Below are 64042 nucleotides of genomic sequence, written 5' to 3' on the forward strand. Positions count from 1 at the left end.
AACCTCTGCAGCATCTACAGAACCAGTCCCATCAACCTCTGCAGCATCTACAGAACCAGTCCCATCAACTTCTGCAGCATCTACAGAACCAGTCCATCTAAGAACCAGTCCCATCAACCTCTGCAGCATCTACAGAACCAGTCCCATCAACTTCTGCAGCACTACAGAACCAGTCCCATCAACCTCTGCAGCATCTACAGAACCAGTCCCATCAACCTCTGCAGCATCTACAGAACCAGTCCCATCAACCTCTGCAGCATCTACAGAACCAGTCCCATCAACTTGCAACATCTACAGAACCAATCCCATCAACCTCTGCAGCATCTACAGAACCAGTCCCATTAACCTCTGCAGCATCTACAGAACCAGTCCCATCAACTTCTGCAGCATCTACAGAACCAATCCCATCAACCTCTGCAGCATCTACAGAACCAGTCCCATTAACCTCTGCAGCATCTACAGAACCAGTCCCATCAACCTCTGCAACATCTACAGAACCAATCCCATCAACCTCTGCAACATCTACAGAACCAGTCCCATCAACCTCTGCAACATCTCCCAGCAACTCTAGAACCAGTTCCTTCTACATCATCATCACCATCTTCAGCTTTGTCCCAATAAAGCCTCTGTCACTCCTACAAATGCCCATCTCTACATGCACACCAGCCCCATGCTTTAATGTAAGTGTTTAACTTTAAATTTTTACATTTTGTTACTGTATTTTGTCATTCAATTTCTTCTTTTCTCTTAAATTAAGTGATTTGAGATGTATAAAAGGACTTGGGCTGTGATATAGTGCACATAGGGTATGTGTTCCGACTTACATACATTTTTGAATTACGGACATCCTCAGGAACGGAACCGTTCTTAACCCGGGGACCACTGTTTACTCAACCTTTGGAGAAGGAATCTCTAATTTGAAATACAGTCACCCACAAGTCATGTCACCTCTCCTGCTGTTTCACGAACCCCGAGATTCAGACTCGTGAACCAGAATCAGTAAACACTGATGCATTATTCTGTCCATAAATGCCTAGGATTCATGAGTTTGAATCTAGGATTTCATGGTTCTGGAGAAGAGGCAACAGGACTTTCGTGGGTGACTGTACAGTACACTTTATGATTTATATCAACCTCACATATTGAAACATCTTAATGTCAAATCTTGAAAAACATTAAACTCACTTACTGATACCAGTAATTGTTAGAATAATAGCAATTAATCAACTCATGTTATTAATAAAAAATTATTACAAAAATTCTTTCCACCACGGATTACTCTCATACATCCTGACAATGCTGTCTTTCAAAATCTTTTTTAATTTTAGAAATGGAAAACTACAAATGAGGGAGAATCTCTGTTGCTCTTGATTCTGGCTATATGAGGGGAGGGCTTATAGCATGAGGAGAAAAAAAAATTATATATATATACATATATATATATATATATATATATATATATATATATATATATATATATATATATATATATATATATATATATATATATATATATATATATATATATATATATATATATATATATATATATTAGTCATAACTTAAACTCTTAGCCATCCTAACATTCACTCAACCATGCATACATACAGTACATATAAAGACATTCAATATATGTATGTTAAGGCATAAAAATGTGTATTCTAGTATAGGTAAATGAGTAAGAATGATACAAGAGCTATTTGAAAGCCATTCCTTACTGCATAAAAAATAAAAAAATAGTAGTTGGAAGGAACGCGAAGGGAGGAGAGGAGATGAGAGGTAAGTAAAATCATACTGATAACAGATTTGATGGAGAAAAATTATATAATTTATAGGTTTCTTAACCAAATATTTTAATAACACTTTAAATGCAGCCTCACATAAGTACTACTGTACCTTTCATTTCAAACTTAGTAAAACTGAAGTGATGTCACCATGATTCCTGGAGAAGCCAACCACCATTATTAACCAACAAATTAGAAAAAGGGTCTTGCGTGCAGAAACCGAGTTACAATACCTTTTTTTTTTTTATTAAAGGGACTTCTTTTGCTAAATGAACTTTGATTTGAATAATTGATAAACTTAATTTTTTTCATACAGTAGTACAATACATTTCCAAAATTTATCCTCTTAACATTCAATAACACCTACAGCAGAGACTCAGCTAAGCCAGTCCAACACTGTACTACATACAGTACTCCCACATAAATTTGTAGCAAAAAAAGAACTCTATCTTATAATTTGTTTGTATTTTATGAGGAAAACCCAAGATATATTTCAGTCAGCAACCATCCAAGACATTACTGTACAGTACTACTTCCTGGTGCACATCCAGTATATATACCTATGAACAAAATCACTTTATGGTACTCATAGCTAAACAGTCCTTGCCAATTTAAGGCTCCTTAAATGGAAAACAGAACATCATATCCTATCTACCTTTACTCTAACACTGAGTTCACTGCACACTTTGTAACTTTTTGATAATGCTAATCTTGGTGGCATGTCTTTTGACTTTTGTTAGCTGCCTAATAGATAGGAGTAAAAACTTCTGCAGCAAGTAAACATGCAGTGTTTTCTGACAACAGATTTTTGCCAATACAGTACTCAATGTTATGTGTCATCTAAAACTATTAAACATTTCCAGGTTTCTAAGAAGGAGGCTAAGTCAAATAAGACAACAGACTTAAATATGAAATATTGAAAACTGGTTTATTTACAATGACATTATTTGCAATGTTATGCATTAATTACAACAACACTATAATATCTGTATATAAATGCATAAAAACAACTCATGATACGGTATTTTATAGCATATAAGACGCACTTTTTTGTCCGAAAAATGGCTAAAAAATCAGCCTGCAGCCTATATGTGAAGCTGCGGTCTCCCGTAAGCTAATGAATCCCCCAGTTGCTGTCATGAGTAGGCTAAATTCTACCGAACCCAACTCCAGAATTAAAAATATGTTATTGCTTACTTAAACACATGATTATTTTTAATTAAAAATTAATTAATGTAAATATAAAAGGTCAATCTATAACAACTCTGTACTGTACTGATGATGATAACCCGAGACGATTAACGTCAGTGCGGCAGACACCCAACTCTTCAGAGGTAACTAAGCAGTAACCATTTCTGAACTCTTACAAGCATTACAATCTATTACTGCCATACCTGCAACATTTATTTTTTAAATCTACAAATACTTGATGCAAATGAAGATTTACAGATAACTTTCTTTTCACATTTACATTTGCTAACAACGCTTAAGCTGTCGTTTTTTAACTGGTATTTTCGGGTAGATATACGTAACTTTCTTCATTTATTTTTACTGATATACAGTGGTCCCTCGATTAACAAACACAAATGGTTCCACAGAGTCGTTTGTTAACTGAAAATTTTGTTAAATGAATCTATTATTTCAATGGGATATTGGGTAATTGGTTCCAACTCACAGAAAAAGTACATCATACAAAATAAAGCCAAAAAACGCATAAAGTCAGAAACATTCCTAAGAATCCCCGAAATCGCCCTTAAATCACTACTGTAATGTGATACAGGTGATTAATTTTTATCTCGTGTAAAATATTTGACGATTATATTCAAATTATTCGCTGTCTTGCAAGGATTCCAGCATTGCAAATTATATTCTCCTAATTTTAGTCTGTGATATTATATAAGATAAGAACTGTAAGCCTAAAACCCTGGCTGGGCAGACGGGGGAGCGGGAGGGAGGGAGAGAGCGGGAGGGAGGGAGGGAGCGGGAGGTGAGGTGATATGTTTGACAGTTGGCGCAGAAGGTCTAATGTGTGTTTATTTATCAGTCCTTAAGATTGACTAAGTTTTTCTCTTATAAAATGCCACTGAAATGACCTGGGAGAATATAATTTACATTGCTGGGAAGACTGTAAGATAGTGATTAATTTGAATATAAACAAGCTATGATTTGCACTAGACATAAAAATTTTAGTACTGTAATTATTTAGTACATGTACAGTACAGGTTTGCACTTAGGTAATTTATTTTTTACTTTTCTTTTAGTATGGTGTGTGCTTGTAAATGAATAAAAATAAATGAAGAAATTTATGCAAATCTACCCAAAAATAGTAAAAAAAAACTTGTACATTATTAAAATGTACTAAACTAATGTACTAAAATTTTTATCTCTTGTGCAAAATATATGACGTTTATATTTAAATAATTCACCTTCTTGCAAGGATTCCAGCAATGCAAATTATTCTCCTAACTTTAGTCTGTGATATTACAGTATATAAAATAAAGACTGTAAGCCTAAAACCACCAAACCCTGGCTGGGAAGGGCAGGGGGGGGGGGGAAGAGGTGACAGTGACATGATTGACAGTTGGCACCGAAGGTCTAGTGAAGCATTTATTTGTTTTATGTCCTTTAGATTGAGTTTGTGTTTTTTGCTTATAAAATGTCACAGAAGTGACCGGGGAGAATATAATTTACATTGCTGGAATTCTTATAAGATCGTGATTAATTTAAATATTAACATGCTATAGTTTGCACTAGACAAAATCTTATTAATCATTTTGTGCATTATTTTGAGGACATGTACAGTACAGCTTTGCCCTTAGGACAGTGTGTGCATGTAAATGAGTAAAAATAAATGAATAAAGTTACATATATAGAGCCAAAAATATTAGTTGAAAAACTTTATGTAGACAGAGCATGGATGGCTAAATTTTAGAATGACCTATAATTTTAATATAAAAAATGCAAAAATATTCAAGAACACAACTTTCTTGATATTTACTCCACTGGAAACAAATGTAAACATAGAACAGATTACTGTGTTGGCAGACTAGTCCATCACCTGATAGGCTGATGCGCACAACAAAGTGTGTTTCTTCTAAGGCTTTTGTTAATCGAAGTATTGTTCGTTAATGGAAATAAAAATCTTTATGGGAGCTAATTCGTTAACCAAAATTTCGTTAGTTGAACTGTTCATTAATCGAAGGACCACTGTACATGCACACACCATCTTACATATATAGTAAATGAAATACTGTAATTGTTCTAAGGGCAAACACATAAAGGGAATATACATTTATTTGCACACGAGTTAGATGGCTGAGTAGGGGAGGGGGAGAACGACTGTGCGGTTGGTGGTGGGGTGGAGCATTGCAAGGTGAATAGGCGGAGGTGGCGTACCCATTACTATGGTAAACATGGAGTACAGATGTACAGTAGGTCTTATTTATTGGTACTACAGTGGTCCCTCGGTTAACGAATTACCTTCCATAAGAATCCTCAATTCAGTTAACGAACAAAACTTCGATTAACGAAATCCTTATGAAAATCACGTTTTGTTTTGAACATCAGCTGAGGGGGGTACTCAGCCAATTCAGTAATCTGTTCTGTGTTTATAGTCATGTTCAATGGAGTAAATATCAATAAAGTTGTGCTTTATAATATTTATGCATGCTTTCTATTAAAATTATTAGTCATTTTAACATTTATTTTACATAATGATAATATATGCAGTACAATTGTACCCCACTTAACGCGGTCAATAGAACCCAGAGGGTCCCGTGTTAAGTGAAATCCGCGTTAAGTGAACAACAGAACATATGGGATTAATTCCAATAGAAACCGGCCCAACCCCCAAACTCCACTTTTTGAAGACACATAACTATGTTGTAGTAAAAATAACATCTTAATTTTATGATGGTACATGCACACAATTAATACTTAAGAGAAATAGAGAAATACAGTCGCCAAGTTAATGTCCATTCAAATAATGGACTCAACTCCCTCCCCCTCTCACACTACACTGCCGGCTCTTTCCTCTCTGAGAAATTTTTGGGGGAAAACCACTAAATTTTAATAAATAATACCTCAAACTAAAGTTAGGATAATACAATTGACATTGCTGGATTCCTTGTAAGACCAGGAATATTTTGAATATAAATGTCATATATTTTGCACAAAAGATAACATAGTTACCCAGAGAAAAAATTTTATCTAAAATTTGTATGTCTAATGCAAAATATATGATGTTTATATTCAAAATGATCACCAAATTATAAGAATTCCAGCAATGTAAATTATATTCTGACCGGGTAATTTGTATGAATTTTATGAGCTAAAACAAATATCTTCAGTTAATAAAAAAAAAAATAATCTTCACGACACTATCTGTCAATCAAAGTACCCCACCTTGCCTCCCCCCTCTTCCAACCGCGCGGTCAGTCCCAACCCTCCCCCCCACCCCCCAATCCTCCCTTCAAGAGATGTGGGGTGAAAAAAATAAATTTTAACATTTTGTATTAAATAATACCTCAGATTAAAGTTAGGATAATATAATTGACATTGCTGGATTCCTTGTAAGACCAGGAATATTTTGAATATAAATGTCATATATTTTGCACAAAAGATAACATATTTACTCAGAAAAATTTTTATCTAAAATTTGTATGTCTAATGCAAAATATATGATGTTTATATTCAAAATGATCATCAAATTATAAGAATTCCAGCAATGTAAATTATATTCTGACCGGGTAATTTGTATGAATTTTATGAGCTAAAACAAATATCTTCAGTTAATAAAAAAAAAAAATATTCTTCACAGGGTAACAGATGGTCGGTCGGTCCCTCCCTCCCTCCCTCCCCCCCACCCCCCACCAACCGTCCCAAGGAGATGTGTGGGAAAACCAGAATACTTAACTTTTTTGTAATAAATAAAACCTCAAACTAAAGTTAGGATAATATAATTGACATTGCTGGATTCCTTGTAAGACCAGGAATATTTTGAATATAAATGTCATATATTTTGCACAAAAGATAACATAGTTACTCAGAGAAGAAATTTTATCTAAAATTTGTATGTCTAATGCAAAATATATGAAGTTTATATTCAAAATGATCACCAAATTATAAGAATTCCAGCAATGTAAATTATATTCTGGCCGGGTAATTTGTATGAATTTTATGAGCTAAAACAGGCAGTCAGGCAGGGTGGCGGGTGGGGGCAAATCTAAAAATAGCGTCTCGAGCCGGACACTCACCGTGTATATGTGGAAAAAATCCGTGTTAAGTGAAAGTTCAGCTCTGGCGAGGCACCGCGTATATGATAAAACGCGTTAAGTGAAACCGCGTTAGGCGGGGTAATACTGTACAGGGAACTAGTTAGTTGTGCACCCATCAGATGCGTGGGTTGGCCACCAGGCGTCAGTTTGGCTTTGTTTACAATCGAGAGAGCAACTATTTTGTTGGTGTCTTGAATAGTTTTGCATTTTTCATTGAAATTATTGGTCATTCTGAAGTTTATTTAACATATTGATAATATACAGCACAGTGCAGTGTTGATGTAAAGAAAATAATCTTGAATTACACCTAGTGAACTTAAAATTTTATTGATGAAATGACGGCATCAAGCATGGGTCCCCTGAAAGGTGATTTCCTCTCCATCCCCACTTCCTTCTCTTCTCCTCCACCCCACTTCTAATTCCCATCATCATCATCAACCAGGAGCCTTCTACATACACACCTCAAAGTATGTGTACTTACTGCATTTTTTTTTATACTTTGTATGTAGTTTTTGGTGAGCTGGAACCAATTACCCAATATCCCATTGAAACAATAGATTCAGTAAACGAACGACCTTCTGGAACGAATTGTGTTCGTTAACCGAGGGACCACTGTACGTATTATTATTTATTCCTCACATTTACTGGTACTGAATATATTGTTTTAAGAAAACTATGGATAGAGGAGGAAAACACTGTACACTTAAAAGTTTTTCCTAAATACTGCCTGCTATAATAGGGGTTGCGTCTTATATGGCTGAGTCTAATATGCCGTAAAATACGGTACTTAGTACGTACATGACAATACAGTATAAGGATTTAACATGAACAAAGAAAATAACTTAAAATTACCAATCATACAATAAAAATATGCTCTTATAGCTCAAGACCAAGCTACACATACGAAAATATGAAAAATCCTTTTGATGAAACAATTTACATGATTGGGTTTCATTCTTCACAAAGCCTTTAATACCTACATAAATCAATGAGAGTAAGTACCTCTGAGTTACTGTACAGCATTTAAAATTAATTTTAACCAAAGCAAAATCATGGCAGTTAGCCTTGGCATACTTCATCCTTCCTTTCAATAAATGTGCCTTTATTTTATTTTAAATACTCGACTCCTACAAGAACTGGAAAATTTTGTTGTTTTAATGATTTTAATCATTTTTTGTTTTGCTTTTTAGATTTTAATAACAAAATTACACCATTATCACATTTGCAAATAACAGCTCGTCACAGGAAGCCATGTTGTAAAACAATTATGATAAAGACACTGTATAAGACACCATGCTATACTGTGGAAGATGGTATAATAAGAGCTGGCAGATGAAGACAGTTCCACCATCACAGTGTGCAATGCTCACACTTCTGATATAACCAAATCCAGGACTTGGCTAACACCATAATATTTCTCTTTAAATATGATTTCAAAAGAGCTGTATTCTTGCCTCGGTTTCTATGACTTGGAAACCTTGTGGGATCAGAAGTGAAATAATACCTTAGTGCATCCTACTAATAATCTTTTGAAGATAACGCCATGGTAATCACACATCAACAATCACTCCCGAAAGCCCTGTAACAATGAGTAAATAATAAGGAAATAACTGAAGCCACACACCACATGTACAAAATTTGAAATAGCAAAATGACAATATATTTCATTGCCTCAATAATTGCCAGAGCTAACTTACAAAAAATAGCAATTAATAAATAAAACAAATTAAGTAATATGTAAACACCTTTCAACATGCATAGCTAAAAATTAATCATTTATCAGGAAAGTGAACTGACTTTTTAGCATTCTGACTAACTTCATTTACTTTCAACATTCAAAACTTCATGTATAACAACACATATCAGCCCACAATTCTTACTTGATCCATTCTCATACTGATTATTATAAAAAGTACCATGAATTATCTTTTGGAACATCCCTTGATGTTAGTGTATTGATCTCATCATTACATTAAACTTACTATTCACACATTATATAATAGACACAATCACTAAGGGAATGGTCACATTATCAAAAATGCAAATAACATTGTTACATACTATGCAATGCTGAATTCAGAACAGCAAAGCAATCACAGGCAATTTTTCATTTTCACACGGTAGAATTACTGCTGCATTTATTTTGTGTTTGAAATAAATAAAGAAATGAGAACAAAGCCACTACGCCATATAAATGCCTATATCTTATACCAGGCTTTATAACTGTCTATCTAATATTTGGCAAATATGTACTGTATAGCCAACATGACTAGATTACCTGATATAATTTCTCATCACTAAGACAGGAAACGGAAATATTCCTCATTCCTTAATCAGTCCCAGTAATATAGAACTTCCCCTTTGAGCTCAGTGCTCTTTTTAAGATAACACCCCATTGCTCTTCCTGGTTGCTTTTGTATTACACAAATGCATGTTTCTTACTGGATTTGGTAAACAAACCTGGTTTACTTTTTACAATAATTGCCATCACAGCTGAGATACAATCATTCAAGAATTAAAAACTTAATTTCTAGTCAAAAGCAATGGCATTACTTTTTTCTATCTGATCATTGCCATTTTACAAGTTGTTTATTTATTCGTTAAATTCTTAATGAAAAACTGTTTTCTCTTCACATAAGTATATCAAAAAATTTTTGGACTAACAATTCAATGAAAAGACAAAGTGGCAGTCATTTAATACTAGTATTAAATACTAACACTAAAACATTAGCAAAGTTTTGTCCGATCTTTAGGATAGATAAATATCAGTTATAATCTGAAATCAACTGTATCTATTTTGTTTAAGAATACACCATCACCACAAACTAACACCCTTAAAAAAAATTAAAATAAATCCTTCAAGTGCAATGAATATAAAATTCATAAAACAAACTTGTGAAGATTATACTATATGGCACGAACTAGTCTTAAAGTATGCCTTGAGGGGTCACTCTCCTGTTATCGGGCTGATGTCAACACGACCCTCAGCCTTTGCCTTCATATATGCAGCAAAAGCAGCTTTCTCCTTCTTCTCCTTTTTTTTGTTACGTACTTCATAGTCCAACCTGTAAAAAATTATAACCTTAATCCATTATATATTTTCTATTAGAATATTGGTTATCAGCAACCCTTTAAACATAGTTATTGTATTTTCCAACACATCAGGCACACCACAATGCAAGATGCATCCAACTTTGGAGGGTAGAAAGGGAGAGAGAGAACACAGTGGTGGCTTCCACGTCAATACTATCTATGCATACTGTGACTTTCATCTCAACCTCTTTTTCATTGCACACGCCTCCCACTGTAAACAAACTTATTTCCCCCTAATCCTTGTAAAGGTGCTAGATGTTTGGAATCAGATTCTGGGACAAGGTGGCAATATCATCAACATATATCTGGACTTTGTCAAGGCTTTCAGCAGTGTATCCCATGAAAGGAAGTGTCTAGAGTGGATCAGAGTCTTTTCTTCGTGACCGCAAGCAGTGTGTGGTGATTAATGGCACAAAATCAGCATACATACCTGTGAGAAGTGGGTTATCACAGAGCAGTGTACTGGGCTCGTTGTTTGTTTCATAAATGACATGCCAGAAGGTATAAACTCTCCAACCAAATATTTGCAGACGATGCCAAGTTATTCAGAGAAATTAAAACCAAATGGACTGTGAAGAGCTACAGAAAGATCTCTGGCAGCTTCAAAAGTGGTCAAAGGAATGGCTTATTATGATTAAATGTCATGAAGTGTAAGAGGGTGCACCTAGGCATACCAACAGAAAGGAAGCGTTTCACATGTCCCAACGGGACAAAGAAACAGCATTAACAGAGCCCGAATGTGAAAAGGACCTGGGTGTGTATGCTGACAATGAATTGAAGTTCTCGGACCATTGTGAGAAGGTGAATCAAGCAACTAAACTAGTAGGTCTTATAAGAAGGTTATTCAGATATTTAGATGGTATGTCCCTTAAAATACTCTTCAAGAGTGAGGTGCTGCCATTTAGGGGTTCTATCACGCTGTCTGGTCCACGAGATATGCTAGAGACTGTAAGTTGATTGAAAATGTCTAAATGTGACCAGGTAGGCCACCAGACTGGTGCCTGTGCTATGGCACCTCAATTACCCAGAGAGATTAGAATGCCTGCAATTGCTTAGCTTAGCAGGTAAGGTGTGACTTACCCATAAATTTATAAACATCTTAAGAGGGCATTACTCAGTTGAGTGTTCATGCCTGCCCGCCCCATTAGGGGTCACATCTCAAGGTTGAAGAAGAGACAAGTTAAGAAAATTGTCAGGGCAAACCTTTTCAGAGTGAAAGTTGTGAACTCTTGGAACATTTTGCCAGAAAGTGTTGTGATGGCACCAAGTGTTGGTAATTCAAGACCAGACTTGATCAACACTGGCACAGGTTCAGATACATCCTGGAGCCAGTACATGCCTAGTACTTTCCAACAATGTGTAACAGAGGCGTGACCAACCACCCAAGCGGCTAACAAGCCGGCTTGATCAGTCGCAAAAAGAATAAAGTGAAGTAAAAACCTAGAATACAGTATTTATCAAAATTCATAAAATACTGTAAATACAGTATTCATTGTACATAGAAAAGGTAAGTAACATACTGTATGCATATTGAGTACAAAAGAAACTAGCTAGTGCTTTGCCACGCACACTCTATATTAAGAACAAGTCAAAGAGGATATTATTAGAGGTAAAATACGATGCATCCATTTCTGAATAATCAATCTTTACCATATCTTACCGTAGATGATTAATTTAACCATTCTTAAAATTATTGATTGATTCTTGTTTTCATATCACAAGACCAGTAAAAATAGGCATACAGTAAATGATAGCTAGCTGTTGCAGGGTGGTGGTGGTGGTCAGCTGACGATCGGCTGTGAGGTGAATAAAACACTCCTTAATAAATCATTCATTAGCACATCTTATAAAATATATAAGGTATATTTTTTTGTTGCATTTTTCAGTTCTGTAAAAAAGTACTTCTATCTTATTTAAGATATATTTCATCAATAAAAGTATTGTATAAACACTTTTAAGTGATAGCAACTGAGTGAGTGGAGAGGCTACCACCTCAGCCACTCTGCTGGTTAGTGGGAGACCATTTTCTAGGGGCTGGATTGGAATACTGTACACATCTGTGCAGACAATGTGACTTTCAAATTCTTATATATTCAGGATGGAAGCACTCCTTATTAATCCAATTCTGCATCTAACCGCACTAAAAAGTTTACACCACCTCTTCACTCATAAAACTACTGTACTTCAATAGACCCTTTCCACAGACCTCCTCCCCTATGCCTTATGGTCAACTATCTAAATATTGTGACCATGGAAGGGTGGAGGAAGATGTTGGAAGAAAACAGATTAAATTGTAGAAAATTTTAGAAGGAATTCAGAGGTTACAGGAAAGGACAGAATTTGGGGAGTGCCTGAAGTTTTTGGGGAGTGCCTGAAGTTAATTAGAGAAAAATACTTGAAAATCTTTATTGCACAATGTTTCAGACATTGTAAATAAGATGGGAAAGGGTAATATGTGATAAGTAATGAAAAGGCAAATTACTGGGATGTTAAAATAACAAGGTAGCTCATCTACTGAGTAGGTAAGTGTGACGTTCTTGAGAAACTCACATTTGTAATAAAACAAAGTGCATGACATTAGCAACACTTTCAGTATTAGTAAACAGCAAATGATAAAAATGTGTAGCTCTGTTTCTCACCTATGTTCAATGATTCGCTCAACAATCCTTTGGGTTGTCATGTCATTCCCTGAATCCAGCAACTTAAATTTTTTCCTATTCTTGGGCTCTGCATAGGGGTCCGACTCATCAGCATCTGGCATGATCTCGGACATGCCATGACATACCAAATCTACTTTAAGCTGGTCCATCAAGTCAGATGTCACTGAATATGGAGCTCCAATCACAACTTCACTCACATACTGAAATGAAGTTAACACACATAAAATATAATCATCTTATTCTAAGAACTATAAAAAAGCAACAGCTAAAATTATCAATGAAAAAACCAACAACTTAAAATCTGGTTGCAAAAGGAATCAAGGACAATTGGTTTTGGCTTTATTTATCATGCTAGTGGAGTATGTCAGGAGCAGGGCCAGTCTTTTGGAGGTGTAGCAGAAGCAAGGCACCCAGGCTCTTAATTAACCCTAGTTTGGTCTTTCAACACAGATTGTGCCACAAAGTGCACCCATGCTGGTGTGATCCCTACTGCTCAGCCATATCTCATACTGGGAGCACCCTTCCCATAAGCAGAAATGTGGGAACAATGGACTGGCCCCATAAACCACCTAAGTTCCTCCCACTGGGCTGGCTGATGCATCTTTAACGGAGCATTTTGCATCTGGATCGCTCTGCCCAATGTTTGCTTAAATGAAAAAAAAAAACTGTTCCTGTTACCGACACAACCTATGTCGAAAGACTGTTGGAAGGGGGATTGTAAACGCCGCCATTTGTGTTGAAAGACCACGAGTGATAGAAATTTCTGACCATGGCCAGGAATACCATTGAGTTAAAGGGGCCCCAAAAATTTTCATTTGTCATTACTCATAGTACATGATAATTTATAACATAATCCTGCACTTTAAATTTGTAAAATGATGAAGTAGTGAGCAATATAATTGTAAATTATTAAATTACCATTTTGCTTGATATATCAGTTATATAACAGTAATTTAAGTACAAGTAATATCTCCGTTAGCCGGAATCCCTCAAACCCAGAACTCTCCGCAAGCTGGAATTAAAATTTGCTTGGAAAATCATTCCCAAAGCTGGAATTTTCCTAGGTTGAAAATCAAAAGCATTTTCTGAAAATGTCTTGAAAAAAGACGAAAGCTAAAGTATTTTTTTGGGTAGGGTGACCTGACCCGATTCAATGTCAGGTGCAGGTAGGGTGGTCTCATAGTGTATTACTGATCTTCTGATGGAATTTCAGGTCACCCTTTCTTGGGTGGGGGATTAGTGGGTCCCATGACCTGAAGATGTTTTGAATAAACACGAAAGCTAAAGTATTTTTAGGGAGATGTGATATGTATAAATGAGCAAAGTTGTATCCCAGTCCCATCAATCTCTGCAGCATCTACAGAACCAGTCCCATCAACTTCTGCAGCATCTACAGAACCAGTCCCATCAACCTCTGCAGCATCTACAGAACCAGTCCCATCAACCTCTGCAGCATCTACAGAACCAGTCCCATCAACCTCTGCAGCATCTACAGAACCAGTCCCATCAACCTCTGCAACATCTACAGAACCAATCCCATCAACCTCTGCAACATCTACAGAACCAGTCCCATCAACCTCTGCAACATCTCCCAGCAACTCTAGAACCAGTTCCTTCTACATCATCACCACCATCTTCAGCTTTGTCCCAATAAAGCCTCTGTCACTCCTACAAATGCCCATCTCTACATGCACACCAGCCCCATGCTTTAAAGTAAGTGTTTAACTTTAATTTTTACATTTTGTTACTGTATTTTGTGATTCAATTTCTTCTTTTCTCTTAAATTAAGTGATTTGAGATGTATAAAAGGACTTGGGCTATGATATATTGCACATAGGGTATGTGTTCCGACTTACATACATTTCCGAATTACGGACATCTTCAGGAACGGAACCCATTTGTAACCTGGGCACCCCCTGTATGCAGCAATAACAAAACAATGGCAATGTTAAACCATTACTTTACGGAATCTATGAGATTTAAATACTTTTTCCAAGGATAAATTTCCTTGAGTGAACAAAACCAACTGCGGTTACCATCTGGAAATAATAGTAATGAATATTTATGGATGATTCCAATTATGCCAACCTTAAATTCTTTATTGCTCATCACGGTCATTAATGTTTTACAGCCAATTTCCATGCCTGTGTGGGCTAGCTGCAGTTACTTGATACCTGTTGGGTAAAACCAGTTTGGAATGCTCCCCTCCCACCCCACCGCATACCCAAGGCACCAACCCAGAAAATGCAGCAGACACCACAGGATGGCACAGTTCTGGTGACATGGTTGCTGTAGGCATGTTGAGACAAAGTTTTATGGCTGGGTATCTCTCCTAACACCAACCCACATGGTGGGAACAACTGGCAAAGTAGGGTCACAACTCCCTGAGGTAATCAAACACTACCTATCTTCTAAAATGTATTATTGCATTGGATATGAGAAAAGAACAATTTATTAAGTATATAAGTTTTTTGGTAAAACATGATTCCATCTGCTTTTAGTAGTTCTAGTGTCTACACACAGGAAAATTCTGGAACTATTTAAACATCTATTTACAATAACATTGAGGGCAATCAATCAAAATTATATCACTGAGAGGGACACATACAGTTATACAATGAAACCTGATTTTCAAAGCATAATTTATGGCTTTGATAATCATAAACTAGTTTTGGTCCAATTACAAAAATTTTCAGCAGAGAAAATAACTGTTACTGTACACTTACCTTGCAGGCTAGAACAGAAAGAACACGCTCATGCAGGTTCATAATGGGATAATTAGCTCCCTTGTACCGATTGACAACAGGGTCTGTGTGTAGTCCCACAATTAGGAAGTCGCCCTCCTGCCGTGCCTTTTCCAAGAAGTCCAAGTGACCAACATGAAACAAGTCAAACGCTCCTGCCACATACACAATCTTGTCACCAGGCTATAAAGAGAAAATGTATTAAAATAGCAAAGAATCAAAGCTTAGCAGCTATGCACATGATGTACTACAACTGCACAGTGCTAGGTGAAATGTAAATAAACTCTGTAAGCCAGTACACATTGGGTGTTTGTCTTAAATGGGGGGCAGCCTTTCATGGGTCACTCTCACCTTAAAATCAGCAATATGGCACCTTACGAATGAAATAAGTCCTCCATTAAATGAATCACATCGGCTACACGTTAGAAAATTTATTTATTTACCTCTTTTAACATTACTTTAAGTACAGTGAACCCTTGAAGATCTGGACTAAAAGGGGGGACTACTTGTCCTATCTTCCAGCAAATGCACTAAATGTATAAAAACGAAAATTAATTATAAAATCCGAATGAAAGTTTAACATAATCGCCATTTGCATATTCCCTGTTTCACCATAACGAGATCAGCAAGGACGCTACCTCCGCTGATTCCCCAGCAGCATTCCTCTCCCTCACCGAGTCAGCTAACTTGTGTGCAAAGAAATGTACATTCCTTTTATGTGTTTGCCATTAGGACAATTATTTTTTATTTATTTATTCACAATACAGTATGTATGTAGGAAGGTGTGTGCATGTAACAGATTAAAATTAATGAAGAAAGTTATGTATATCTACCCAAAAATACGAGTTGAAAAACAACCATAACACCTCACAGCTTGGCCCAGTAGCCTGGTGGTTACAGTGATGATTCTAACCTAGCTACAATGCCATGATTAATCACTATTAAGCACTATTATATCAGTAAACACTAATAATAACAGTAAATCCAGTGAAATATGGCAGGGAGTGCGGAGAGTTACAAGAGCAGACGACGCACTAACTAGCAAACAGTCACTCACTCCCATTACTGCTCCCATTGGCCACTCCTAAGTTTGTCCAGCAGCTGTATCTTCTCCACGAGGGTCATGACCTTCTTTTCTCTCTTCACTTGTTTGGGCACCTTCCCATGACTGGATAAAAGTGACTGAGGGCGTTTGGGAGCCATAACAAGCACGAGGAGCACAGTTGGCAAGAGAACAGAGTGGCACGAGACGGACAACTTCCCCGTCCCAGTTGCAAACATGCTGCCAACTTTAAAACTACCCGCAGACATTCTTCGGTACATCCAAGGTGTCATCCGCGAATAACTGAAGGCAGGTAATTAAAAATCCACGAATTGTAAGGACATGCTGTATTATTGCTGGATGCAAAATTAGAAATTTTAAAAAGCTTACACAGTGGTAAGACGCCACAGCTCTTGGTTGAGTTTACTAAGTGAATGAATCAAATAACAGATTGATGTGCAGAAATGCTCATAAAAAAAAAAAAAAATAAATAAAATAAAAATTACACAAGTGATTTTGTCAGGAGTTTACTGCGTATGTGAGGAACCCTTTTTGTATGTACAGGGTATGTGGGGAATAGAGGGTTGGAACATATCCCAGTGTTTTCCATTGAAACAACACAGTCTGACCTTGCAAATTCGTGCTAATTGGTATCCCACCATGCCCGAATTTCCAGAAGGCACGGATTTGTGGAATATGCATTAAAAACATAGGAAAACTTGCTAATCATTTGCGAAAAACCTAAATCTAATTGTACAACATAAATCTTTTTTGTTCCAAGCTTACACTACTCCAATGCCATATTTATTGGACAGTTCTTTTACACTTATTTCACTATACCGTATATACTCGTATATAGTTCGTTTTTTAAGAAAAAATTTTTAGGCAAAAAAATTGGAGGTCGACCTCTACATGGGTAATAGTTTTGTTAGGTTGAAAAATATTTACCAGTTACTGCCAGTAAACAATGGAAACGTAAAATATGTACCAATTATTAATGAAAAGTTGTGCAGTTCCTTCAGCAGATGAAGCTCACCAACTTACAATAGGCTAAATTACCTTACAACGTGTTTTCACTAGTCTATGTTGAAGTTCTTAGCACAGGCTAACTTATCATATCATATACGGAATCACAGTACTCATTGATCTACAAAAAATACCGGTAATAAAAACCTTTTCGATATTTCACACTTAATATAATACCCGGTAATCCACTGCAACCTCCTATTGTTTACAATGATACATGATGCACCACCAGCTGTTGCGTCAGCTAGACGGTACACGTGTTTAAAAAATCGTTTTCAGTTAAGAAACTGTTACATCACACGTATATTTTACCTTAACTGTGCCTGAATGAATATATTCTCAGAAATAAATATTAGTTTTGCTGAAACGTGATGTATTTTAATGTAAAATAGGATAAAATACATGACGAAAACAAAAGATTTTACCTAACCTTCCGATGTTCAAGAGAAGTTACTCGTTTATTTTTAATAGTTTTCGTTTAAAATTCAGTCGACCCTCGTTAATTCGGACCCCTTTAATCCAGATTTCGGATAAATCGGACGAAATCTGAACTGTCCGTATCAAATTTCTGGTTCTGGGATTGTCCCAGTTGCAATTGGGGTTGCAATTTCAAATTCTGTGTCATTACTAAGAAATAAAGAAATCACTGGTGTACTGCACTCTAATATTAAGAGAAAACGGACGACTCAGGCGTCCTGAAGTGAGAGAAAACGGACTCCTATGAAGGGGCACTCAAATAAACATACACATATCTGTGTAATGCAATATTATGCAATGTTAACCCCTAAATTGGTTAATTCGGACAATCGTCTAAAACGGACACCCTTCCCCCCTATTAGTCCGTTTTAACGAGGGTTGACTGTATTGTTATATTACAATGATATTCTATTCATACTGTGCTTGATATAATGCATTCACAGAAATGTAATATTTTTTCTGAAATGACGTACATATTACAGTGAAAAGTGGGATAAAATCATGACGAAAACAACCGACTTTCGCTTTGTTTCGTTGTTCAAAAGATGTTACCATAATCGCTTTTCGAATAGTTTTCAGTTAAAAAACTGTTGTATTACAATAATATTCTATCCTAATTGACTTGAATAAATACTACGATACCATATTTCTGAATATTTTCATTAAAATGCATCAAAATCATTTTCCTTGTCATCGTCTTCAGCACCAAACAGCTCCTCCCAGTCTTCTCCTTGAACAGGGCTAGAGGGTACGTGTTTTTCGAATCGTTTTCGGTTAAAAAACTGTTACATCACATGTATATTTTACCTAAACTGCGCCTGAATGAATATATTCTCAGAAATAAATAGTAGTTTTGCTGAAACGTGATGTATTTTAATGTAAAATAGGATAAAATACATGACGAAAACAAAAGATCTTACCTAACCTTCCGATGTTCAAGAGAAGTTACTCGTTTTTTTAATAGTTTTCGGTTAAAATACTGTTATATTACAATGATATTCTATTCATACTGTGCTTGATATAATACATTCACGGAAATGTAATATTTTTGCTGAAATGATGTAGGTATTACAGTGAAAAGTGGGATAAAATAGTGACGAAAACAATGACTTTCGCTTTCTTTCGTTCAAAAGATGTTACCGTAATCGCTTTTCGAATGGTTTTCAGTTAAAAAACTGTTGTATTACAATAATATTCCCTCCTAATTGACTTGAATAAATACTTGATTGGAAATATACAATATTTTTGTTGAAACTACCCGCGTTTCAGTGTAAAGTGTCGTAATAATAAATGGTAAACAATTTGCCTTCGGCACTCGGTGTTTCAGGCACGGCGAGCCTCTGTTTATAGGACGTAGAGTGTTTTTACTAAAGGTTTTGTTGTTCCATTACCCTCAAAAACTTGGGTCAACCTATAAACAAAGAATATCATAAATTAACGATTTCTTGGTCAAAAAATCAGGGTCAACCTATAAACGAGGGAGGGTTATAGATGAGTATATATGGTATATAGAAAACGGTGTAGTTCAGAGTTAAATGATTTAGTGAGCACAAGGTTAGCAAAATTTCAAAAAATTTCAAATGATATATATGTCAAAAATAAACAAAAATTACTATGATAAACAATAAAATTGATACATAGCATATTATAAAATATGATAGCACATATTTAATGTACAGAAAACCCTCGTTATTCACAAGGGTTAAGTTCCAAGGAATGGCGTGAATTAGCAAAATCGAGAATAGCAACTTACACTACCTTAGTGCACTACTTCAGTAGAACGTCGATATAACGTGAGATACGTTCCAAGAGAGGTTGCCTTTAACTGAATTCGCACTAAATCGAAGTGTTGTTTCAATGGAATAATTTAGTTTGGTACTTGAGAGAAACACAAAATACTAAAAAGACTGAGTCTACCCAGATGCACCTCAGCCCATCTTCTAGAATAAACAAAACATTGTTTTTGTAGTATTACTGTATGTTAAAACAAACACTCATAAATCAACACAGCTAAAATTAAGGGATGTGAAATGGTCTGTTTACTGGCTTGGAAGATGGGGAGGATGGAGGGAGGTGAGGTGATATGTTTGACAGTTGATACCAAGGTCTAGTGCTTATTTATTTATCTGTCCTTAAGAGTGACTAAGTTTTTATCTTATAAAATGTCACTAAACTGACCTGGGAGAATATAATTAACATTGCTGGAATTCTTATAAGATAGTGATTAGTTTGAATATAAACATGCTATGATTCTCATTAGACATCCAAATTTTAGTTCTAATTACAAATAGCAAAATTTTTATCTTTTGTGCAAAATATATGATGTTTATATTCAAATTATTCGCTGTCTTGCAAGGATTCTTGCAATGCAAATTATATTCTTCTAACTTTAGACTTCGATATTATATAAGACAAAAACTGTAAGCCTATGACCCCCAACCCTGGCTGGGAAGATGGGGGGGTTGAGGTGACAGTGACATGTTTGACAGTTGGCGCTGAAGGTCTAGTGAAGTATTTATTTGTTTATTTAGTATGTCCTTTAGATTGAGTTTTTGTTTTTTGTTTATGAAATGTCACAAAAGTGACCAGGGAGAATATAATTTACATTGCTGGAATTCTTATAAGATAGTGATTAATTTAAACATAATCATGCTATAGTTTGCACTAGACAAAAATTTAGATCATTTAGTACATTATTTTGAGTACATGTACAGTACAGCTTTGCCCTTAGGACAGTGTAGCGTGCCCAGAGAAACATTAGGCACGAATTTTAAATATGATGCGCCAGACTGACTCGCGCAAAATAGGAAAGATTTGCTTTAAATTAAAACATTGTCCTTAATTGTCGGTGTCGTTTTAAATCAATAATCCTAAATTGAATCGACATTCTACTGTATATACCTATACAGTAAGGCCTCCAATAACAACGGTTCGACCAACAACTTTTCGTATTTAAGACCCAAGTTAATTTGGGACCCAATTCAATTTACGTCCTTATTTCATTCGTATTTACGACCAAAATATAATATAAATAAAATAAAATTTAATTTTCATATAAATAATAACTAACTCCCGATATGTATTATTAAAAAAAAAAATTTGAAGAGCGCCTTGCGCAAAGAAGCTGCTTGGCTAATGAGAGGAGGGAGGGAGGAAGGGGAGGTGACATGTTTGACAGTTGGCACCGAAGGTCTAGTGAAGTTTTTATTTGTTTATTTATGTCCTTTAGATTGAGTTTTTGTTTTTTGTTTGTAAAACATCACATAAGTGACCAGGGAGAATATAGTTTACATTGCTGGAATTCTTATAAGACAAAGATTAATTTAAATATAATCATGCTATAGTTTGCACTGGACAAAAATTTTAGTAATCATTTAGGACATTATTTTGACTACATGTACAGTACAGCTTTGACCTTAGGACAGTGTAGCGTGCCCAGAGAAACATTGGGCGCGAATTTTAAAATATGATGCGCCAGATTGACTCACGCAAAATAGGAAATATTCACTTTAAATTAAAACATTGTCCTTAACTGTGGGTGTCGCTTTAAATCAATAATCTTAAATTGAATCGCTTTAAATCGACGTTCTACTCTGCCCAGAAAAATTCCGGGGATGTTGGATTTTCTGTGTTTGTGAGAGCTGTCTCGTTATCTCTCATCACTGGAAGAGCTGTGCACCAATTGTTCTGGTTAACAGGGATATAACTGTACAATATTACTATAGAGTATAGTTTTTTCTTTATTCATAAGGCACACGAGTCCATTGAAATGACCTTTCCGGCCAATTCCGTGATTACATAAAATTCTTTACAGTACGAAACAGTCATTTCAGTAAAAACTTTTGTTTAAAACTAGATTTAGGTCAGATTTTCTTGAAACAGTGCAGATAAGTAGACCCCTCCCCTCCCCATAGATTAGCCTTTTCTAGACTGAAGTTTGCCCCAATTAGTTTGGTGTATTGAGGTACTCAGGTTAACAATCCCTTACCCGGATTTCGTAATTTTTCAGATTTCAGAATGGTTAGGATACATTAGGTTCGTTTTTTTTTTTTTATGGGGATTAGCCCACCCAGGCACAGGTCACAGACCCAAATCAGAGCCTGGGGGGCAAAAATATAGAAATAATAATTCATAGGTCTAGGTCATGTCTCACTGTCAATCTTTTTTTCATTCTTGTATTTCTTGTATTTCTTTATTATTATTATTATTATTATTATTATTATTATTATTATTATTATTATTATTATTATTTTATTATTATTTTTATTGTTATTATTATTATAGTTATCATAATTATTTTATTTTTGTGTATTTTTTATTATAAATTTTATTTACTATGAATGCTTATTATTATTATTATTATTATTATTATTATTATTATTATTATTATTATTATTATTACTATTACTATTATTATTATTACTACATTTTTGCCCCCCAGGCCCCAATGTGGGTTAGTGACCTGTGCCTGAGTGGGCTAATCCCTTTGTACAGGTATTAATAAAAAAAATAAATAAATAAATAAATAAAAAAAAATAATGTTTTGCCCCACTAAAAAACTTTCGGTTTTTGGAATTTCGGATAAGGGATTGTCAACTGTACTACTGTACAGTATTTCTAAAAATATGGAAAATTCACAAAATAGATAGTTCACAATATAGATAGCAAAAATATTTGACCCAATTACCTTTGGAGTAAGTCCTGAAGAGAACTGCATTATCTTTTGTGTTGTTGGGAGGAACTGTGTTACACCAGTCCATGGAGAGCGAGCACTGGCATCAGTTCCAAGACTGTCAGAATGGCCACGCTCAACAAGGTATTCTGCTTCTCCAACCTGTATGGCAGATAAACACTCAGTGCCAAGGAGCATATAAGTCTCTAAGTTGAAGAAATGTTGAGAAAGAGGTACAGTCGGGTACAAAAGTTCGCTCCCTCCCAAAATAAAACAGCACGGACCCTAAATGAGATAAAACGGCACAACCGCACCAGACAACAGTCAGGGTTATTAAGTTCTGTGATTCATTCCCATGACTCAGCTTCACCAGGGAGAAGAACTTTTGTTCCCGACTGTACATGGCATAAGAATACCGTAGGGAAAATATGAATAGTTCAAAGATCCTAGAGTTACATATATATTAATACCACAGAATTCTTATGAATCCCAGGTTTCCAACATAAAATTTCAGAACTCTGTTAGGTTTTCATTATTAAAGGTTATCATTATGCTATATACTTTGGCAATAAAAACAAATCAATTAAGAATAAGAGTAAAAAAAAGTGTTGCACTACTTTTGACCCACCTACCTACAGTATATTAATACAGCGTAGTTACAGTTCTATTATTTTTATTTTGGGTTCCTTAGACCCCAGTTTTTCTGTTTGAATATTTTTTAAGGATTTTCTAGTGTGAGGTTAATCCTAGAATGGAATACAGTGATCCCTCGGTTAACGAGCGCCTCGGTTAACGAGATTTCGGTTAACGAGTTACCTTCTATAAGATTCTTAACTTCAGTTAACGAGCAATCCCTTGATTAACGAGTTTTTTACAAGCCGACCTCAACATGTTTTCGCTTGCATTTGGCGGTCCACCAGCTGTAGTATTAGTCCGCCAATACAGTAATCGGATTTAGGGCTTAAATTCCTTACTATTTTAGTAAATATCAAGAAGTTTATACTATTCAATAATTTTAAAAGTTTAATATTAATATTTTTTAGTCATTTTAACAATTATTGAACATAATTGAAGGTAAAGAAACTAGTTTCTGGCACGACATCCAGCCTGTTAACACACAAACAGGCGTTAGTCTCTCTCTCTCTTTTCAGTGGAAGTAACATATTGCTTGAGACTCTCTTCAACTAAATGCTTTTTTTCTGTGTTTCCAAGCAAATTATTGGTCATTTTGAAATTTATTTTACATATTGACAATATATAATGCAGTGCAGTGTTGATTTAAAGAAAATAATCTTGAATTACACCAAGAGAACTAAAATTTTATGGGTGAAATGGCGCCATGGGGTGACATCTCTTCCACCCCAATGCCTTCTCTTCTCCCTTCTCCTCCATCCCCATTCTAATTCCCATCATCATCATCATCCAGGAGCCTTCTACATACACACCTCAAAGTAAGTGTACTTTTCTACATTTTTTGTTGAATTTAGGCAAGTTTCTGTGAGCTGGAACCAATTACCCAAAAACCCATTGAAACAATGGTTTCGGTTAACGAGCAACATGCTGGAACGGATTGTGCTCGTTAACCGAGGGACCACTGTACAGTACTACCCCGCTTTACACGGACTTTCACTTTCCGCGGTGCGTCTACTCATATACGCGCTGAAGTATAATTTTTTTATTTTTTTATTTAGCTCATAAAATTCATACAAATTACCCGACCAGAATATAATTTACATTGCCGGAATTCTTACAATATGATGATCATTTTGAATATAAACATCATGGATTTTGCATTAGACATACAAATTTTAGATCTGAAGTAATAATTTGGTTTACACAATGCAAATATTTTATCTTTTGTGCAAAATATATGAAGTTTACATTCAAAATATTCCCTGACCTGCAAGGAATCCAGAAATGTCAATTATATTATCCTAACTTTAGTCTGAGGTATTATTTATTACTAAACGTTAAAATCTAGTGTTTTCACCCAACATTTCTCAGAGAGGTAGGAGCTAGTGAGCTGGGAAGAGAGGGGGGATTTGAGTCCATTATTTGAATGGACATTAACCTGGCGACTGTATTTCTCTTAAATATTAATTGTGTGAGCATACCATCATAAAATTTAGATGTTATTTTTACTACAACATAGGTATTGTGTCGGAAAAAGTGGAGTTTGGGGGTCGGGCCAGTCTCTATTGGAATTAATCCCATATGTTCTGTTGTTCACTTTCCGCGGTACCCTGTGGGTTCAATTGACCGCGTAAATCGGGGTACTACTGTAGTCCTAAAATAAAGGAAAAGGTTTATAGGATGACAATAACAGATATACCGGTATACAAGTACAGGAGTTCCTCGGTATATGATCGCCCGCCTTACAATTCTCCTGTTTAACACCCTTTCTTTGCTATACTACGACTGGATTTTTTTTATTTAACAATAGCCGTGTCAGGAAGTCAAAAGAAAAATCAATCCCTGTCCATCTTCCTCTTCACTTGTTCCTCATAAGACCACCTGTGAGGGAATTACTGTACCATGTGAGGCCCCTCATAACACCATCTGTGGGGGTTACTACATCATGTGAAGCCCCTCATAACACCATCTGTGGGGGAGTTACTAGTTCATGTGAGGCCCCTCACAATACCATCTGTGAGGGAGTTACTACATCATGTGAGGCCCCTCATAACACCATCTGTGGGGGAGTTACTACACCATGTTAGGTAGTAGGCAGCTACCAAGCAGGGAGGTACTACTGCCTGGGAAGATATTGGAGGCATAATGTATTGTCTAATGGTAAACCCTGCTGCCATATGGCATCACAAAAATTGTGACCCAGTCCCAGGTTGCTGATCTGACTTTCTGCCTCATTTACACACAATTGCAGGGTCTTAGCTGTTTCTCTTACTTTGACTGCAACACAGCATACATATATCGTTTCTCACTATTTTCGTATTTCTTTATGGTTCTTTATTATTATTATTATTATTATTATTATTATTATTATTATTATTATTATTATCAGTGTTGTTATTATAATTGTTATTATTATTTAATTTTTTATTTTTTATTTTTTATTATAAAATTCATTTACTATGAACTAATTATTATTATTATTGTTATATTATTATATTTTCGCCCCCCCCCCCGGCCCTGATGTGGGTCAGTAACCTGTACCCGGGTGGGCTAATCCCCATTAAAAAAAAATAAAATAAAATAAAAAATAAATAAAAATATGAGACCCTTCATAACACCATCTTCAACGCCTCAGCGCATGTGACCTTCACTGTAAACACTAATTTGTATGTTCACTATATATTCCTCTTTCTTTCTCTAATGAAAGCTTCTGTTAAATATTTCCCATGTCAATGTATGTATTAAGTAATTTCTGTCCACTGTATAGTTTCAGCCTTCGGGGTGCTGAATTTTTTCAATAAACCGTTAATTATTATTATTATTATTATTGTCATCTGAAAATATCTGCCATGTCCAGAAACAATTTCATTGTCCTCTACACAGGGAAGGACTACCCATGCATCACTACCAAATGTGCAACAGAAATGTTTTTGTTTGACAATCAAAGTGACTTTATGGTATAATTTTTAGTGAATTAAGTGACTGTGAATTCTACACTGGACAGACCAACTGCTTAAATGGCTAATAAGCTGATAAGTGGTGAAATAATAATTATAATAGTAATAAAAAATAAAAAGGGAAATGCTAAATTTATAATGTATGAACTGCATTGTGGTGTTGAGGTTCCTTAATATTGTGATTTTTGGGCCTGTTTGAATGAAAATGCCCACTTTGAATGACTCCTGTAATATAACCCCATTCCCACCATGCTAAATTTTTTTCTATATACAATCGTTCACTTAACCCTTAGGCCCTGGGTGATGTTCCTGAACGCGTGCCTATTTCCGCCATTGTTTAAATGCCCAGGGTGGGTTATCAGGTTCCAGTGTGACTATCTGCCTCTCACACCACATGCTCGGCCACAGGGAAGCTTCCTGAACATAATTACCTATTTTTGTTTGTTTCATTTGTTGTATCAAATTAATATTGCTAAAAGTGTAATTGTATTGTAGTGTAGTATTACTGTAAAACAATACTATGATTATGTTATAAATGTATTTATTTGTGGAATTATTATTATTTTAATCATTACTTGCTCTACCAAACACAAAGACAGCCAGGCAGACTGGCAACCGACTGGTGAGTGCTGCCAAGCAATTTTTTATGAAAAATTATGCAAATAAAATATTCTAAATGAATTATTTATAGCAAATAAGTATAAAGATTAGTAAATACATACATTATTGGCCACCTCTGACACAAAGGCGAGCTAAAAATAGCTGCTAAGTGTGGAGGAACCATGAATGTCAGCTGTCAAAACAACACTGACTCCTTGTCTTCCCCCCCCTCCTCCCTCCCTTTGCACAGTCAGGAAAGTTTCTAGAGGGTCAATATATAGTTCTTCTTACTTAAATTTTATTGTTTTATCATTTTAAAAAGTTAAAAATTATTTTTGGAAAAGTTGATTTTTCTCGATTTACCCCCAGGTAGGGGGTACTGCCACCAGCACCCTAACCCGGGACTTAAGGGTTAATGATTGGGTTTTCAGGAACTTAAACTTGATTATAAATCAATGGATGCCCATACTCCAAGTTTCAAATTGCAAGTAAACAATGCGAGTCTCTAACCTGTTGGTGTTGTCGTGTCATTAGTAGCATCCGTCCAACAAGATCAGTTGTGCTGACACCTTCTGTCCTCTTGCATTCTCTGCAGAAGATTATCATACATTATACAGTATTCCTATTTCAACAACATAAATATATTCCTGTACTCCTTAGCTAGTACAGTACAGTGAACCCTCACTTTACGCGGTCAATTCAACCCACAGGGTACCGCGGAAAGTGAGAAACGCGTAAAGTGAACAACATAACATATGGGATTAATTGAAATAGAGACCGGGCCGACCCCCAAACTCCACTTTTTCAGACACAATACCTACGTTGTAGTAAAAATAACTTCTTAATTTTATGATGGTATGCACACACAATTAATAATTAAGAGAAATATCAATAATATTAGGATTTTTAACACTTACATTAGTAGAAAAGATGGCTGGGCACACGGGGATGGGGGTTGGTTCCGAGGCAGAGGGCAGATTATTGGCCCTCACCTGTATCACTTGTATCAATTGTATCACTATCCACCACAGAGGCTTGCAGGGCCTCTTTGTCAAACCCCTCAAAGTCCATATAAGTCCATATCCTCACTATAATTATCACTATCACTGACTTGGGCCGGCTGTGGTGGGTGGCGGGTGAAGAACTTGGTAATGTTTTGATGACTGGGCGACCTTGTGCGCACCCTGCTCGCGCCGCTTACACAACATGGCGGATGGCGGGAGAGGGCGGGGGAGAGGGCGGGAGAGATGGCGGGAGGTTTGGATCCAAAAATGGCGCGGCTCGCCAGCCGCTCTCCGCTTAAAGGGGTACACGCACCGCGGAATGTGAGCATTCCGGTTTCGGCAGGGTACCGCATAAACGTGGAAACGTGGAATGTGGGACCTCGTAAAGCGAGGGTTGACTGTAATGTGCAAAATGATTACTAAAATTTTTGTCTAGTGCAAACTATAGCATGTTTACATTCAAATTAATCAATATCTTATAAGAATTCCAGCAATGTAAATTATATTTTGTCCGGTCATTTCTATACAATTTTATGAGCAAAAAACAAAAACTCAATCTCAAGGACATAAATAAACAAATAAATACTTCACTAGACCTCTCGGCGCCAACTGTCAAACCGTATCACCTCACCTCACCTCCCGTCCGCCCCCCCTCCCTCCCTCTCCCCCATCTGCCCAGCCAGGGTTTTAAGCTTACTGTACAGTGTTTATCTTATATAATATCTCAGACTAAAGTTAGGAGAATATAATTTGCATTGCTGGAATCCTCGCAAGACAGCGAATAATTTGAATATAAACATCATATATTTTGCTCAAGAGATAAAAATTAATCACCTGTATCACATTACAGTAGTGATTTAAGAGTAAGAGTGTTTATGTGCGTATATATATATATACACAGCTAGACCCCGACTTACGACTGCTACGACTTACGACCGTCGGGACTTACGACCGCCGCAGATTTTTTATTAAATTTTTATTTTTTTTTCAAATGACACACGCATTTTCTATACCGAAATGTTTCCAGTTAATGTAGTCTCCATGTATAATTAGAAAATTATGGGGGCCCCATGTGCATTCAGCTGACTACATTAAAGGTAAGTGCTCAGTCACACTGTATCCATTCCTTATTATTTATTACTTTCACTGTAGTACTGTATTTCATTGTAGATTTTTATTAAAAAAAAAAAAAAAAAAAAAAATTATCTATGTTGGACTTACGACCATGTCGGACTTATGACCTGGATGTGGGTCCCTAACCCCGTCGTAAGTCGGGTCTATCTATCTATCTATCTATCTATCTATCTATCTATCTATCTATCTATCTATCTATCTATCTATCTATCTATATATATATATATATATATATATATATATATATATATATATATATATATATATATATATATATATATATATATATATATATATATATATATATATATATATATATATATATATATATATATATATATAGTGATTTAAGGGCGATTTAGGGAAATTTTAGGAGTGTTTCTGACTTTATGCATTTTTGGCTTTACTTTGTATATACTTTTCTGTGAGCTGGAACCAATTACCCAATATCCCATTGAAACAATGGATTCGGTTAATGAACGACCTTCCTACAACACCCACACACACCCTCCAGCACTGCCCTTATCACACATCACCTACACTGTGCTACAACACCTACACATCACACACAAACACACCCTCCAACACCATCCACATACACCCTCCAACACCATCCACACATCCCTACATCATCAATATACACCCTCCAACACCATCCACACATCATCAATATACACCCTCCAACACCATCCACACACACACCCACCAACACCATCCACACACACACCCTCCAACACCATCAATATACATCCTCAGCACCACCCTCACCCCATTTCCCACGTCTCCCCCACAATCTCCAACACACCCCCAACACAGGAATTAAGACAGCAAGCATGAGGAGTCAGGGTCTTATTGTATGACAGATTTGCTATGTGTGACTGAGTGGTAGTGAGTTAAATATCAGCTCTTGAGGAGCTTATCGCTGGGCAACACTGGTACATGTTACCTCTCCTTTCCATTCCATCTCTCTAATCACCCACACCTTTCTGCTTTCTCACTCCATATTTTAAAATGTTATGTAAAGTAATGTTGAAGGGATACAACTTTGCTCATTTATACTGATACTTATCACAATCTCCCTAAAAATACTTTAGGTTTTGTGTTTAATCAAGACATCTTCAGGTCATGAGACCCCACTAATCTCCCACCCAAGAAAGGGTGACCTGAAAATTCCATTGGAAGGTCAGTAATAAGACCACTAATCCTCCACCCTACCTCCACCTGACATTACATCAGGTCAGGTCAGTTACATGAGACCCAGTAATCCCCCACAGTTCAATGGGAGTGGAAAATAACAGTCTTTGCTGTAACACACAGCTTCATTCATGCCCATATCATATAGATTTTTAATTGTTAAATATATTTATTTAACCAAACTTTTATAGAAACTATTCTGGATTACAGCTTTAAAGTAAAGAAATTAAGTTTCTAACTTAATTAGAACTGCATTTACGGACTCCAGTAGTTTAGACTCAAGAAAAACATCCCCAGCATCCAGAAACATTCTGGAGAAGTGGGCTAGTGTGTGTCTGTGCAAGAGGTCTAGTTTAAACACTCAGAAACTTTTCCCAGTAACATTAAAAGATTCCGGGGATAAGGAATTTTTCCGGGTTTGAGAAAGTCGGCTGGTTAGCCGAGTTGACTCGGCATTATGACAGTGTTAAAAAAGTTCACCTGACCAAGACACACCCGGGTGGTAATAGTTAGGAAGCATTACTCACCGGCGACATGACCATGCACCTGGGCAAACACAGCTGACCAGACCTGACCCAAGAGAGATCAATCTCATTGACCCAGAGTTCTTACTGCCACGTCATTAGCTTAACCCGGAAACATGACTGTCTTACTCAAGAAGCTACCCTCCAGCGATTACACATGTCATCTGATCAGACACACCCAGATTTGTGTCGACATCTTCCGGCTCGTGACCGCCAATACAGGGTATAAGAGTCTGCAGCTCCTTCCATGGGGCATTAGCATTCGGATTATTCTTGTAACAGGGAAGGGGCCAACAGCTCCTGCCCAGAGGGAGACTTCCCTTCCCAGCACCGAGTCTCCCATAGAAGACATAGTCCAGTAGCACCTGCTGGGCTTCCCTCAGGTCACACGTGATTCATTGTCAGAGCGATCCATTAGGGTGAGTTACTTACGGTGGGATGTGTATCCATTTCATGTTTGTTGTCCGAGAATCATTGCATAGTAACGTAAATATAATGATCTATTTATGTGTCCATGCCATTCAGTTGATTAATAAATAGTTGTTATTGAAAGTGGTGTTTAGAAATATTTCCCCTAAGAATGTATTTAGTTAAATAACTAACCGGCCATGCTACCGAGCTTCTTCACTTTTACCTACGACTAAATATTCTATCTATACTTTCTACGTAGAACCCCCCATTACATCTGTAACTTCTGAGAATATTTTTCCGTTACCCGGAAAATTCCCGGAATGAGGGATTTTCTTCCAGCTTTGAGGGAGTCGTCTCGTTAACGGAAAATCTCTCATTCCCGGAAGTGGTCCGCACCAATTTTTCCGGCTAACGGAGATATCATTGTATACATATAATTAAACCCATTACCTTTTGCAAAAAAAAATTGATCATAAAAACTCGAACTGTAGTCGCTTACAGGTGTGGGAAAAATGAATGGTAGTGAATGTAGGTAAAGAATATGATTTTGATTCCTGTCACCCTACATCATAGCATGCAAAGATCAGTAGATGTGGAAAAAAAATTTGAGATGACATGGGGTCAACTTTATAATTTCCTAAGATCAGATAAAAGATTCTTTTGTTCCAGGAACATATGGAACAACCCAAAAAACAAGTTATTCAGCCAATTTGGTCAAAACCCAATTTAAAATGAAAATCAAATATCCTGTACTTGTTGAGAATTCAAAACTCACTTGTATCTCTTGGCAGCCTTCACTAAGTGGTATGTGTCTACTCCATCTGCAGTCATTGTGATATCATCTGGGAAACAAATTTTTTTTTTCATAAATGTAGAAAACGTAAGTAAAGAACAGAAATGCTCACTTGGTGAGGGTTCTATCCTCATAACATAATTTATAACAGAACAAATTCAGAGAAACCCTAAGTATTGATGCTTTTCAGGGTTTTCCTGATGAAACCTTAGGTTATGGCAACTGGTGGTAATCTGAAGACCACTCACTTCCCCCATGACACGTATTGTTCAAAATACAATTTGAGGTTATGGATTGCACAAAGATCTTGGGGTGTGGTGAGTCAAAGTGCCATGAAGCTTATTCTTTCTATTAAGCAGAAGTCACTTCATTCATTCTACTGTACATGTGGCAAAGTTTCTGACAATGAAGTAAATTCAAGGAACACATCTACTTTGTCAACTGAGGTATTCCTTTATAACTCATATAAACAAAGCTGGAAAATGTTGATTAATGAGCTTGGCTTGGATATCTGTGAAAGACAGCTGAAATGCTTAATTTCATATAATTCTGAAAAGCCTTTCTGAGGTTGCTGAAAAGAAATGACATTCCATCCTGACAGATGAATGGACAATAGTAACTGTGGAAGCATAAAAAGCATCTGGTAATATAGGATCAGTTTATCAGTATTGAGGTACAATATCCCCAGTTTAGTTTGTAGTCTGATTAAAAAGTAAAGCATCTCTTAGAAAAAACTGTAATACAACTCCTGAGTAAGCAGAAAACACAATGTACAGGATATATTTGTAAATTTTAACACTTACCTCCATGCACACAGAAATCACAATCATATTTGTCCAAGGTTTCTATGGTGGTAACATATGGGGCACCTTCTATTACTTCATCCACCCATTTGATTGCTCTTACCATTTTATATCTGTAAGAGCAAGCAATAATCAATGTACTGTACATGATCACTCAATATTAAAGATAAAAAATGAATTTTATGCAACTAGATCACATTTTCCAAGTACGGAATAATGGGGAGGTAAAGGTCAGGATGCAAATCTGCTCCATGGTAGACGCCTATGAGCCAAGGATTCGAGGTAATTTATGCCAGATGCTCCTGTTGTCAAGTAAGATCCTGCAGTGTGATACGATCCAGGCTCAGTGCTGGTTGATGGTCCTGCCACTGGATTTTGAGGGTTTGATGGTTCCTTGTAAATTAAATTAGTACAGCGGATTCTACATAATTTGCAGGTTAGGTACCAGAAGAAATCATGAACTATCAAATTGTGAATTACCTGTACTACAGTATATGGTAAATGTAATTGATTTAAATAGAAATAATTGGTTTAGTTCCAGAGACCAAGAAATACCCCAAAAGTGTTCCAATACTGCTTTAATAAACACAAAACATCATATGTAATACTATACATAACACAATACAGAAACACAGATATTGTCCAAAAAGTAGTTCTACATTACATAAACAGCTCCATTTTTTTCATATTTTGTGTGGGTTATGCCAACATTGAGACCAGGGAAGAAAATGCCAGGTTTTCAAGCATCTCCAGTTTCCTGATATCCAGTTTTGAGGGTCTGTACCTGTACATTGAACTAAATGGAACTTGTGAGTATTTTTCACAGGTGCTCCTCTACTTACAAACTTTCAGAGATTAGAAAGACCTAATATCCCAAGAAAAGGTGCAACACCGAATGACTAGACGATTCTAGAACTAAGTCTTCTTGATTACCCAAGAAGGTTGAGGGCCTTAAGAATAACAACTCTTCAGACAAGACACAATAGAGCAGATCTCATTGCAACATTAAAAATCCTGAAAGGGATGGAAACGTGCACTTGAGCCATTTTTTGGTGATGTCACACACCATCAACATGAGGGGACATGCATAACTTCAAGCTCGCCAAATTATCACGGAGAATGAACATAAGGAAATATTTCACAGAGGAGTTTAGTTTATCTTTGGAATGGTCTACCAGTCCAAGCTGTGGAATTAAGAACAGCACTGGGTTTCCAAAGGCCCATGACAAAATCATCAAGAACAAGGGAAGAGTCTTACACAGCCCACTGGCATCCTTCCCTTGGCATGGCCACCCACTAGGTAAATACTATACAGTACAGTATTTAAAAAAAACAAACAAACATTATTACAGATTGTTTAGAAGTTAAGAGTTCCCTAAAAGCAAGTTAAATGAGTTTATTTACCTGCCAGTAGCTCCTCTCTATTTGCAAGAAGTAGTGTTACCGCCACAGTAAGATAAACTAGAAGAGAGAGAGAGAAAGAGAGGGATAGAGAGAGAGAAAGGGAGAGAGAAGAGACAGTGTGTTGACAACGAACTTTGCTGAGGTGTTAAATGTGCCGGCCAGAGATGGAGCTGGTAGCAGCTGTGTGACTGTCTGAGGGACAGTCTATTGCCTTCTACTGTAAAGGCAACATCTGGATTCTCATCAGCCAATATCACCAGCAGGACATTAGATTTGTTCTCGTTGGTCTAACCCTAGACCCCAAAATGTGAGTGTGATTGTGAATTGTTGAATCCTCTGAGAACTCTAAATAACTTTAATAAGTGTGATTATGTACTGTATATTGATCGTATTATTCAAACTGCGTCCTGATGAACCAGCAGTTGTTATATGTGAATTGTATTCAACAGGTTTTGACCGATTTATACTCATCGCGTCAACGACAAGGGTCGTATTGTCCTGCACAAACCAAAGTCGCTCCTATAAGCGATTACAAGTAGAGAGTTCAAAAATAAATATTTTCTGACAATATTATATAGCCCAATACCTTGATTATCTTCGCTTATGTTTACTTGTATTAATAATTACAATTGCTTTCACATAACTTAAAATTAATGTTGGTCAAATTTACCAAAGATTTAAAGTACTGTACAGTACTTTATGCCAGATGCTGCCAGTTCTTTCTTGAATAATTATCACTTGTAGTCAGCAATTATGTAAAGAAACAATACAATACAGTATTCCAAAAAATATGAATCCTTCCCCTCAGGTATGCACCACATGCTCAAATCACTGAGAAAGGAAAAATAACATTCCCACATGCAGATACCTCTGTAGTACATACCTCTCCTCTTGTGTAAAGACAGGAGGACCTTTATGTTTGCTAATCTCTTCATCAGTGTGCACACCAACTATTAGGTAGTCTCCCATTGCTTTTGCTTGACGCAGGGAATTTGCATGTCCAAAGTGGACCATGTCATAACTGAAAGGAAATATGAAAGACCATTATCACATACTTGAATCTATACTGCTCGTATACATGAACGCATACATACGTGCACACACACACATGAATACAGCCTGTACTGTATAATGTTAGATAATAAAAAAAAAAGTGTCTTGAAGACAAAAAGACTTGTCGAGGCAAGGGGATATATAATTATGTATTAATATACATACACATCATCCCCGTTTTATGCCATTTATTACCTAGTGAGATAAAAAAAATTACTTTATTGAATGGATAGTTATCAGACAGGAGAATGTACGGCCAATTGCATACAGTAATACACCCGTCAAGTGTTGTGTCTAGGAATTTAAATTAATGGCCTGTAGCACCATCTCCTGATATATGTACTGTATATGCGTAACAGACATAGTACAGGTAACATAATTACCGGGTGAATATAATCCCTAAAGACTTTCAAGCCAAACAAGCAAAGAAACTAAGTAAAGGCCTTGTGGAGGAAGCCATTTGTGGGGCTTCCAAAACATAGCACTTATAAGTCTGGTGCTTTGTAGTGCAACAAATTACCTGTCATTCTATAAAGCTAACACCAATTTTGGTTAAATCATATGGAACATGGTACCTGTATAAGAGCCTTATACCTTGTATGACAACGAGGATTCTATCACAAACACAAGGGATTGTATCATACACCGGCTTGAGTTTTTTAACCTTGTCCAATGAACCAGCTGAACTGTTTTTTTTGTGTGTTTTTTTATGGGGATTAGCCCACCCAGGTACAGGTCACTTACCCACATCAGGGACTGAGGGGGCAAAAATGTAATACTAATACTAATACTAATACTAATACTAATACTAATACTAATACTAATAATAATAATAATAATAATAATAATAATAATAATAATTAGTTCATGGTAAATAAAATTTATAATAATAATTATACAGTGACCCCTCGGTTAACGAACTCAATCTGTTCCAGAAGGTCGTTCATTAACCGAAAAGTTCGTTAACCGAAACCATTGTTTCAATGGGTTTTTGGGTAATTGGTTCCAGCTCACCGAAAATTTCCTAAATTCAACAAAAATGGTAGAAAAGTTCACTTACTTTGAGGTGTGTATGTAGAAGGCTCCTGGATGATGATGATGATGGGATTTAAAAATGGGGTGGAGGAGAAGGAAGAAGAGAAGGCATTGGGGTGGAAGAGAAGTCACCCCATGGCGCCATTTCACCCATAAAATTTTAGCTCTCTTGGTGTAATTCAAGATTATTTTCTTTAAATCAACACTGCACTGCATTGTATATTGTCAATATGTAAAATATATTTCAAAATGACCAATAATTTGCTTGGAAACACAGAAAAAAAGCGTTTAGTTGAAGAGAGTCTCAAGCAAGATGTTACCTCCAGTGAAAACAGAGAGAAACTAACACCTGTTTGCTGTGTTAACAGGCTGGATGCCACGCATTAAACTAGTCACTTTACCTTCAATTATGTTCAATAATTGTTAAAATGACTAAAAAAGTTAATATTAAACTTTTAAAATTATTGAATAGTATAAACTTCCTGATATTTACTAAAATAGTAAGGAATTTAATGTATTGGCGGACTGATACTAAAGCTGGTTGCCCGGTCAGTGCAAGCAAAAACATGTTGAGGTCGGTTCGTAAGAAATTCATTAACCGAATTTTTGTTCGTTAACCGAATTGAAGATTAGTTAGTCTCACACAATTTTATCTTAATTACAATTTATTAAACATACTGACATAACACAAAGTTCATAACTTTATTACTCTTAGCTTCGCTTCACTTTGCATTGTCTTATTATTCCAGGTTAGGCAGAAACGAGTACTCGGTAGGCGTAATTATTCAACAATATTTCAGTACCGAGGGGTATGTCATCACTTCGGCTGTACTTACAAGTGCGGGTCAATGCAGATCAGTATGGTGTTCCAAGAGAAAACAGTATATTGCGTAAATCGTCCCAGCACAAATTCTCGGACAGAAGGCTGGTCTTCACAGCATCACTAGAGAGGGCGATCTGTCTCATGGAGGAGCGGGCAGCCACCGCCACCAGTCTAAGACAGTCCACTCAGCAGAACCAGGACTTGTCTGTAAACACTTCTACATCTGGTGAGGTCACAGGTCGAAAGATTTAATGGCATCACACGCCAGCACTGTAGCTGAAGCCAGCGGTGATAACATATACAGTTAACCCTCACTTTACGCGGTTAATGTAACCCGGAGGGTCCCGCGTAAAGTGAGAAACGCGTAAAGTGAATAACATAACATATGGGATTAATTGAAATGGAGTCCGGGCCGATCCCCAAACTCCACTTTTTGACGACACACAACTATGTTGTAGTAAAAATATTATCTTAACTTTATGATGGTATGCACACACAATTAATAATTAAGAGAAATATCAATAATATTAGGTTTTTTAACACTTACATTAGTAGAAAAAATGGCTGGGCACACGGGGATGGGGGGTTGGTTCCAAGGTAGAGGGCAGATTATTGGCCCTCACCTGTGTCACTTGTATCAATTGTATCACTATCCACCACAGAGGCTTGCAGGGCCTCTTTGTCAAACTCCCCAAAGTCCATATAAGTCCATATCCTCACCATAATTATCACTATCACTGACTTGGGCTGGCTGTGGCGGGTGGCTGGTGAAGAACTGGTAATGTTTTGATGACTGGGCGACCTTGTGCGCACCATGTTCGCGCAGCTTACACAACATGGCGGATGGCGGGAGGTTTGGATCCAAAAATGGCGCGGCTCGCCAGCCGCTCTCCGCGTAAAGGGGTACACGCACCGTGGAATGTGAGCATCCTGGGTTCCGGCAGGGCACCGCGTACACGTGGAAACGCGGAATGTGGGACCGCCAGTGAGGGTATATATATATATATATATATATATATATATATATATATATATATATATATATATATATATATGTTATATATATATATATATATATGCTATGGTCCTCGTTAATCTAACGCCAAGGTTAATGAAATTTCGGTTAACGAACTGCCTCCCATAAGATTCTTAAATTCGGTTAACGAACAAAAATTCGGTTAACGAATTTCTTACGAACCGACCTCAACATGTTTTCGCTTGCACTGGCCGGTCAACCAGCTTTAGTATTAGTCCGCCAATACATTAATCGGTTCTAGGGCTTAAATTCCTTACTATTTTAGTAAATATCAAGAAGTTTATACTATTCAATAATTTTAAAAATTTAATATTCAATTTTTTAGTCATTTTAAATACCTTAATATAATTAGCTAAAGTGACTAGTTAATGAGCTGCCTCTAGCCTTCTTAACACAGCAAATACATTAGTCTCTCTTGTTTTCAGTGGAGGCAATATCTGCTTGGAGACTCTTCTTCAACCAAAGCTTTTTTTCTGTGTTTCAAGCAAATTATTGGTCATTTTAAAATACACACACACACACACACACACACACACACACACACACACACACACACACACACACACACACACACACACACATTGGACAATATATAATGCAGTGCAGCGTTGATTTAAAGAAAATAATCTTGAATTAAACCAGAGAGCTAAAATTTTATGGGTGAAATGGCACCATGGGGTGACTTTTCTTCCACCCCAATGCCTTCTCTTCTTCCTTCTCCTCCACCCCCATTCTAAATCCCATCATCATCATCATCATCCAGGAGCCTTCTACATACACACCTCAAAGTAAGTGAACTTTTCACCATTTTTGTTGAATCTTAGGCAATTTCGGTGAGCGCTGTCCACTACCTGGAAAAACCCATATTGAAACAATGGTTTCGTTAATGAATTTTTCGTTAATCTTAACACAACCTGTTGAACGGATTTTGTTCATAACCATGACCTCACTGTATATATATATATATATATATATATATATATATATATATATATATATATATATATATATATATATATATATATATATATATATATATATATATATATATATATATATATATATATATATATATACACACTCCACGAACAACTATAGACCGGAGACCCTGACCAGCATAATATGTAAAGTACTTGAGAGTATTATCAGAGATGCCACAATGTACTACGAAACAACCTTGGAAAGGATTGCCAACACCGTTTTTTTTTCTTTTATCCTCTTCACCACTGATCGGCTCGTTAGCCGCTTGGGCGATCGGTCACGTCTCTGTTAGGCACTGTTGGCATGTACTGGGCATGCACCGGCTCCTAAATGTGCCAGAACCTGCTCCAGTGTTGGTCAAGTCTGGCCTTGAAAGAGCTCACACTCGGTGCCGTCACAACACTTGCTGGTAGATTGTTCCACAAGTTCACAACTCTCACTCTGAAAAAGTTTGCCCTCACAGTTTTCTGGACTTGTAGCTTCTTCAATCTTGAGCTGTGACCCCTTGTGGGGCTAGCGTCCGCCAGATCCAAGTAAGGACACTCGACTGAGTAGTGCCCCTTGAGATGCTTATACACCTCAATTAGGTCTCCCCTTGTCCGTCTATAGTAAAGCTAGGCAAGTTTAGGCGCTCCAATCTCTCAGGGTAGCTGAGGTGCCGAAGTGCAGGCACCAGTCTGGTGGCCCCCTTTTGAACATTTTCAACGAACTGACAGTCCCTAACATATCTCGTGGACCAGACGGGGTGACAATACTCCAGATGGGGAAGCACTTTGTAGATATATGAGACGAATATGCTGTAATATGTAACTGTACTATTTACCAATATTGATTCAGGTCTCTGTATTATATGTTATAATCATACTCCCTTTTGTCACTTGAATGTTAGTTCAGACTTTGAGCACATGCGCGCTGTAAGCGCATGCGCAGAGAGAGATACCCAGAGAGATTCCAAGACAGGACGCTGTTCCCTCTGTCTTAACTCCTTTTGTGTGTTTGTCCCAGAAATAGAACTTACGAACTTGACACCAGTGTTTCCTTCACCCCTGATTGGAAGTATCACCTGGGTCTCCCACATGGCGTAGTGTTTAGCTGGGACATCACATTATTCAGAATTGGAGTGGACACAGAATCTCTCTCGGAGCCGCCATCTTGTCAACTTCCCTTGTCAAGTGGATCGGCGCGTACCTCACAAGATATTCCTGGATTTACAGTGCAGTGTTGTGAAGTGCTTTTTCAGTGTTGTGTGTGCCCTTTAGTGACTTTAAAGTGTTTCCCCGTGTTCCTGCACTATTTACAAAAGAGGGAAGCCTATTTAAGACCTATGGGAGAGCTCAAGTTTTGACATCCTTCCCCGCTCACGTCTCGAATGGCACTGGCGAGTGAGCCAGCCAGCGCGCTCGCCAGCCTGCTCCGAGTACACACACGAACGAACGCACACACACACACTCACAGACGCTCGCAGATATCTTCCATTTAAAGACGATTGCTTTTCTGCTCACTTATTAATTACAGTAATTGTGAGAGAAATAAACCAGGCCATATGGAAGATCAGGAATTCATTGGGTTTTCTTCAGATACCCAACAAGCCCAACTTCAGACAGATGTCGGTGCAGTAAGTGGACTCCAAGTGGAGCGGAAAGTGGATCAAGCGGCCCCACCCACCCTTAGCCCCCACTACACACGTCCGCAATCTGCCACAGGTGTCGACTTCCTTCATTTAATTCAGTTTTTGGAAGAAAACCGACGACAAGACGACATCAGGAGGCGACAGGAAGACGATGAACGAAGACGTGAAGAGAATCACAGACGTCAACAAGAAAATGCCAGATTCAGTGCCATTATCGAGTTGTTGGCACCTGTTACCCTTCAAGCAGCTACTACACCTGCCTCTTCGTCCACAGGTGCACCTGCAGGGTCCTCTTCAACTTCTTTTGGCTCCACAGAAAGCACTTCAGACAGAGTCCAATCAATACCCAAGCTGATGCCCCTGCTCTTGCGGTGATTCTCGAATGGCGCCGGAGGTGACGATTATTCTATGATGGTCGATTTATCGAGGTTGCTCAGGAGAAACAGCGATCCAGATGAGGATGTGGGGTTCACCCTAGAGACGCAACGTATCCTGGAGCACACCCTGCAAATTTCACCACACAAGAGACAAGACTGCAGAGATGACGTCTTGATGCTATAGACGCATATCAAGGTCTCTGAACGGTCGCGAGGGAGAACTTCAGTTGTAAGCAGTTGGAGGGTGAGTCGCTTGCCGATTTTACGCATCACCCAGACGCATCGCTGAGGAGGTTGGACGCTATCCTGGAACTCGCTGACTTCAGGAGGAAACAGCTGAAGATGGCCATTCTCGCGGGCGTAAGCGACGAAGAGTTTATCTGCAGTTTCTTATCTCCTCGACACTGCCTCTTCTTCTACAGGATGCTGTCACCACTGCCGCTTTACGGTTTCACCAGAAGTGCAACTTCGCCATTCGTGCCCATCTAACCAGCTGTGTGCCATCTCCAAGATATAAGAACAAAGGACGGACCGGACTTCCAGCTTCACATCCGACTTCAGCTTCACATCCGGGCTTCAGCTTCACATCTGACTTTTCAGCTTCGCATCACTCTCTTTCTGCATCACTTCAGACTTCGACGCCAGGTCATTCCTGCCAGCATTTTGTGCTCGCCGGCATGGCCCCTGAATGCCCCGCCGCTGACAGCACCTGCATAATCAGGCTGCTGTGGAAACATTGGGCCAGGACACTGAAGTGCCCCTGCACAACAACATTCAGTGCGCCGCCTCTGTAGCCGCATTGACACTTCTTCGACAACGTTGCCGTCACAGGCGAAGAATAATACTACCAGGTTCTGAAGTGCTTAAGAACAAGCGCTGTCGTCAGCAGGATCCTCTTCTTCCCTGTCAGCAAGACACCCTGAACGCATCTTTGTGTTCATCTGCCGCGCTTAGTATATTACTTCCTCGTGATCTGATGTTTCCAGATTATTGGTAAAAGTGACGTCACAGTCATCGCACAAGATACCTTTGGCTACTTCTGGGATCCTTAGGGAGTAGTTGCAACCACCGTTAATCTTTGCTAACGCCACCGCAGATTTCGTTCTATAATGGCACCTGCTCTGGGGTACATTTCGCTACCTCACCCTAGGTAAGCAGTCATGTTCTGCTGCGATCAGGTTCACAGTGTTGTGTTCAGATGTTACTACTGTCTTATGCGCTTACTGTCAAGATAATATAATATCTTCAGACTTAAAGCCAATTTAAAATAAAATATGTCAACAGGTGCAAGGAGCTTCCACCTAATACGCCATACCTTCACAGCCAGGGAGTTCTTCCCTACTGCAATTAAGGACGTGCTGGTTTCAAGGAGGACCTCAAGACGGCCCACCGCCAGTATTGGCTCTATGAGAATACACTCCAGTTGATGACGCAGTACCTTTCGCCATCCACTACGGTTCTACGACAGATACTCCCTTCGCTTCCAGAGCCAAGTTAAGGAAGGAACTCGATCATGGTAGCCCAGGGGATCATAGTTCGCCAGTGACGACTTTCGATTGGTGTCACCTTGCAGCAGCCGCCAAGAACACATTGAGTTCGATCACTGCCGACTCACCAAGCTGAATAGCCAGGTTTCCCCGCCGACCCACCCCTTCTGCACTTCAAGACCCTTCGCCATACAAGGTGGACTAAGGCAAGGATGATTACAGCAGATGGAACTTATGAAGGAGATCAGCACCTCACGCTGTTCATCACAATCGCACGGGCTGATTTCAGCACCGCAGAGGACCTATGGGTTTCGGCGGCTACTGGATGGCGTTTTCGCCTCCTGCGGTGACATGGCCTTCAGGTGGCTTAATCGTGTCAAGGTTATCGACGATGTGCTCCTATATGACGCAGGATTACCTCACGATCTTGGAGCGTAGATTCACCAGATGCTCACCAGGTGCCGTACACGGGATCACCCTCAACAAGGATAAGCTTGTGGTCGACCTAGTGTAACTTCTCAGGGTACACCTCTCGCAAGGGTATCTCTGCTGATCTCTGAAAGGTCAGCGATCCGGGACTTCCTGCCCCAAGGCTAACCTGATCGCACTCATTGCTCATGGCCTGGTAAACCAGCTGGGCTGAGTCTACCCCTCAACATCGCTGCAGCACAGCCCCACGCCCCTGATGAGCTCCCAAGAGAACATTCACCTGACAGCTGACCATGATGAGGCATTCCGTCACACAAGACAGCTCTCCTCAGCTCCACCTGTTCTCGCTCTTCGACCAAGTCTCTGCCAGGCTGTCCTCCAGACTGATGCCTCGCCCCACGGGATTGGATACTTGCTACAGGACCACGGCAATGGACGCTTCGCCTGGGTTCATAGGCTCTCGGTTTCTCACTGACGCCGAGACTCGCCACGCCACCATCGAACTGGAGCGCCAGTTAGTCACGCCTGGGCCATGTCCAAATGCAGGTTGTATCTGGACGCCCACAACACTTCAACCCTATGACGGATCATCGGCCATCATCCCTTATCCTGGACCACTACTCCTTGGATGCGGCCGAAAATCCCCGCCCAACGCCTTTAAGGAGAAGATTCCGCCCTACCTCTTCTTCACAGCTGTTTACGTGGTTGGCAAGCTGTTCTGCATCCCTGATGCTTTGTCACGAGTCTCAGTCAGGCCACCCCAATAATTGAAAGAGTGACGAGATCGATGTGCTGATGCTACTGCACACCTCAGGACTGTAGTGACTGTGAACGCCATTATCTCAGAAGAGTTCCACCGCAGGACGCGACAGGACTTTTTCATAGGAACTCCAAGCCGCGTGCGCGGACCTTTCAGATATCCGGTTTACTGAATCAGCGGACATCGATTTCTCTCCAACCGTACGATTCTACATGTTTCTTTTTACTTCCCATATTGAAGATGCGGATTTAATTTATGCTGATGGCGACCTCGTCTTGTATGGAGCAAGAGTTGTGGTTCCTGCCGCCCTCCGCCGCCGCACCCTAGCCCACCTGCACGACAGCCACAGGGGTGTGGAAGCTACGAAGCGCCGGGCGAGACAAGCTGTTTTTTGGCCAGGCATCGACTCCGACATCGCTAGTTCCGTTCAAGTCTGCGAGCCATGCCAGGTGCTGCAGCCTAGTCAGCAGCAGGAACCCCTCATGAACAATGACAACCCTACGAGGCCCTTTGAGTCCGTCTCTGCGGATTTCTTCGTTGTGGCGGGAAAGTCCTTTCTCGTCATCGCCGACCGGCTCTCAGGTTGGCCTGTTGTCGTTCCCTGCGGAGGCAACACTACTGCCTCTCATACAGTACGTATGTTCTGTCGCTACTTCCGGGAAGTTGGTGTCCCTCTCCGCCTGAGGACTGACGGCGGGCCCCAGTTCACCAGCAACGACTTCCGGGACTGCATGGAGCGATGGGGAGTTTATCATGTGGTGTCCTCGCCACATTATCCCCAGTCCAATGGACATGCCGAGGCTGCCGTAAAGTCCGTCAAGCATCTCATCCTCAAGACGGCACCCTCAGGCAACATTGACTGTGAGAAGTTTGACCGGGGTTTATTGGAATTGCGGAATACCCCCAACTTCACAGGTCGCTCCCCAGCACAGATGTTATACGGCCACCCACTACGGTCATGTGTCCCTGCCCATCCTGAGTCCTTCTCGAGGGAGTGGCAGGCCAAGACCGAGGACTGCGATCGTCGTGCAGCCGCCCGTGCTGACCAGGTAAAGGCACAGTACGATCAGCACGCCCGACCCCTTCCCAGGTTGAGTATCGGGCAAACAGTTCGGGTTCAAGACCCGACGTCTCACCGCTGGGACAAGGTCGGGGTTGTCATGGGCTGCGGCAAGACCAGGGATTACGAGGTCCGTCTCCCTAGTGGTCGGGTATGGTGGCGGAATCGCCGCTTCCTTCGTTCAGTACCGTCCTCTAGTGGTGAACCCCTCCCCCACATCCCTGTGAACCCTTGCTTGGACGAGAAAAGTAAGTCCTCATTCAGTGACCCCCCAGTTTTCCCACGTCACTCTCAAAGGCTCCTGGAAAAAGAGTCCGCTCGAGATTGCACTACGAGCGTGAGGGGGAGGGAGGTGTAGATATATGAGACGAATATGCTGTAATATGTAACTGTACTATTTACCATTATTGATTCAGGTCTCTGTATTATATGTTATAATCATACTCCCTTTTGTCACTTGAATGTTAGTTCAGACTTTGAGCACATGCGCGCTGTAAGCGCATGCGCAGAGAGAGATACCCAGAGAGATTCCAAGACAGGACGCTGTTCCCTCTGTCTTAACTCCTTTTGTGTGTTTGTCCCAGAAATAGAACTTATGAACTTGACACCAGTGTGTTTCCTTCACCCCTGATTGGAAGTATCACCTGGGTCTCCCACACACTTCACTCTTGAAGATCGTTACAAGGGATGGACCGTCTAGATATCTGAACGACCCTCTTATAAGACCCAATAATTTATTTGCCTGATTTATCTTCTCACAAAGACCCGAGAACTTCAGCTCATTGTCAACAGACACACCTTGGTCCTTCGCACATTCAGTCTTAAATAGTGCAGTTTCTTCATCCCGTTGGGACATATGATACGCCTCCTTACCGTTGGTATGCCCCAGGTGCATCCTCTTACACTTTGTGACATTGAATCTCAGTAGCCATTTCTTTGATCATTCTTGGAGCCCACAGAGGTCCTTCTGCAGCTCTTCACAGTCCGCTTGGTTCTTGATTTCCTTTAATAACTTGGCGTCATCGGCAAACATTTGTATGGAGGAGTGTACAACGTCAGGCATGTCATTTATGAAACAAACATTCAACAGCGGGCCCAATACACTGCCCTGTGGTACCCCGCTTGTGACAGGTACAGATGATGATTTCATGCCATTAATCACCACATACTGCTTGCGGTCATGTAGAAAGTCTTCTATCCATGCTAGGACATTTCCCCGAATTCCATACCCTTCCAGTTTGATTTTCAGCCTTTCGTGGGGTACACTGCCAAAAGTCTTGACAAAATCTAGGTAAATATTGTCGATATTACCACCCCGTTCCAGAATATGGGTCCAAATATCCAATGCCTTGAGCAATTGTGTGAAGCTTGGTGGGCTTCTCATTTCCATCGATCAAGTTAAAAACTTTCTTGCGTATTTTATGGCATACTGTATATGTATAGCTGTCGACTGTTATACAATGGGGTTAGGGACCACAAAAAGTCATTGCTTATTTGATATTAATAACTTATGGGGAAAATAGGTTCTGTTCTCGAGACCCTGAAGAAGCCAATCAAGTTTTATATCCTGCTGTTACAATAATTAAATAATGTCTAAATAACTCAAATAACTTATAAATAACGCAAGCAATTTATATATACAGTATTACCCCGCCTAACGCGGTTTCACTTAACGCGTTTTATCATATACGCGGTGCCTCGCCAGAGCTGAACTTTCACTTAACACGGATTTTTTCCACATATACGCGGTGAGTGTCCGGCTCGAGACGCTATTTTTAGATTTGCCCCACCCGCCACCCTGCCTGACTGCCTGTTTTAGCTCATAAAATTCATACAAATTACCCGACCAGAATATAATTTACATTGCTGGAATTCTTATAATTTGGTGATCATTTTGAATATAAACATCATATATTTTGCATTAGACATACAAATTTTAGATAAAAAATTTTCTCAGAGTAACTATGTTATCTTTTGTGCAAAATATATGACATTTATATTCAAAATATTCCTGGTCTTACAAGGAATCCAGCAATGTCAATTATATTATCCTAACTTTAGTTTGAGGTATTATTTATTACTAAAGTTAAATATTCTGGTTATCCCACACATCTCCTTGGGACGGTTGGTGGGGGGTGGGGGGGAGGGAGGGACCGACCGACCATCTGTTACCCTGTGAAGAATATTTTATTTTTTTATTAACTGAAGATATTTGTTTTAGCTCATAAAATTCATACAAATTACCCAGTCAGAATATAATTTACATTGCTGGAATTCTTATAATTTGGTGATCATTTTGAATATAAACATCATATATTTTGCATTAGACATACAAATTTTAGATAAAAAATTTTCTCAGAGTAACTATGTTATCTTTTGTGCAAAATATATGACATTTATATTCAAAATATTCCTGGTCTTACAAGGAATCCAGCAATGTCAATTATATTATCCTAACTTTAATCTGAGGTATTATTTAATACAAAATGTTAAAATTTATTTTTTTCACCCACTCTTTGAAGGGAGGATTGGTGGGGGGGAGGGTTGGGACTGACCGCGCGGTTGGAAGAGGGGGGAGGCAAGGTGGGGTACTTTGATTGACAGATAGTGTCGTGAAGATTATTTTTTTTTTATTAACTGAAGATATTTGTTTTAGCTCATAAAATTCATACAAATTACCCGGTCAGAATATAATTTACATTGCTGGAATTCTTATAATTTGGTGATCATTTTGAATATAAACATCATATATTTTGCATTAGACATACAAATTTTAGATAAAATTTTTTCTCTAAGTACATATGTTATCTTTTGTGCAAAATATATGACATATATATTCAAAATATTCCTGGTCTTACAAGGAATCCAGCAATGTCAATTGTATTATCCTAACTTTAGTTTGAGGTATTATTTATTAAAATTTAGTGGTTTTCCCCCAAAAATTTCTCAGAGAGGGAAGAGCCGGCAGTGTAGTGTGAGAGAGGGGGAGGGAGTTGAGTCCATTATTTGAATGGACATTAACTTGGCGACTGTATTTCTCTATTTCTCTTAAGTATTAATTGTGTGCATGTACCATCATAAAATTAAGATGTTATTTTTACTACAACATAGTTATGTGTCTTCAAAAAGTGGAGTTTGGGGGTCGGGCCGGTTTCTATTGGAATTAATCCCATATGTTCTGTTGTTCACTTAACGCGGATTTCACTTAACACGGGACCCTCTGGGTTCTATTGACCGCGTTAAGTGGGGTACAACTGTAACTCAAATTTATAAAGACAAAAAACAAAAATTATACAAAATAAGACAAAAAACAATAACTTATAGAAAATAAAAGATTTATTATAATTTATCTTATGTGATATGTTTATTACAGTACAGGAGGTCCCTGACTTGCGAATGCCCGCCGATAAGAACGGGGTTAAACTTGAAATTTACAGTACTGTACAGTATTTTATTTATCCAATAGTGTAACTTTTTTTTTTTTACTTTCATTTACTGTATTTTGTCATTCTATTTCTTCTTTTGTGTTAAATTATGTGATTTTAGATGTATACAGTAAGCCCGGATAATTAGCGATCCTCTATTATTGGCGGATGACACCTTGGATGTACCCAAAAATATCTGCGGGTAGTTTCAAAGTTGCCGGCATTTTCGCAGCAGGGACAGCGAGCCATTCGTTCTAGACAGTAATTTCCTTTACCTGTATATTGTATATATGTGTGTGTATGTGTAGAGACACACAAAACACATACAAATAAATAATGGGAAAATCCTCTCACAAATAATCAGAAGGAAATGTAGTATTAAAAATGTTAAATCTACCCTCAAGTCTACTCCGTGTTTTATGTGCGTGTCCCACACACACATATTCAATACAGGTAAAATAAATATTTGTCCTAGGGGCAAACACACGAAGGGAATATACATTTCTTTGTACACAGGTAAAAATGTATTCACCCCCCAATCAGCAAATGTTATTCGCAGATTTGGCAATTCGCGGCCATTTTGAGAACCTAACCCACGCGAATTTGAAGTGCATGCTGTCAGAGCCGTCCCTAAGTATGGCAAATGGTGCGACCGCCCCGCGGCCCATACCTCACCCAACACCAGAAATAGTGACCGCGTTAAGCTGACCTCACCTTACCACTCAGATTCAGGAGACCACCTGAAGGATTAGTGACCAGCACAATTAGACAATGCATCTGGTGACATGAGGTCAAACATAAGATTAAAAAACCCCATCTTACCACCCAGACTGAGAACAATGTCATTCTTTACTGTGTTGTCTGTCGAAGTGGAGTGAGGACGTTGACAGCGGTCACCTGTCAATGTTGTCGAAGGGGGGACCGGTGGTAGAAGCAGTACCGTTCTTGCCTCACAAGCGAGATGTCACGGGTTCGATTCCCAGGCCGGTGGAAGTTGTTTGGACTTACTTCCTGGCCCCCATTAGTCCCTGTTCACCTAGCAGTAAAGTAGGTACCTGTTGTAAGTCGAAAGTTGCAAATTCGTATTCAGGGACAAGTTGTTGGAGCTTCCAATAACTTGACATAAACCACTGACTCTTCAGGCTTCTATGCCCTCGACTCTTCAGGCTTCTACACCCTTAACTCATGAGACATAAAGGCAAGCATGAACTTAGCATGCTTCCCTGTTGGGCTCTGTAAACGCTTCTGCGCTTCACCTTACACAAGGATGTAGGGAGTGCCCAATAAATAAAAAAATAAAAAATAAAAAAATGTCGAAACTCTGAATCTCCAGTTGTCCATGATTTGTATTTTGTGAAATTGTTGATATACTGTACATTATTTTACTATCGTACACAGCCCTCGTTTTTCTATTATACCATGGCCAGCAGGGATAAAGACAGATACAGAAAATACATCTTGGGTGCAGAGAAAAGGATGAGAAGAAATCGAAATGTCAATGAAAAGTTCCCTAGAAAAATATGTTTTCAGAAACACCAGAAACTAGTGCAAAAAGGGACCTGAGTGACTGTGATGGTGATAGTGTGGGTTATATTCAAGTTGAGGAAGAGGAGAGTACTAAAAAAATACTAAGGCTTTTAAAATGGACAGTTCCACCTACACTAACGGTCATGTTGATGAAGATCTATGTGATCCAGCCAACTGGCCACATTTACTGGGCACTACGACAATTGATATTTTGGTAGAAAATGGACCTGTTAAGGTATCTAGTGAAAATTATGTGCTTCCAAAAAATGGTGAAAACCGACACTTCAGAAAACCTTCACATGCGAAGATTGCCAAATGGGGAAATATATGAAAGATGTTATAACATGGCAAATTACATAATACTTGGCATAGTAATAGTATGATTGGGGCCCCGCACCCTCCTAGGGACGGCTCTGCATGCTGTACTTTGGGTCTCAACACACTCCAGGTTGTGGACTCCACCAAGCTCCTTGGCGTGGCGTCACTATAGATAACGAACTAAATTGAAAAACAAACATCAGTGAAACTGTCAAATCCTCCAGTTTTCGTCTCCACCTCCTCAGTTGTCTTAAATTCTTCAGAGTTCCCGCGCCCATGTTCCTAAGCACTTCCTCCATAAATGCCACACAACAGAAACACCTAGGAAATGTGCAGAAGGCATGCAAAATTATTCTTTCCCCTTCCTACTCAACATATCAAGAAGCGCTCTACATACTGACCCTCTCGGCTCTCTCTGACCATCACCATAATCTAATCTGCAAATCTGAGAAGCTTCTGCACCATCCTTGACACAGTCTCTTGCTTCCACTCAATATCCCTCGTCTGGAAATTGCTGTTCGACGCTAAACCCGCATCCAGCCCATACAAGCACGTACCAATCGATATAAGAACAGCCTAATCGTAAACATTGTAAAACTTATCAACAACTTGTACTTAACCACTGTGTTCACTCTTTGTCAATCTTACTTTTGCACTGTTACTATGTTGAAATTCCCTGATGTATGACTTTCTCCCCCCTACTTATGTTACTTGTATAATGTATATTGTCAATCAAGACTATCAGTTGATTGAAAATGTCCAAAGGAAGGCCACCAGACTGGTGCCTGCACTTCAGCACCTCTGTTATCCAAAGAGATGAGAGTGCCTGCAAATGCCTAGCTTATACTACAGTATTTTTTTATTTGATGAACTAATCCGAGCCACCCCGTTTCCGTTAAATCAAAATTTCCGCTAAATTGACCTTTCATTATTTTCTCTGGATTTAGCGAACTAGTTCACTAAATCGAGTGTGATTCGGTTATATTTCCACAAAATTGGACTTTCCGTTATTTTCACTCGATTTAGCAAACTAGTTCACTAAATCGAGCATGATTCCGTTAAATTCCGTGCCAAATCTTGCCACTCTGCCACCACCGTGTGTGTTGTTCATTGCTACCTCTCAGTCAACTAACTGCTGTGATTAGACATCATGCCAAAGTCTCTCAGAAGTCTCAGAAAGGAAGTGGTGTGGGGGAGAAAGTAAAAAAAGTGTAGCTATCAATTGGAAAAAAGTTTGGAAATAATAGACAAAATTTGAAAAACACTGAACCCCTAGTTTAAGGTAAGCCATGAATAATGTTTCTATGTGCATATCATGTTGAATTGAAACAGTTTATTTAGCCAGAAAAACACAGATACAAAGTGGATAATAATAAAAATATTAACATGGCTGAGCCAGTTGAGAACCTGAGCTCTCTTTTAGGCACCTGAAGCCCTGGTCCCTGTGCTTGCTCGCCTCTGCCTCAAAACCCAAACTTTTCCTTCTTCTTGGAAGCATGCCTTTGTTCAGCCCATCCCGAAGAAGGGTGACCATTCTAATCTAACTAACTATCGCCCCATTGCCCTAACTTCATCCCTCTCTAAGATTTTCGAAACTATCTTGAACTCCCATTTTCTCCGTCACCTTGAACACCTTTCTCTTTTGTCAGATCACCAGTATGGTTTTCGCCAGGCGAGACCTACTGGTGATCTGCTCTCCTACTATGGAGCCGTACATCAAGGTGTATCACGACAACATCAACGCCAGCCGTCAGCAAAGCATAACAGATTTCTTCGCCCGCAACCCACCACAGCCAGCCCAAGCCAGTGATAGTGACAGTGAAGTTGACTTTGAGGGATTTGTCAGGGAAGCCCTGACAACTGTAAGTGACAGTGATGATGATTCACCTAGTAATGGTGATTCACCTGAGGGCCAGTAATCTGCCCTCTGCCTCGGAACCAGCCTCCATCCCCGTATGCCGACCCATCTCTTCTACTACCGTAAGTTACACCTAATTTTTAGTTTTCTAACCTTACCTTTATTTTTCCTATGTTAACCTTTATCTTTCCTAACCTAACCTCTTCTATATTACTTGTTTTTTCATACCATCATAAAGTTAAGATAAAATTTTTACTACAACATAGTTGTGTGTCGTCAAAAAGTGGAGTTTGGGGATCGGCCCGGACTCCATTTCAATTAATCCCATATGTTACGGTATGTTATTCACTTTACGCGTTCCTCACTTTCCGCGGTACCCTCCGGGTTACATTAACCGCGTAAAGTGAGGGTTAACTGTATTTTTGAGTCCCAAAGTCAGTACACAGACAAAATTTTCATCTATAATTCACTTTAAAATGGCTGGCAAGCTTAAAAGTGAGAGTTTTGTGGTGCTGAGAAGAAAAAGAGACCTCCATTTTCGATTTTCTATGTGTTATTTAAGCATTTCCGACTTACGACCATTTCGACTTAGGACCTGGATGTCGGTCCCTAACCCCGTCGTAAGTCGGGGAGTACCTGTAAACAAAGAGGGCACAGCAGTAGGTGTTAATATCTTCGAATTTCAACATTTTCAATTAAGCAAATTTTTCGTTTGTGTGATCTGTTTTTTTTTCAATTAGGTCATTGTCCGTACAACTCTCTTTTGTGCAGTAACCAGGGATTGTGTTTTTGAAGAGCCAGAGGCCCCCCATAGTGTGTGACAGTTAATCAGGTGTTGGTAAACAAGATCATGATAGACTTCTTTCATTGCTGTGAGAGTGAGTGACTGTCGAGTGTGATACATGATACCGCACTGTTTATTGACTTTACTGTGAATGGCTTGTATGTGGTTTCTCCAGTTAAGTTTCTCGTCAACAATAACTCCGAGGAATTAAGTATTTTGTTCGCGTTTGAGGACTGTATTACCAAGGTACAGGGGGTCCAAGTCTGGGGGTAAGTTTTTCCTTCTGTGAAAGATCTTGTAGTGGGTTTTCTCAAGGTCTATAGTGAGTTTATTACGTATTACCCAGGTCCTGATTTTAGTCAATTCAGTGTTCATAATTCTCATCAAGGAATGGAGGTCTGAGTTGCTGTGTCTGAGGTGTCTCTGTAGGTGTGATATGTTTTATCTCTGTAAGGCATCTGCAGATATAAAATTTATGGCCACCAAAATTATCCTCAATTGAGAAAAAAAAAGTAACCAGATTTTTTTGTATTACATATTACTATGAGTAACTGGTTAACCAAAGAAAGAGATGAGTAACCACCAAATATTTAGGAAGTGACAAACAAAAGTTTATGCTGTGAAAGGTCAAGGAGCTGACTCACTGTAGATGATAAAGGCTTGAACATCATCAGATGGCATGAATCATGTGATACCTCTCATCTGTTCCCATTAAGTTTACCATACTGTACTGTACTATATATGGTATAAAGTGACTATATACACTCGGTTAAAAAACTACCGTTACAATTCCTGCGCGAAACAAACTGATACTACAAACGAAGTGTTTCAAAAAGCCCCCCCCCCCCAGGCATTCCTCGCATTGGTAGCCCTGCGCGTGTATGGGTTCGGCCACACGTGCTCGAAACAAGTGATCGGCACTCTGAAACAAGTCAGAGTTTGTACTGCCACACTAACACAATTTGAAACTTGACCAGAACTCGATGCCTCATTTCTCCATGTCGAATACACATTGTGAGCGGTGTTGTAGCAACCTAATATTGTGATTTACGTAATTCGCGCAACTAACATTTCCTGATATCTTTTATAAAGAATGTGCATGTTATATGAACTGTGGAGCTATTCAGATGTTTCAGAACAGCATGGTATATTTTCCAATACGAATGAAGAATGACATAATGTGGCATTAGCCCAAAGTGAAGGAGCAATACATACCTGTATACAGATTCGAAATTTCGGTTGCAAAATAATCTTATACCTTTACTGTATCCACTAATTCTGCCAAACATATAATGCATTCCTCTATGGCAACTCATCCACTTCCATGGTTACTGTAGTCCATGGTGTGTGGAACATTTAATATAACATACAGTTTAACTTATCTAGATATACTGACATTCTCCAGTCATATTATAACAAAGTAATTCAATGCATATTGTCTATGAAATAGCTTATTTTGGACCACCAAATTAAGTATGAAATGTCTCACACTGAAGCCTACCAACCTTCGCGGGACAACAGGAATGTTCAGTTGGAAAATCATCAGACCCCACCTGTACGGTAGTTTTTTACTGAGTGTACTGTACTCCAGTAGTATATATACTATACTACAGTACTGTATTAACTATTCCCGATTTTTCACAGCAACTCAGCCCATTTTTATTGCCTTAAATACAGTAAGTAATAGGGATGTACAGATACCAAAATTTTGGCCAATACCGTTACTCATTTTCAAGTGGATACCGATACTTTTAAATGAGTGATACTTTGCCGATACCAATACTAATAGAAAATTAAAATTATTTAAAATTAATAAGCAAGCTTAATGATGGCTAAGTACATATATGTATAAGATGGGCTGATTCAACAGAATCCTTGATTTTATTCCGAATGTAAAATACGTATACATCTTCTCAGGACTTGGGTGTGCAGTAAGACCCTTGGATCTCCTTTTCAGAAAGTGAAAATCATTTCAAAATCTTTTGTTTCCTTAGAGTGTATCCTTGTATCTTGGATCAAGAAATGTTGCCAGTATTGGATTGTTGTCATTAAAATATCTATGAAATCTGTTCTTCACTGATACCTTAATGACAGTGAGAGTACAGTACTGTACTGTGTAACCCAGAAAACTGCGCATCTGATGATGCTTTAGTTATGAACATTTGAAGAAACTTGATTTGAGGGATTATCTCTGAAACAGTGGTCTTGTGGAAAATTTTCAACAGAGTTTGAGAGCTTCCCAATTAGGTTCTTACTAAAATCTAATGTATCAGTAGGTCACTGATGGTCTAATGAATCTAGTCAATTCAACCCACGGTAATTATTTGGATAATGGCCATCCACTGTTTTTCATTGAAAATGGGATTAAATATACCCAGTTTTAACTTACCGGGTATTTTATTAGGGGAAAATGTATTATGTTAGGAAAAATATAAACATAACTGAAATCATTTGCTAACGTAACCAGACCTAACCTATACAGTATCTTAATTCACCATATCTAGAAAACTAAGCATTTACACAAGAAAATCAATAGAAGAAAGTAATCAGTGTACAGTATAAAACTGTGTTTAAAAACACCCTGCATAGTTACCGAACCGCTGAGGGTCACCAGTCGTATATTAGCCCAAACCACCGAAAGGGCATATGCTACCTAAGAACTTAATAAAGGAAATTGCAGCAGGCCTATTGGCCCATACTAGGCAGCCCCATTTACACCCAACCCCTATTGCTCCTATATGCATCCAACCTATATTTGAAGCTATCCAGTGTATTTGAGTCACTGATGATGTTTGGTAACTTGTTCCACTCATCCACTATTCTATTTCCATACCAATGTTTACCTATTTTGCACCTAAGTCTGAATTTGTTTAATTTAAAACCATTGCTACAAGTTCGCTCCTGGTTGGATAATTTGAGTACCCTTGTTATATCACCTTTGTTTAGCCCTGACTTCCATTTATACACCTTGATCATATCGCCCCTCACTCTACGTCTCTCGAGGGAGTGCAAATTAAGATGCTTTAATCTGTCTCTGTACTCAAGGTTCCTAATGCCCGGGATTAGTCTTGTCATCCTCCTCTAATTTCTTTCTAGGGATTCTATATCCATTTTGTAGTAGTGACCAGAACTGAACAGCATAATCCAGTGAGGTCTCACAAGCTCAAGATACGTGTATAGTTTTAGGATGACCTCGCTAGTCTTGTAACTAACACTCCTTTGTATGAACCCAAGTACTTTTTTAATCTTGTTTCGAGCAAAAACCTATTGTTGTCTTGGTTTAAAATTCCAACTTATCATTACTCCTAAATCTTTCTTATTGTTGGATTTCTCGATAACAAATTGTTCATCTGATATCTGGTTTCTAAGTTTACATCTCCTTGACTAAGTACTTTGCATTTGTCCTCATTAAATTTCATCTGCCATTTTTCAGACCATCCGAAAAATTAGATCTTCCAGTAGTTTTGCGACCTAATTGAGGTGTACAGTATAAGCATCTCAAGGGGCACTACTCAGTCGAGTGTCCTTACTTGGAGCTGGTGGACACTCGCCCCACAAGGGGTCACAGCTCAAGATTGAAGAAGCCGCAGATCCAGAAAACTGTGAGGGCAAACTTTTTCGGCGTGAGAGTTGTGAACTCTAGGAACAATCTACAGGAAGTGTTGTGACGGCACCGAGTGTGAGCTCTTTCAAGACCAGACTTGACCAACACTGGAGCAGGTTCAGGTACATTCAGGAGCCGGTGCATGCCCAGTACCTGCCAATAGTGTGTAACAGAAAGCCAGTACCTGTACAAGACTAGTACTGTACTTGCCAACAGTGAGTAACAGAGACGTGACCAATCGCCCAAGCGGCTAATGAGCCGATCAGTGGTGAAGAGGATAAAAGAAAAAGATAAAAGTAAATGTTGAGAGCCTAAGCTCTCTTGAAGGCACCTGATATATACTTTGGTGGGGGACTCTGTTGAAGACTTTGTTAAAGGCGAGATATACCGCATCATAATCGTATCCGTCATCCACCGATTCTAAAATAGTTGAATAGAATGTTAATAGGTTTTCAGACATGAATACAAACTTGTGAAGCAATGTTGGGAATTATTTTTCAACTTGAGATGATTTTAAACAGTTTGAAATTATTGAAGGGATTATTTACGACTTCAGTCACTGATTTTTCAGAAAAAAAAATAAATGCGGCAATCTTAATGTGTTTTACAGTAGACATTGCCGTAGTTATGGCAAATGTGCTAAAAAGTTTTTATTTAAAAGTTCATGTTAACCTTACCTAACCAAACCTAACCTTGAATTAACCTAACCTAACCTAACTCTAACCTTCCGTGGGAGAACTTACATTGCGACAGGGGGAAGCAGGTGTGAAGTCCTCAACTTTTTAGCTATTATTGCTTCCAGCAATTTGCCTACAATTGATGTTAAACTGACTGGAAGGTAGTTAGAGGGTAGTGATCGTCTCCCTACAGTTCTCTCTAACTCTGAAGGAATTTTTTCCCACTATTCCAACACCAATTCCATTAATCATTGTCTAATATATTCAAGTAACAAGAGTTCTAAAATTGAAATTGCAAAAACTACTAGGTTAAAGGAGCCGTTCTTAAAACTTACCCTCTAGAAACAACATAATCTTACTTACTCCTTTACCGTTACAGTTGTTCATATTTTCCCGGGTCCGATTAATTACCCAAATGCACCCAAATGTAGCCGCATTAAGTCAAATAATGGTCCTACATGAATAAATCGGGTTACTAATCACTTCTCGACTAGTATTTGGTGTCACAAAGTAAAAAAAAATTGGAAAACGTAATTTAATTTGAGTTAATAGATCGAGTGCATGTACCTAACCTAACCTCGACTAGTATTTGGAGTCACAAAGTCACAAAAAATTGGTAAACTTAATTTAATCTGAGTTAATAGATCAAGTGCATGTACCTTACCTAACCTAACCTAACCTAACACAACTCAGATTAAATTAAGTTTACCAATTTTTTGTGACTTTATGACACCAATTAATAATCGAGAAGTGATTCACAGCCCGATTTACGCTTGTACGACCATCATTTGACTTCATTGCGGCTACATTTGGGTAATTACTCGCTCCCTCGGTACATGCATGCGATCTATTAACTCGGATTAAAGTAAGTTTTCCACTTTTTTGTGACTTTGTGACATCAAATACTAGTCGAGAAGTGATTAGCAGTCCGATTTATTCATGTAGGACCATTATTTGACATCATTGCGGCTACATTTGGGTAATTAGTCGGACAGTATTTTCCCTACCCCCCTTATACCTGTACAGTACTGTCCTCTACTAATACTGTACATTTGTCCTGTCCAATATTTTTTTTTTTATATAGACTGAGTAAGAGTGCAAGACACCATAAGTTGTGTTCGCAGCAGTGATAGACTGGCCAATGAGGCATGTAAGAAAGAAAATGTTGACCGTGACCTTGGCCTGTCCAATGCTGTACTTAAAAACATTCAAGTCAGAATCATGAACTCTGATATAGAAGAACTGAGAAATGCAGAGACCTGGCAGTTGTAACATTTGTAAATATGACAAATTTTGTGACAAGAGGTACCGGTATGGCCAGCATAAGGACAGAACCAGACAATGTGATGTAGTCGTGGTCAGAATTAGGCTAGGATACAGACACATCTGGAAAGTTAGTAACGCTGTACCCATACCGGAACACTCAGCATGTAATCTTTATTTTAAACCTTTAAAGCATACACTTGAACACGATATTATTGAATGTGACACTGTCAAAGACTTCAGGCCACCTGGCTTATTGTATCATGAACTTTGTAATTACTACATTGAATTGGGGGTGCTTGAGGACATTCTTGCTGTTTATCCCAAATTTGCTAGCCCACACTGATTAGTCTTCAATTAGAATATGACGTCCAATGTATATGAACCACTGTCTTGCATGGCAGCGAACAGTGACATCACCCACACGACTCTGACCTATACTGTATATACTGCTAATGAATATGATGTATTTCTTTGTGTACGAACCTCTGTCCTGCATGGCAGTGAACAGTGACATTACCCACATGAATCTGACCTCTATATGTATAGCTGTTAATGAATATGATGCATTTCTTTGTGGATGAACCTCTGTCCTGCGTGGCAGTGAGAAGTGATACCACCCTCAGTGTCAAGACCTGACTGAATTACTCTTTATAAGCAAACTGTACTCCAAGCTTTGTCAAAAAATTTGTTAAACTAAACTAAAAGTGGACAGAATAATGTCTAGAGACTCAAGATGAAATCGTGATGCATAACGTCCTTGTCAAGTGAGAGATCAGCTGCTTCAGTGACCACATTGATCTTCGTCATGTCACACTCACACCTGTCTTTTATTTCTACACATCAAAGCACTCTGAATTTACTATTTATTCTGCTTAGAATAATTTAAATTTAAAAGATGAGAACTACAATAGTGTATGGAGATATTTTAATTACCAATTGATAAATATTCGCCAGTTCCCCTCCGGTCGTGACTCAAGCCGGAGCCGACACACACACGATCGAACAAATTGTGTGGAGTCGTGTGTCGTCTGCAGCACACTCAAGTGATAACAAATAACTTTAGATTGCGGCTACCACACGTAATCTAAGATAGCGAGGGTAGCATGATTTATCGGAACTAACGGAACAGGTAATGTTCTTATAGAGACATATAAGACACACGTCACACCCTGTGGTAAAAAATCATGGATCATCGCCAACCCTCAACATTTTCGTCTGCAAGAAGACTGAAGGGCGGCTACTGCACTTACCAGCCATCGCCCCATACTCTCACTTGTCTCTTGTCACCGCCTTGTTCACTTTCCATTGCGCTAGGATAAGCTGTTCAGACGTGAAACAAGCGATGGTATTCAAAGTACCTCTCGTACGGGGATACTGACGCTGCCGACCCTCACCACCGCTCACTCCACTCCTCAAACGCACGTACATACGCATGCACGTCCTCCGCCACGCCCACTATGATATCATAATCTTCCTTTACTTTTAAAATATCGTTTATAAACTATCCATTATAGTACCAAGGCGAGCAATTGGAAGTCTCTATATTGGGATATCAAGATAGAGATCAAATATGCACATGGGAGAACGTGGGAGGATAACACGTGGTAGCAGGTCGGCTGCGCAGCGCACCTCGGACGATGTGCCACATAGGGAGATGAGCGGAGCGGGCACTTTGAATGCTGTAATATAATAATAATAATAATAATAATAATAATAATAATAATTAACGGTTTATTGAAAGAACTTGGCAGCCAGAAGGCTGAAAATATACAGTTACATATTTGGGGAATGGGTTTCGAATTACAAATAATATACAAGTAACATAAGTGATATAAATAAGATATATAATAACTAGATGGGGAAAAGCTCAAACTACAGTGCATTTCAACATATAATGTACACTGCGTGGTCTTCTTTTATGCATAGGTATTGATCATGGGCCACATTATTGATTCCGATGATGAAAATAATTAGGATTGATAGCATGAAAGCCTCTACATTATTTGATTTTCACCAAGACTTTCTGTTGGACTAAACAATAAGACACACCCCCTCCCCTTCCTTAGCCATCTCACTAATGTTGACGCAGCTGAGCAATCAAATAACCATTTCGCTCCCCCGGCTTGACACAACCACTCTCCCTGCTTACCTACCAGCCCCCCTTCCCACTGACTTAGTCGAAGAATTTGAAGTAGCAAAACGCCTGGACAAACTAAAATTAAAACGCTCTACCACCCCCATTGACTTACCAATGAAACTCTTCAAGGAGTTCTCCCCGGAGCTTGCTAAACCCCTATGCTCCATCATCAATGCTTCTCTCAGTCAAGCCAGATGCCCAGATGACTGGAAGACCTCTTATGTATCACCAGTGTCCAAGTCAACCAGCCCACAATCCTTAAATCAGCTACGACCTATTGTAATCACCCCAATACCCAGCCTAATCTGTGAAAGTTTTGTGTTGGACTGGGCTTATGCTGATATTGCAGGAGTCGTAGACCCTCAGCAATTTGGCAATATGAAAACTTCCTCCACCACTCACTGTCTTGTCAGCTTTCTCGATTACATATACCACCATCTCGAGAAACGAAAAACGTCTGTAGCTGTCGCCTTCATTGATTTCACTAAAGCATTCGACCTAGTCGACCACAATATAATCATCAACAAAGCTATTGACCTCGGGCTTCGGAGAAGTCTTATACCATGGCTTACAGACTTCCTCAGTGACCGACGCCAAGCTGTACGCTTCCGAGGGGCTGTCTCCACCTTTCAGTCACTCACCTGTGGCGTCCCCCAAGGCACCAAGATGGGACCACTCTGCTTCCTTATGCTCATCAATGATGCCCTAAGAGAAACCCCTGCTCGCTGGAAATATGTCGACGACTCCACCATTGAGATCAGCGTCAACAATTCTGCTCCCGACTATACCGCCCTTCAGGATTTATTCAACAGTCTCCAAAACTGGGCCACCAACAACCATGTCGCCATAAACCATACCAAGACCATGGTTATGCACATCAACCTTTCCTCCTACATTGTCCTACCTCCTTCCATTACTTTAAGTCCGAACACACTCCAGGTTGTAGATTCCACGAAGCTCCTCGGCGTCACCATAGACAACAAACTAAATTGGAAACCACACGTCAGTGAAGTAGTCAAATCCTCCAGTTTCCGTCTCCACCTCCTCCGCCGACTCAAGTCCCTCGGAGTTCCTGCACCCGAGCTCCTCAGTATTTACTCAACATTCATACTTCCCAAGCTCACCTATGCCTCCCCTACCTGGTCTTCCTCCCTAAATGCCACACAACGTAAACACCTAGAAAATGTGCAAAAGAGGGCATGCAAGATTATTCTCTCCCCTTCCTACTCCACGTATCAAGAAGAGCTCAACACACTGACCCTTTCGACTCTCACTGACCATCACCACGACCTCATCTGCAAATTTGGTAAGAAGCTTCTGCACCATCCTCGACAGCGGCTCCTACTACCACCTGAGATCCCTAGCCCGAGAATTGCTGTTCGACACCACAACCGCATCCAGCCCATACGTGCACGAACTGATCGCTATAAGAACAGCCCAGTCCCAACCATTGTAAAAATTATCAATAACTTGTAATAAACCAGTGTATTCACTCCCAGTAAATACTACTTCTTGCACTGTCACTATGTTGAAATGCACTGAAGTTTGAGCTTTTCCCCATCTAGTTATTATATATCTTATTTGTATCACTTATGTTACTTGTATATTATTTGTAACGCCGAAGGGCAACTGAAAAAGTATAAGGATAGTCTTAAAACAAACCTGAAAAAGTGCCAAATCGACCCCCCCACATGGGACACGATTACCCCGCATCGTAATGCTTGGAGGAGCACCACACGCGCACTTTCGAGTTGGCCCGATTGTAAACCGAGGCAGACAAGCGCCAACGCCGGAAAGACGCTACCACCGCCCCTTCCCGCACTCGATCTAGCCCTCCACAAGTGCAACATCTGTGAACAACTCTGCCGTTCCCATATCGGCCTCTTTAGTCACCCCAAAACTCACCAATGAAGGTGACATCCCTAATAATGCATATCATTGTATCATAGCTGGATGATCGTCATACTCGATTCCAAGTGACAGCAAAGTAGTAGTAGTTAGTGTGTGTGTGTGTGTGTGTGTGTGTGTAAAGTCCATTGCAACTCTCCCTCTCCCCTGTCGTTGCAACACTTGCACCATTGGATCAGGAAAAGGGAGAGCCAAGATGTGTGGTTGCAGCCTGCGCTCCTGCCTCACCACATAAATCAAGCGCCTGAATTTGCCTAGCTTATACTACAGGACGGGCAAGGGGGGACCTAATTGAGGTGTATAAGCATTTCAAAGGGCGCTATTCAGTCGAGTGTCCTTACCTAGAACTGGCGGACGCTCGCCCCACAAGGGGTCACAGCTCAATAATGAAGAAGCCGTAAGCCCAAAAGACTGTGTGGGGTATCTCTTTCGGAGTGAGAGTTGTGAACTCTTGGAACAATCTGCCAGAGTGTGTAGTGACGGCACCGAGTGTGAGCTCTTTCATGACCAGACTTGACAAACACTGGAGCAGGTTCAGATACATTCAGGAGCCGGTGTATGACTAATACTTGCCAACAGTGCGTAATAGAGATGTAACCAATCGCCCAAGCGGCTAACGAGCTGATCAGTGGTGAAGAGGATAAAAGAAAGAAGAACAGCGCTCATGCGCAGCCATAATCGAGCTTATAATACTTCTCATCATCATCAAAACCCCTATACCCCAAAAGGCCTATGGCGACGGACGAATGGTGACGGGGACAGGCAGAGATGACTGCCGGGAGTCTTTAGTCACAACTCTGCACATGGGCGACATTTTAGTTTTTAGGAGCCGAGATACTGAAAGTGGGTAACATTAGAGAGGCTGGATAGATGGTAGAGGTGTGGCTGTACCAGGGGCAGGCTGAAAGAGAATCTGAGTGCATAAGCATCTACGTTGGTGTTCAGGATCTCCTGCAGGTCGCGTTCATTGTCAGCGACAAGAGTGAGGTCGTCTGCGTACTAAAGTTCAGTAATGGAAGCTGCCGACATCTTTGTTACAATTTTTGTCATTTTCGGCCAAAAAATGGATTTTGTTCAAAATTTCAGTATAGGTACTCCTGAATGTGCTGCTTAAGGATCTGTTAACCAAAATTTGAAATCTTGATTATAACTTGTTCAAATGGCTTTTAGAAAATGTTCAAATGATTTTTAGAATATTTTAATTACTTTTGCAATGCTAATTACTCGCCACTTATGGGTTTTCGAGGTCATTTCTTGGTGCTTGTGTATTATTCTGGATGTACTTAAATAGTTAGGCACATTAAATTTTAGAACAGAGAGAAAAAGTATTTTTGGCCAAAAATCCTTTAAGGCTATAGACTTACAATTTTTGTCATTTTCGGCCAAAAAATGGATTTTGTTCAAAATTTCAGTATAGGTACTCCTGAATGTGCTGCTTAAGGATCTGTTAACCAAAATTTGATATCTTGATTATAACTTGTTCAAATGGCTTTTAGAAAATGTTCAAATGATTTTTAGAATATTTTAATTACTTTTGCAATGCTAATTACTCGCCACTTATGGGTTTTCGAGGTCATTTCTTGGTGCTTGTGTATTATTCTGGATGTACTTAAATAGTTAGGCACATTAAATTTTA

At 38.9% G+C, this 64042-nt stretch overlaps 1 protein-coding gene across 2 annotated transcripts; it reads right to left on the bottom strand.

Annotated features, from left to right (window-relative positions):
* Positions 1-7626: 7626 nt before the first annotated feature.
* On the bottom strand, positions 7627-59933 carry LOC121862346 (ethanolamine-phosphate cytidylyltransferase-like). Of its 2 annotated transcripts, none has more exons than XM_042360573.1 (9): positions 59295-59372; positions 35115-35252; positions 32828-32940; positions 32007-32073; positions 27475-27553; positions 22790-22936; positions 15540-15740; positions 12793-13013; positions 7627-10125 (listed from the first exon to the last, which is right to left on the bottom strand). In XM_042360573.1, exons 2-9 carry the CDS (start codon positions 35243-35245, stop codon positions 10008-10010), a joined length of 1077 nt encoding a protein of 358 aa, XP_042216507.1. In that variant the 5' UTR covers positions 35246-35252; positions 59295-59372; the 3' UTR covers positions 7627-10007. The 2 variants fall into 2 exon arrangements, with proteins under 2 accessions (XP_042216507.1, XP_042216506.1); XM_042360572.1 differs by lacking the exon at positions 59295-59372 and adding an exon at positions 59612-59933 and having other exon boundaries at positions 7628-10125.
* Positions 59934-64042: the final 4109 nt, after the last annotated feature.

This window comes from Homarus americanus, unplaced genomic scaffold, assembly GCF_018991925.1.
Source record: "Homarus americanus isolate GMGI-L3 unplaced genomic scaffold, GMGI_Hamer_2.0 scaffold31037, whole genome shotgun sequence".
NCBI classification, from domain to species: Eukaryota; Metazoa; Arthropoda; class Malacostraca; order Decapoda; family Nephropidae; genus Homarus; species Homarus americanus.

Excerpts from the sequence above, each read along its gene's own strand:
- LOC121862346 (XM_042360572.1), bottom strand. The coding sequence starts at position 59,667 with ATGGAAAGTGAACAAGGCGGTGACAAGAGACAAGTGAGAGTATGGGGC. Across the intron at positions 27,554-32,006 it reads AAGGCTGCCAAGAGATACAA|AGAATGCAAGAGGACAGAAG; the intron begins GTGAGTTTTGAA and ends AATCTTCTGCAG. Across the intron at positions 13,014-15,539 it reads TTTCTGTTCTAGCCTGCAAG|TATGTGAGTGAAGTTGTGAT; the intron begins GTAAGTGTACAG and ends ACTTCATTTCAG.